Here is a 72,089-nt window from a genome sequence, read left to right as displayed (position 1 = left end):
TATTTTTCACTGAATTTCTGGTCTTACAGATGTATATTCATACTTTGAGGTATTTCCATCCATATGTTGGGCAGAATTAAACATCAAAAGATGACAAATTCAGCAATGTAGACTTTTTTTTTCCTTGTCTCTCTCTCTTTTTTTTTTTTTTCCTATAAATCACATATTTCTAAAATGCTGAGTTAAAAATATCTTTGTGTGGAAATTTGGTAATTCTACTTCTGTTAACATTTTATTCTGACAGCTGCAGTGCCTTTGAATTAAGGGTAACTTCATCAGAAGTATGGAGTTTGATGCAGCTGTTGTAATTCTGTCTATTTGCATATAGTCTCCAAGTAACACCAAAATTCAGTGAAGTGTTTCTATATAGCAATAAAAAGTATTATCTTCATAATTACCCCTTTGTCAAGAATAGTCAAACTTCCTTTACCTGAAGCACAAGGGCAGCCCCTTATTTATTTATTTATTTATTTATCTATTTATTTATTTATTTAGTGAAGAAAGCACTCTTGTGTATCCTTTATAAGAGCTGTGATTTGTTATGATTTTGAACTGGAAGATAATTTTTTCTTCCTAAGAAATGTCAGATGTGTTATCTTAGGATCTAATATTTCAGTTCCAGTCTCAATTCCCCTTTCTTGTCACATACCTTTTTGCATTGATGAGTTTCTGAGACAAAATTATGTGACTCTTCACTAAAAAAAAATTAGTTTCTTTGTTACATTTGAACTAGGAGATCTGCCAGAAATACTAAAAATAATAAATAAATAAATAAAAATTTATTTAACAATAATAATATATTTCTTTTTATGGGAGAAAGAATATAATGATATAATTGTTCATTGTCTGAGATCACTGCCTCAGCCCAGATAGCCAGAATAAGCTGGTGATTGTATGTTACCAATGTACATTCACTGTATGTTCACATTCAGTCTGAAAAGTCACATAATGAAAGGACGTTTCAACATCAATGTTTCAACACCACTGTTTTGACCACTCCTGTTGATATCAGGTGGTTTGTAGGATAAAGTCTGGTTTACTTTAAATGCATACCTTAAAAGATTTAAAGTCCAAGTCCAATAAAGATGCGAACACATATCAGGTGTGGACCTATCTTGCCAAGAGGAGTCCAGGATAATGTTTGACATCTGTTTTTCTCACACAGTGCATGAGAAGATTCAGGAACTTTAAAATGAGCTAAGGCAGTGTGGTGACCAACTGCAGACAGAATGCTACAGTACTACGAAATGGAAAGTCAGAAATAGGAGTTCTAAATCATGCACTTTCTGAACCTGTTTAAGGGCTCAGGAAGGAAAAACACCTTTCAGAAAAGATTCATAGTTACAACTCTTTCTGCTGGACTTATTTATTTATTTGTTCGTTTGTTTTCAGAGGTGTTAAATAATGTTATGTCAAAAATGGAGATGGGGTAGTCTCTCAGTTCTGCATCTGCAGATGCAGAACTCTCCTGCAGATGCAGAACCCTCACTGTCTGGCAAACCACACGTTTCTGATCGTGGCCCCACGTGGCTCTTTAAGGCCTCAGAGATTGCTCGCCAGGTGCCGAGCAATTCCACTGCAACCTTGTCGTGTTTAGTTGCAGAGTCTTGACTCGGAGACCTTGACCTCAATTTGGTCCCATATTTCAGGATCATAAACTGTCTGATTGTTAATAAGGAGAATAAGCTGTAAGGTTACCAGGACAGTCTTTGTTTCTAAGGACGTATGATTCCCCATAATGTGCAACTGCTTACCAGCGAGGGGCAGTTGTGTGCGCGGGTCTGCTTCTCTGAGCTTGAGCTTCTTTCCAGCTCCAGTGCGCCTGTTTCCAGTGACTTTCTCTATGAGCTTCTCTGAGCGGTTTTCTGAGTCTGGCCGAACCTATCTTCATAAGGCGATCAATGTGTCTGCCGTCCTGGTCCCTGTTCTGCTAGCCTGTTCCTTTTCAATCCTTCTTTCTGCTTCTTTATTGATGACGTAACTTCATCACATCGTGTTGCCTTTTTTTTTTTTTTATCTTGAGGACAGGCTCCCCTCTTATACCCTTCTCCCCACAGCAGTCCTTTTCAAAACAACTTTTCATTGGTCAAACAACTTTGAATATAACAACAACAGCAAACACCCAGAAACTTCCATGCCTTAATGGCTGGAGAACAAGCAACCTGAAACTGCATGGAGTCTCCTGAATCACCCTTCTTTGTTCCCTCTAAACTCTTTTACATTCCTGATGGCCTCATCGTTAAGTCTAATGTTATCTCAACCACGGGGCTTTCCGACCTCCATGGCCACAATCCCAAATTTCCCCTTTCTTTATTAATATCAACCATTTTCTTGACACGAATTACCACTCCATATATGACAGTAATATGAAAATATGTTTCTCTTCAGCCAGGAGGAGTGACTTTACTACAGAACCACGATACTATCATGTACAGTTTCAAAAAAGAGAAACCAAGGGGTTCACTGCCAGAATCTCTTTCTTGATCGCGCTTTTTTTTTTTTTCCTACCTGGCTGGTTACTCCCATGAAGGATTGCCTAGAAGTGTTTGAGTCTTTAATTCACATACTTTTTTTCTCTTTTTTTTTTTTTTTTTTTTTCAAATATTTTCAGGATTTCACCCTTATGAACAACACTATTTGAAATCCTAGAAAATTTCAGGGGAAAAGGAAATGATTCTTTTGGCTTCTTGTAGTTGTAGCATTCCCTCTCTTTTCAGTTGCAAAATTGCTTACTCAACAGAAGTCCAGTAACGTCACAGCTAGCATCTAAGTTACAAATGAGATCTTTTAAATCTGTTTACTGTACAAAGTATGTTATCAGCACTTGAAAAAATATAATTTCAATTACAACAAAACATACTTAGAGATTTAAGTATGTAAGACTGCTATTTAAAGAATGCTTAGAATTCTGAAAGAGACCATCAATTAACATTTTACTAGGAATGAATAAACCAAACTGAACTAAACAGAATCTGGACTTGAAAATACAGAAGAACCAGGGTTATAACTAAACTATTTTATGATAAACAGAACCTTCTTATTTTTTGAAAAATATCTATGGACCAATATGTGCACCCAACTGCCTTTTCTTTTTTAAACAATGAGGTTTAATTAAGCAAATTAAAGTGTTTTCATAGCTGTGCTTTTTGTTGATCTCACTGTTTTTTATTAATTTCTTCTCTTTTCTATCTCTATTCTGATTGGAAAAACTAATACTTTTAAATTTTGTTTTTCAAAATAAAGCTGTAAATAAACACCAGTGCCCTGAGACCTATGAGTAATTTAATATGAACTAATGGGATTAATGAGATTTTATTGGGGGTAATTCACTCGCTTGAAATATAAGTTTTGAGTTTAATATCCTTGTATTTGTATTTAAGCAATCAGACTGCACACAAAACTGAAAAAAAAAAAAAGCAAGAAAAAAGAGAAAAAAAAGGTCTAAAAATAGATGTATATAACAGATAGGGAGATAGCAAGAATACAGCCTGCAGTGTCTTTAACTCCCTCAGAAGGTACAAACAAGATGCTTGTCAAAAGAATTTTCATATTTCTTTTAGGGCTGTCACTACTGGTCAGATTGTTGCAAAATGCTGAAAGAAATTTATTCAAACTTATGGCCCATAGCAATAACAAAGAAATAGTTTTCAATAAAGATTAAACATGTCTTTTAAATGTTATCCTACATGCTGTCTGCTTGGTTCAAAAAACCTCACATACCTGAAACCTTTCTCCATTTTTCATGTTTTATTTAAACAGATATCACAAAGTGTTCTCAACTGAATTCTTGCACTGAAAGTGCAAAAGTCAAAAAAAATCTTACAAAGTGGAATCCCAGACCTATTAGCCATAAATTATCTATTACATATATCTTGCACATATAAAGAGACAAATATATGCAATACTGTATTGCATATGACAAGAAAATAGCAAAACCCTCTTAATTCTTAGCAGATTAGTCATTTTTTTTCTCACATTGGACAAATCTTCCAATAACATGTGAACATTCTTTCTTGTGATTCATGCTCTGTAATTATAATAATATTTTCAATATTCATTTTTGTCACAAGGCTCAAGATAAAGGTCTGTGATGATTCCTCTCTTTTCATAGTAATCACACCAGATACTGACTGAATAAAGTTACCAGCCAGCAAGATTTCCTTGCCAAATTGTTCACGTTTGTATGATTAAATTAGTCTCTCCAGCTATTCTACTTTGAAATCCAGCTGAAATCTTCTGAAAATTAAGATGAGCTTCTGCAAACCAATCCATAACTTGGATAACTATAGATAAATTGCAGTCTGTTAAAACTTCACTGGCATGCCAATGTCTGGATAACACTTCCCATGTTAATTATATTCTATAATTCTTCTTTCTTAATTACAAAGTACAGTCTTTGTTGGAAGGCCCAGAGAGAACTTAGTTTTAGATTTTTTCTTCTCTTTCTGTGGAGAAACAAAATATTATATTTCCCGTGGTGAGAGGGGTCCAACAGGACAGGTTCAGAACTTTCTGAAATGCTGGCTTTTTTGAAGTCAAAGAAAAGAAAGGAAAATTTCCTGGTGATTTGAAATTTCGACATTCTGACAGGAAAGGTAGCATTAAAAGTAACCATTTTGATTCCCTGCCTTTGAAAAGGTTGACTCATATTCAAGGTTCTCCACAGTCTTTTTTTTTTTTTTTTTGTGTGTGTGTGTGTGTGTTGTAGAACCTATGTTCTACACACTCTATGCAATTTAATCAAAGTCTTGTGGTTTTTAACAATATTTTGCTGTAGTCTGCCACTATTATCATATTATCACCTCAGGAGAAAAGTAAAATAGCATGCTTGTTTTGGAAATAGTACATTTTCTCTTATTTTAAAATCTGCCCTGTTGTCAGTATATTTTTTGACAATAAAATTATTCCAAAGATGGATGGAGTACTTGAAGAGATAACTATTTGAATAAACAGCTTCCTGTTCTTGTCCTCCCTATCTCCTGCTATTGCTAGAAACAGTTTCTTAGTAGAAGACAGTATCAACCTTTCCCAAAATGAAAATTTCAAGGCTTAGTTGGGATCCTTCAACAACCACGATTCTCTACCAAAAGCTTAAAATCACTGTTGAATTCAATAAGTTAGTTGCTTAACTGAAATATAACTGAAAGTCCCACAAAACATCTAATTGTGTTTTCCTGTTTAGATACCTTTAAGTAATTGTAACTATTGCCCCTTGATATTTTTGGTGCATACAGTTGAAGTATAGTAATGTAATCTATGAGTCACAACCACTATAATTGAATTGAGTATGTTCTACAGAATTAGTAATTAGAAATTGAATCTTTTTTCCTCACTAGGAAATTTGCAACATTTCTACCCTATATTCAGTGAAGCCAGATATGTAACCCAAATGTCATGACTGACAAGAAAAAGAAAAAAAGATATGACTCGGGGGTTAAAAAACTGGTAAGAAGCTAGCTCTCTCAGTTTTGAATAACACAATGTCTGAAGAGCTGTCTTTCACTGAGGCCTACTTTTTTTTTTTTTTTAGGAACTTTATTTTTTTTGAGAATATAAGTCTTAATATCTACATTTACAGAAGTGGGGATAATGGCATTTGGAAGATGATAGATAACTACACATTCTCAGAGCCTTCAGTAAGACAAGGGACACAAAAGTACTTCAAGATAGAATTTTCTCAGGTGGATGAAGACACACTTTCTCTTTGTTATTGATTTCTTATTTACAAGCATCCTTTCTGCTATCATAACCATATTTGCATGTATAAAAATGTTATTTCAGTTTGTTTTCTCACAACTTCTTCAATGAATAAGTGTGCTGCATGTAACCAATAACCCTGTCATTAGCTTATAGCTGGTATACAAAAAGAGAGGGATATATAGGTTATATGAACAATCATAAATGTTTCATTCCGTTCTTGTATTTATTTCAGTCTTACAACAATCAAATGTTTTAGTTCCTTGCAATTATGAGAACATATTGGTAATTACAGATAACTCCCATTTAACTTTGCAATATAAAAGTTAAGGATTTCACTGAATTTCACTTTGATAGTTAGACTGGATGTTTCATTCTTTCTGACAACCAATTCATATAATGAAAGATGTCACAGGCTTCTATCGCCTTTGAAAGCAGATGTTTAAAAACAAGTTTGGAAAAGAAACAAGTCTTAGAAATTGCTGACGTTGCTACTTCTAAAATTATGAAAAGCAAGTGATTTAAGTAGCAAGTGTGTCCTTCAAGTTGTGATCCTACTGCTTCTCGCTATGTGGGAGTAGCTGTCATCACAGTGTCTTGTGCTGAGTATTACCTGTATGGTTAGATGATCACCATTAATCTAAGACAATGGACTGGTCAAGTAAGTCTTCAGCTGCATCAGCATTCACTATTATGCATAATTCATGAGGTTAAATGAATCAAAAGTATACAGATAAAAAGAGGTTGTCGTGGTTTAACCCAGCCGGCAGCTAAACACCACACAGCCGTTCGCTCACCCTCCCCCCTCCCTCTCTGGGATGGGGGAGAGAAATGGAAAGTGAAGCCCGTGAGTTGAGATAAAGACAGTTTAATAAGACAGGAAAATAATAATAATAATAATAATAATAATAATACAATGGTGATAATAGGAAAATAATAATAATATGTACAAACAAGTGATGCACAATGCAATTGCTCACCACCCGCTGACTGATGCCCAGCCTAACCCCGAGCAGTCCGGCCCCCTCCCCCCGGCTAGCCACCCCTATATATTGTTTAGCATGATGTCAGATGGTATGGAATACCCCTTTGGCTAGTTTGGGTCACCAAACTGTCCTGGGTCTGTCCCCTCCCAGCTCTTACTGCACCCCCAGCCTGCCCGTTGGCAGGACAGAGCAAAAGGCTGAGATGTCCTTGGCTTAGTATAAGCACTGCTCTGCAACAATTAAAGCATCGGGGTGTTATCAGCACTCTTCTCATCCTAAGCCAAAACACAGCATTCCACCAGCTACTAGGAAGAAAATTAATTCTGTTCTAACTGAAACCAGGACAGAGGTTTTACTAACTTTTCCTAAATTTAATGAAAACAAAATGAAAACTTTAAAAAAGATATTGTAGACAAGGAATGAATATAAAGCAAATAGGACTGAAAATAAATACAAATATTTTGCCCCTCATAAAAATGAGATAATACAAAAAATATAATAGTTTTTGGAAAATAATTATTTCAAAACTTTTATCAAATAACATTAAAGCTTTTGTACCTTTTTCATTTCATAAATTAAAAATAATATTTTACTCTGATTATCTAAATCTTCTTAGATTATTTTAGATAATCTAAGAATATTATTTTAGATCTGATTATCTAAAACTTCTTTGATGTGAAAACTTTACTGACGGTGACCCAAGTACCAAGAACCAGTTCTATGTAAATAATTGAAAAAACTTCCAGGATGATAGAATACCTCATGGATTTTGTTCTATTAGAATCCTAAGAGCTGCACCTATTATAAGAATTAGTGTTGCTGATATGGTACAAACAGTTTAACACTTTGGGATTTGTTAAATAGGGCTAATGAAGGACTCATTACTTGAGAAGTGTTATATAGGGAATAGACTATAGTGAAGATTTAAAAAAAAAAATCCCATAATAATGATTATGAAAATATTTTCGAACAGAGCCCTCAGAGATTCAATTTGGGTTAGAGCACATTTAATTTTGTACAATAACAAAACCCAACGCTGTAAATTAATGTTCATCAGTCCCCAAACACATTTTCGCTATTTAGCCAAAGTCACCCTGAAAGACTGTAGCCCCAGTTAGAGCTCATCAGTTCATTTATAGTGAATGAGATTTCAGTGGTTGCAGTGTATAATCCTATTTTGTTAGCTCTCCTCCTACTTCTAAATTGCACTTCCTTACAGCACCAGCTTTATTTTTACAAATGATCATTGTCCAGCCAGATCTAAAATTAAATTTGTAGTAGTAACATCTGGTTCTCTGTTTGTAGCTTCTTTTGCTCTGATCTTGTTCTTTTCTGAAATTATTTCTGACTTAACCATTTACATGCAAATCAATGTATAGTTGCATTTTTTAGTCTAGGGTACATCTGCATATATATATTCAGAAATAAAGGTGGCATAAACTAGAGATACATGCCTTGAATATTTATGGGGCTATAGATTGCAACCCTTCTGCCAGATAATTTTGCAGGGTACCAATGCAACAGAAAACAAAATAAAGCAATTAAAACAAAGCAAAACAAAATGAAAAACATTAAAAAAGAAACTCACAACTAATGAGTGATTAAAGTCCAATGCTATATTTGCAAACATATGTTGCTTCTGTGATCCAAATATTTCTTTCTTCATCTTCTAGCAGTGAATGTCAAGAGCATCTCTGTCCTACATCAGTGCTTTGCTGCCAAAGTGGCCTGCAGGGACTAAAGACATCTGGGCATAGAATTATTCTGTGCTAGTTTGTACCATCTGAAGCCCAGGCCAAGAATATGTCCTTCCCTTGTGTAGTTCATTGTGCTGTTTTCTCTTGGAGTACATTAACAATAAGGATCTTTCCACTAAAGTTCTGTGAATCCTCCCATCTCTCTCCACCTCCACCCCCAGCCCAAAAATATATGAAAATGTGGGACATACAGTGTTCTTGAATAAATGATTAATAGCATCATTCATTAATAGCACAGTGAATACAAGCAGACATTTTAGAATGCACTGTATAAACATCTCTTCAGAGAAGTAACAAAATGGTTTGGATCTGGCATGCATTGTTACTGCTTCTTTTTGCTAAGCATCACCAAAGTGCGACTTGGGTAATTCTGGATTACTTCTTAGTGAGTGTTTTGGAAGGGAAAAACAAAAACAAAACAAAACAAAACTTCATCAACACCTAACATTGCATTTCAAAATAAAGCAACATTTAAATCCTAAGACTTAAACTAAGAGTGTCCAATCATACAATTTTAAGTTTATTTACAAAAATATTGCTATCATCTTTGAAGGTGTTTTGTCTTTTATTGTTCTTATTGTTATTGTTATTATTGAAATGAAACAAATATATCAATATTTGCAGGCTTACTGTCAGGCCCTGAAGGGAAATCTTAGCCATGACTGTCCCTGTCCAACCCTAGGGCTTCCCCACCTGCCCAGGGCCCAGGACCACATATACATCCCTGGTGCCATCAGCCCCAGCCCCAGCAAGGCCACAGCTCCACACAGCTCTGCCCTGCCCAGCCATGGCCCTTGCCATGCCTGAGTCATGACTGAGTGCACTGAGTCATGACTGCTGTAAACTAATCTCTTCTTGAACCTGTAAAAATTTGTATTTATTTTCTCTTACTCTACTGGTAATTACAGGTTGCTCTAGACAGTGAGCATGCACGACCAAGTACAGCACACACATAGTTGCTCAGTGGACATTCAGGTTATGTCCAAGTTCAACAGCCACAAATAGTGTGCTCAATGAAATTACTTTTGAAGCTGAATGCTAATGTTCTAATGCTCTAATGTTCTAACTAGAACATGGACTAAAACAATGATGAGCCTGAACTATTGTCTAAATTATTTATCTTTACAGATCTCTTAATTATGCATAGCTATGTAAATTGGTTAATTGGAAATGCAGGTTTACAAAATGAGATTTATATCGGCATCTATATATTCTTACTGGGCTTAGTGACTGAAAAAAAAAAATCTATTTTATGACACACACACACACACACACACACACACACACACACACACACACACACACACAAAAGTAACATATGCAAAAGTGATTCTCCTCCACTACGTAGCCCTGACACACTTCTCACTCTTCTGGCTTCAATTCTTCAAGTAAATACTGATTCAGGGTTTGATGGTGCTTTCTACCCCTTACTTCAGGGCCAGGTTTGGGAGCAGTGACTGATACTATCCATCTTCTGTGTTCAAGCTATATGGAAAAAACTTCACAACTCTGTTGATTTTTTTCCTTTAACTTCACCTGAGTGCCTGTTTCCAAAACTCCAGTTATAGTCCATCATTCTGGGTCTGTACTTTAACAATAGATTTCTTTTAGTTTCTATTTACATTCCACTAAACAAGTTACTTCCCAAAATAGTTATTCTAGTCTAATAATTCAGAATGTGCCTTGTATGCCATGGTACTTTCCATGCCGCTCTTTCCAGGTTCTTACAACACATAAAGAAAGCATTGTTAATTGTTAATGACCCAAATCCCAAACCTGAGAGGTTTAGAAACAAGAAGCAACTACAAAGAAAATAAGTGTTTTGAATGTTAAATATTTGATGCCGACATTTAGTTACCTGTTATGTAGAACCTATTGAAATACTTTCCGAGTTCTCTTATCCTTCACAACTACCTCCACCAGTCTAATCAATTTCCTATTTTTTTTTTTATTTTTATTTTTTCTGAAGTTCACCCTGAGGAAATAGGGTGATAGCAAAAGACACAAAGAGTATTAACACAAATTACAAAAGGTCAAATAGAGTTCATTTAAAAGAAACAGCCTTGAATAGTAAGTAGACACTTATTGTGACCATAGTGAATAAAGCAACAAGTATAATAAGCAACATAAGTAAAATATACAATATATTTGGCCAAAGAGATAACAAGAAATTGTATATATATATATATAATTATGTACAATTGTGTATATATATAGTACATATACACACATATATATGTGTGTATATGTACTATATATATACTATATTATATACTTTATGTATAATATATAGTATATGTATATATACTATATTATACTATACATATATGTATATGTGTATATATATACACTATATATACACACAATTATAAATAATTATATATATCATATATATAAAATTATATATATATCCCATTTATGGATGTCATTTCTGATCAAGTCTGTTACTAAGAAAACAGCAGTACCTCTGAGGTAGGGAAACAACATTAAATTTTCATTTCCTACACATTACTTTTGACTGTGAAGACCTGACATGATGTAAAGTATATTTTTAACTTTGTAACTGAATTAAATAAATTAGAAATTTAATAGGAAGTATGCATGTTTGCATGCGTTTTCTGCTCTAGCCTTCCCAAACAAAAGGTGATTGACACTGCATCATTAAATCAGAATAAACTAATGCAAAAATTAGATATGTGTAATGTGTTCTGCATGTGAAGACATGAGGTTTTAGACTATATTGATTTAAGGATGAGAAGCTGTAACCTGTGAAAGAGGATAGACAAGCAGAGGTAACTGAAGCTAAGAGGTATATTAGGTATATTACTACAGTAATTTCATCCTGGAAAACAAAACATCTAAGACAGAAAAAAATCCTCAGGCAGCTTCCAGACTTGAGTTAGGGAAAGCAAAACAAAACAAAACAAAACAAAAAGATTTTGAACACTGTTGAAACAGCACAGATCTTAAAACAACACAAGACTGTGTGAAAGAATGATCTCAGCTTCTCAGCTGCTTATCATTTGGTTTTATGTGAAGCGGTGGAAAGTAAACTAGTGCTGTATGCATCGTTTACCATGAACTCTTCTCAAGTCACTCTTAGAACCTTTGCTACTTAAACATCACTTCACTGCAAAACATGGCTTGTTAAGAAAATAAGCCAGAGGTTTTTTTTGTTCTGTTTTGTTTCAAGAGAAAACTAAGTGAACTGAAGGACATCCAAAGACAATATCTCTCAGTGGCCTAACATGAAGGCATTAAATGTATTATACTATGAAATATGACAACTTCCTAAATCAGCAAACTTCACACAATTGATACTTTGATACAGTATGTGGAAAAACATATTGCATGTTTAGTTCTTGGGGATAAAATGGTAAGATTGTATCTAACTAAATGGCATCAATAAAAGTTGAATTCAAGGTTTCCCACACAAAGGAAGAACTTTCAAAAGATAAAAGCTCTTTTCTTTTTTTTTTTTCTTTGCAGTTCTGTAAGACTAGATATGATAAATTTCTCTCAACTAACTTCTTGAACTGGAAAAAAAACAACAGTTAAATGGGAGTTTTTATTATGTGAAGCTGCATAGCAGCCAAGTTATTCAGGGTGTTCTTTTATTGTGAAATGACATGACTCATAGAGAAATATTGACTCACTGATTGGTGCTTCATTTAGAGATAAATATTTTTATGAATAAACTTTAAATTTTCTGAAGCTCTCCTGGTTGTTGGGAGTCATATTCTTCCATTCATCTCAGTAAGCTGAGTACAGTTTTAGGATGTAAAAGAATTACATCCTTTAATGTTTCTCATAATAATACAGAACTTGTAAGGAAGTTTTACCTTGTAGCTATAAATATGAAAAAGGGGAAGAGAACTAGTCTTACTGCTGATACCTAAAACTACTACACTGATTTGATTTTCCATCTTCCTATATGGAAAAGTAGTGCTAATGAAAATGAGATCACAGACCCCTTTTCAATTAAGAGGTTCCTCAGATATATATGAAATAGGAAGAGGCAATAAAATCTCCATGTGATGGAGGTCAGTAGCTCAAAATATTTTGACTGGGAAAGAAGCTAGTTAACCCCTAATTTTGACTACCAATGAGTACACAACTTGCAGTACAAAACAGTTTATCAAAGCTTAATTTCAAATTCATGTTGGAAACAAGTCTTCTCCTTTCAAGATGCTTTTGATGTCAGTAAGTTATATTCCAGAATATATAGTATTACTTATTTTAAGAGGTATGTTCAAAAACAAGAATATCCCACTTTTTTTTTCCAATTTCTCCCTGGTTTCATGAATATTTTGGACACCAAGAGTAAAACAAACAACTACAATGAAAAAAGTATGAAGAGAACAACATGAACAATCCTTTTATAAGAGAAAAAAGAGTGCATTATATTATGCAGACAAAGCATCATACCTGAAAAAAAAAAAAAAAAAAAAAAAGAGGTAAGAAAAAAACTCACTGAACTAAGTCAGCAATATAACAATCTTTTCAGTTGTGAGAAATTTTGTGAAATATTCAGAGAAATTAAGATTCATTTATTTCAGTGTTTTTTACACATACATAAAAATACTGCTTTAGGATAAGAAATAGCCAAGATTAAGAATTGTTTAAATTCAAATTCATTTATATTGCAGTAGCACGCATAATCTAGCGGAGGACATCAATGCATCATGAAACAAAGCCAGGCTTACGTCACAATTTAGTATGAAACTTATCCTAAATCTTTGCTATTGTAAAGCTAAGAGGCAAATAAGGGACATCAGAAATCTATAAAATACAAAGATTTCAAATATAGTGTCACAGCTTTGGGGGATGAAGGGATCTGATTTGTGATGTTACTATGTGTATCAGACATAAAGTCTACTGGAAAGAATAAGGGTGGGAAGATTATATGGATTTTACTACTGGCAAATGAAAAGATGCTTAAAATTTGCCATACAAAAGATATGCAAATAATGCAAATTAGAAAATAATTTTATAAAAAATTAATGCAAACTAGATTACCCCCTTTTCTGAAAAGGACTTGTGATAGAAGGGAGGTAAACAAAAGATCTTTCCTTCTAGAAATGTGACACTAAACCTGTGGTGTAATGACTGCACAGACATCAGGGTTCTTTTCAGATCAGTAAATGCTACTACTTTATTGATGACATAACTTCAACTCTCTCTTACTGAGGGCATAAATTCATTTCTCATATTGAGGACATAACTTCATTCTCCCTTATCGAGTATGGGCTCCCTTCTCTTCCATGACTTCATTAATTTTTCTCAGGTCATATGACAGTCTCCATTTTCCATTGCTTTTCTTGATTACAAACACCAGAGAGTTCCAGGGCTAACCATGGGAACAATATGTCTCGCTTTCAGTTGTTAAGCAACTCGGCCTTCAGGCCTTAGTTATCTTAGTCCTCCCAGATCAAAGGGAAACAGGTCCGGCTCCTTTTTAGGGCCAACAGGGCCTGGATCAAAAGGCACGTTCAGGTCACCACAGGGCGTAACAGCAAAGGCCTGCAATGGCAGTAGTGGTGGGGAGCGGGGGGGCAATGGCACAGCAGGTGGATCAGTAAACGAGCCCACAGCTCCCCCGCTGTCTGGTAAACCACACGTTTCTGACTGTGGTCCCACATGGCTCTTTAAGGCCTCAGAGACTGCTTGCCAGGTGCCGAGCAATCCCACTGCAACCTTTTCTTTTTTAGCAGCAGAGTCCCACACCTTGACCTCAGTTTGGTCCCATGTTTCAGGACCATAAACTGTCTGATTCATAATAAAGAGAATAAGCTGTAAGATTGCCAGGACATTTTTTGTTTCTAAGGCCATATGATTCCCCATAGCACGCAACTGCTTACCTTCGGCCAGCGAGGGGCAGTTGTGTGCGCAGGTCTGCTTCTCTCATCTTGAGCTTCTTTCCAGCTCCGGTGCACCTATTTCCAGTGACTTTCTGTACGAGCTTCTTTGAGCAGTTTGCTGAGTTTGTCCAAACCTATCTTCATGTGGCGATCAATGCCTCTGTTCCCGTCCTGGTCCCTGTTCTGCTAGCCTGTTCCTATTCTTTCCTTTCTTGGTTTTGCCCCTGTTCTGTTAGCCTATCCCTGTTCTTCATGTCCCTGTTCGGGCACCATTTGTGGCGTAGTGACCACACCAACACCAGAGTTCTTTAGCGGGTGGAGAACAAGCAACCTGAGACAGTATGGCATCTCCTGAATCACCCTTCTTTGTTGCCTCTAAACTCTTTACGTTCCTGTTAAGAGCCCCATGTTATCACCAACCATGGGGCTTGTGGACCCCCACGGCCACACTCCCACATAAACCTTCAAAAATTGTCCTCCAGTATTTTCCAAATTTCAGAGTGCTTTGAATTCCAAAGCATGATGATAATTCTCTAGGTATTTCTTAAGGAGGAAAAAAAAAAAAAAGCCTAATTCCAAGCGCTCCAATAAAATTCTGAAAGCGTGTAGAAAGAATAAGTATCAAGTCAACGATTCTGCTGAGGTCTTTTTATTATTATTATTATTATTATTATTATTATTATTATTATTATTATTATTATTATTATTATTTCTGAAAGGAAGAAAAAGACAAAAAAAATATATACAGGATTTGTTGTTAGACATTTTGTTGTTGAGATGTTGAAAAGAGTAAGAAATAAAACCATACCCATATACATGTATTAAAGTCATATCCATAACAAAGAATCTTCATGCTCTTTTACTGATAAAATGGAACTCATTCTATCTTGAAAAGTAGATTACATATTACCAAATACTGTTATATAAATTCATGTGGTTTCAAAGAACTAATCAGAGTTACATAATCACATGCATTGAATATGACCAGAGTAATATATAACTATGTTTCAGAATAAAAGATTCCATTAATATATTTACCTAGTTTTGCCATTTAATAGGTGGCAAAAAGCTTATTATTTACATGTGTTGATAGTGATAGGACAAGAGGGAATGATTTTAAACTAAGACGGGAGAATTAGCTTAAGACAATGGGGAGATTAAGAGAAAGTTTTTCACTCAGAGGGTGGTGAGACACTGGAACAGGTTGCCCAGGGAGGTTGTGGATGCTCCATCACTGGAGGCATTCAAGGCCAGGCTGGATGTGGTTATGAGCAGCTTGCTCCAGTGGTTGGCAACCCTGCCCAGAGCAGGGGGATTGAAACTAGATGACCTTTAAGGTCCTTTTCAACCCAGGTCATTCTATGATTCTACGATTATTATTGGTCATCAAATAACATTTTGGGTTAAAAATAAAGCAAGTTATTTTCCACGTAGATACCTGCATTTAATGACTGAAGCAAAGAAAGAATGTATTTAGTATCTTGAAAGACATCTTATCATAATTCACTAACTTCATCATATCTTTTCTTCTTTCTTTTTGCTTGCTGAAGTTTTATTCCTTTAAATATACACTTTATTGTACACATGGCTTTTAGACTATGAAATATCTGAAAGTCCCTCTTTTCTTTCCTTATACACAGCTTATATGTTTGTAATAGCAAAAGGATATCATAAATCATATATTGCAATACATTATATATTAAAATAGAGTATATTATCAAATCAGTGACTAGAAAAAAAGAATATGTCAAAACAAGACTAAAAGCATGTAATGGAATAGAATAATTAAATCAAGTTAATCCATTATGTCTCATGTCTAGCTTGACAAGGTAAAATGTGTGTGGAATGTTAAACAACAGATTAAAAGGAGAAAAAGCGACAGAGATTTAGAAATAGACCATTTTCACATCTCTGAAGTACTAATAGAAAATAAACATATTAGAATATTGGCCAAATTATCCTCTATTGATTTGCAAAATTAATATATGAATTAATTTATAAATTCAGTATTGAAATTAATTTACATTATTTACAATAAATATTATTTATTACAGCTACTACAATATTTACAATTGATTTACAATTTATTAATTAATTGACAAAGAGAAGTTGTCTTGGAATGCTTGGAATGCTTGCAAAAAAGATAAAAAATAATAGGAAGGGTTTTTTTAAGTATGTAAACAGTAAAAGGAAGACTAGGGATAATGTGGGTCCCTTGCTGAATGAGGGGGGTGTCCTGGTAACGGGAGATGCTGAGAAGGCAGAGATACTGAATGCTTTCTTTGCTTCAGTCTTTGCTTCAAGGACTCCCCCACGGGACTCCTCAACCCTGGAGGGAGGAGAAAGAGTCTGGGAAGTGGAGATCTCCCCTCTTGTTGACAAGGGAGTGGTTCGGGAGCATCCGAGTGGGCTCAACGCACACAAATCCATGGGTCCCGATGGGATGCATCCACGTGTGCTAAGGGAGTTGGCAGAGGTGATTGCTGAACTGCTCTCTATCATCTTTGAAAGGTCCTGGAGAACAGGAGAGGTGCCTGAAGATTGGAGGATAGCCAATGTCACTCCGGTCTTCAAGAAGGGCAGGAAAGAGGATCCAGGAAACTACAGGCCAGTCAGTCTCACCTCTGTCCCTGGAAAGGTGTTGGAACAGCTTGTTCTGGATGCCATCTCCAAGCAATTGGAAGAGAAGGTTATGAGGAGTAGTCAGCATGGATTCACTAAGGGGAAGTCATGCTTGACCAACCTCGTTGCCTTCTATGATGGCATCACCAGCTGGGTAGATGTGGGGAGAGCAGTGGATGTCATCTACCTTGAATTTAGCAAGGCTTTTGATACCGTCTCCCATGACATCCTGATAGCAAAGCTGAGAAAGTGTGGGATAGAGGAGTGGACAGTAAGGTGGGTTGAGATCTGGCTGACTGGCCAAGCTCAGAGGGTGGTGATCGGCAGCAGAGTCTGGCTGGAGGCCTGTGACTAGCGGTGTTCCCCAGGGGTCAGTGCTGGGTCCAGTCTTGTTCAACATCTTCATCAATGACCTTGATGGGGGAATAGTGTCTGCCCTCAGCAAGTATGCCGATGACACAAAGCTGGGAGGAGTGGCTGACACGCCAGAAGGCTGTGCTGCCATTCAGCAAGACCTGGACAGGCTGGAGAGATGGGTAGGAAGAAACTAAATGAGGTTTAACAAAAGCAAGCGTAGAGCACTGCACCTGGGAAGGAACAACCGCATATATCAGTACAAGTTGAGGGATGACCTTCTGGAGAGGAGCTCTGAGGAGAAGGACCTGGGGATCCTGGTGGACGACAGGTTGACCATGAGCCAGCAGTGTGCCCTCATGGCCAAGAGGGTCAATGGGATCCTGGCGTGCATTAAAAGGAGCATGACCAGCCAAGGGAGGTGACCAAGTCAAGGGAGGTGATCCTCCCCCTCTACTCTGCCTTGGTCAGGCCTCACCTGGAGTAGTGTGCCCAGTTCTGGGCTCCCTGGTACAAAAAAAGACAGGGATCTCCTGGAAAGAGTCCAGTGGAGGGCCACGAAGATGATATGAGACCTGGAGCATCTTCCTTATGAGGAAAGGCTGAGAGACATGGATCTGTTCAGCCTGGAGAAAAGAAGAATGAGAGGGGTTCTCATCAATGTGTATAAATACCTGAGGTGTGGGAGACAGAGGGATTTGGCCAACCTCTTTTCAGTGGTTTGCAGTGACAGGTCAAGGAGTAATGGTCACAAGATGGAGCAGAGGAAGTTCCGCACCAACATGAGAAAGAATTTCTTCACGGTGAGGGTGACAGAGCACTGGGACAGGCTGCCCAGGGTGGCTGTAGAGTCTTTCTCTGGAGATATTTAAAGCCTGTCTGGACGCCTACCTGGGCAGCCTGCTCTAAGGAACCTGCTTTGGCAGGGGGTTTGGAGCTGATGATTTTTCGAGGTCCCTTCTAACCCCTTCAATTCTGTGGTTCTGTGAATAGATTATTTTGTCAATGGCATTTTATAGCAATGGGATAGTTTATTTTGGTTTGGACCAGTTAGTATGTATGTGTTCACTGTTTTTTTGAAGAAAGGCATGATTAAACTCTGGTGTACATGCCTCTTGACAAGTAGCATGTACACCCATGTCTTCTCAGTGAGTCCCCCAAGTCACTTTTTTAACAGTTGAGTTAACTTTTCTAAATTTAATGGTACTTACTAGTATTATTATGATATTATGTAGTAAGGATATTATTATATTATTATTATATTATTATATGTAATTAAATAAAAATAAAATAGCCAAAAGCAACCATAAGTTTCATATTACTGCAGTGCTGCCAAATACAGCCAAGGGAAGGGAAGCCCTCCAGACCTGGACAGTCCTGAGAGAATCTCACAGAGTTAAGCAAGGCCAAGTGCAAGGTCTTGAAACTGTGTCAGGGCAATCCCAAGCACAAAAACAGGCTGGGTGGAGAAAGGATTCAAAGCAGCCTGAGGAGGACTTGGAGATACTGGTTGATGAGAAGCTCAACATGAGCCAGAAATGTGTGCTTGCAACCCAGAAAGCCAATTGTATCCTGCTGCATAAAAAGAAGCATGAGCAGCAGGTCAAGTGAGGTGTCTCTCCCCTTCAATTCCACTCTTGTGAGATACCACCTGGAATACCACCTAGAATTCAGCTCTGGGTACCCTAAGATAAGAAGATCACGGACCTGTTGGAGCGAGTCTAGAGGAAGGCCATACAGATGATCAAAGGGCCAGCACTTCTATGAAGACAGGCTGAGGGAGTTGGGCTTGTTTAGCCTGGTGAAGAGAAGGCTCTGGAGAGACCTTATAGAAGCTTTGCAGTACCCAAAGCAGTCCTAGAAGAAAGCTGTAGTAATGGCTTTAAGCCAAAAAAAGTGTAGATTTAAATTAGATATTAGGAAAAAGTTCTTCACTCAGAGAGTGGTAAAGCACTGGAACAGGTTTCCCAGAAAAGCTGTGGATGCTCCATCCCTGGAAGTGTTCAAGGCCAGGTTGGATGGGACTTCGGGCAACCTGGTCTAGTGGAAGGTGCCCATGCCTATGGAAGGGGTTTGGAACTGGACTATTTTTAAGGTCCCTTCCAACCCAAACCATTCCACAATCCTCTGATTCTCTGATAAAATGTCTCAGCTATGATCATGTTTTTACTGGTTATATTTTAACGCAGATAATGAGAGAAAATAGCATAACCATGAAGGTTATGTTTGTCTTCATAAGGAATACAAGATGTAGGTGAATTTTGAAAAGGAGGAAGTGAGCCACTTCAAAAGGAAAGAAATAACTTGAATTTATGCAGAAAATGAATGCTAGAAATTGATCTGAGTCATTCTGAGGTAAAAGACTGCACTACAAATATGCAGGATTATGAACTGTTGTCTTTTTTCTTCTAGAACACTTGTAGATGTCAAAGATCTTAACTTCAATTAAAGTTACTCTTACCTTTTTTCTTGGTGATTCTCGAAATCAAGAAATATTAGAAGTGTAAATATTTAGAAACTGAATCAATCAAACTAGCATGACCTACTTTTTTATTTTTCTAATGCAGTTGCCGTTTCATTATCATTGATAATCTGAGTGGTTAACAGATAAATTCTTTGGCTGATATGTACATAATTCATGTGCCAAATAATGGTAAAATTCATACTATAAATAGTATGAATAAAATTATATAAAGAAAAGTGGAGATTTCTCACAACCTGTTATTTGGAACTTTTATTTTAATAACTCTATCTAGATGTATATCTAAATCTGTGGTTGATAGTTTCTTGACAAACTAGAGACTGAAAATTGTCACAGAAGGTTAGTAACAAGTTATCTAAAAATTAACTCTTTTAAATGGTTTAATACCAGAAACAATCAGTGAACAATGCTTAGTATTCTGGATGAAAGACACTGAAGAATGATATTACCAATATTAAATAGATTGAAATATTCATTCAGACTTTACAAACAGACTACAGTGATTTTTTTCTTGTATCCCTTCCATAAATAATCAATAATTCAAGTGTTATTATCTTTGATATTTCAAAAATTTCACTCAGTTATACATACAGCCATTGAAACTCGCAGTTTGTTCATATTGTTGGTGCTAAAATTTGTATCAGGTATACAGTTATATACAGTATGCAAACAAGAGAAAAATAATAGTACTCTATGACTTCTTCAGCACCTGAAATTTCAATATATATATATTACAATTCTGAAAAAATGAAACAGAAAAAAATGAGTTGGTACTCTAACAAAAAAAATCAAGACCGTCACTGATAAGATAGTGATTTTTAGTTGATACAATAAATATAGATTAAACCATTAATTAACAATAAGTAGTGGCTTATATTAACATTTCATCTTGAAGCTCAAAAGCAACAACTCAACTCATGGGTGAACAAACTCTCTTTAAATATGTTGAGGACAATTCTGAGTAACCAACACATTTCAAATTTCACACCTCTGGGATGGTTTGGTAAACAAACAAAAGGTACCTAATTTATTATTTGTTGGAATTATTTTCTTAATAGAAACTAGAGGAGTGAAACGATATGTTAATAATAACAATTACTCATTTATTTTAACATCTATGATGTGTGAACTATGCTACAAATGAAACATGTCTGTTCATTAATTGGATAACAAAATATAAATTATGTTTTTAAAAAGAACAAGTTACTTAATCAACTGCCTATCTTGCCTGTCCTGAAGGAAAATACTGATATTCCTACCATGTATCAAACTTTAAAGGGCTTTGCAAACCATAATTTACAAAAAGTAGACATAACTTATGATATCAATGATGGCAAAAAAGTATCATTGTTAATGGAAAGGTCTATAGAAATATATGCATGTGATTTACAACCCCTCTCATTAGTGAAATGGCACAAAAGCACTGTTCAGAATATGTTCCTTTCTGTATAAAAAAACTTAAAAATACATAGTCCTAAAATTAATAATGTACTGCCATCTAAAATCATTAAATAAAAAACATATAATTAACTGTCTGTCTTTAAACACAATCCTACTGAGTTGCAAATGTAAAGTAGGACCTGCAAGCTATAAAAATAGACAAAGAAATCGATGTATTCCTCAGGAATATTATGGTTTGAGGAACTGGGATTCATGTAATAGTATTTGGGGCTTTCTCTATCTCCTAAATAAGAAAAAATCACTACGGAATTGCAAGCCCTTTTTCAGCTACTGTCATCATGTACTCTAGGAGTAGAAGTATCTAATACTGTAGATTGTATCTGTTAACAGGGAAGAAATGCAGACTTTTTCTGTAAGCTGTAGCTCATCCTGCTCTGCCTGTCATGCAGGGGCAAATAGCCTGATCCCAGCATACCACAGCATCTCTTTAACAAGCTTCACTGACCCTGTGCTATCTTTGCAATTTACTGTTTTGTTTGTTTGTTTTTCCAGTCCTTTATTGTGGCCTAACTCATTTTGTGTTCTTAGTATTACACAAAAAAACTTTCTCAGAATCAGCCACTAAAAAGTCACGGTATTTCATAACTGTGACAGACTGAAAAAAAAAAAAAAAAAAAGTCACACATTTTTGGGAAAGTAGCTTTTCTTCAGAAATGACCTTTTGGGTAAGCAAAATATATACTGAAGTAAAAATGTTTTTCTTTATTTAACTGTAATTCCTCTGTATTGAAATACCTACAGTGTATTATGGGAACTATAGTTTTAGATTACATACCTTTATTTCTCAGACATTCTCTGCTTTTTTGCATGTTTTTTATTCAACCCCACTGTCATTCTACATACAAACTCTCAGTTTCGCATGAATTCTTAATTTGAGAGTAAAACAAATTTTCAACATTCTGAGTATTCAAAATTCTTTGAGATCATTATTTGACCATGTGGTGGTTTTACTCAGGTGGGCAGCCAAGCTCCACCACAACCGCTCTCTCACTCCCCCTCTCCTCAAAAAGGAAGGGGGAGAAAATACAACACAGAGAACTCGAGGTTTGAGATGAGAAAGGTTTAATTAAAGGGAAAGGGAATGGGGAGGAAAAACAGATACAAAAGAAACAATCAGTCCACGCGGAAGCACAGAGAGAGAGAAAAATTATTCTCTACTTCCCATCAGCGAGCGATGTTCGGCCATGTCCTGGGAAGCAGGGCCTCAAACGCGTAGTGGTTGTTCAGGAGGAACAGCCCCCTCCCCCACGAGAGCCCCCCCTTTTATTGCTGAGTGTGACATCAGGTGTTATGGAATATCCCTTTGGTTGGTTTAGGTCAGCTGCCCCGGCAATGTCCCCTCCCCATCACTTGCCCACCCCCAGCCTGCTGGCTCTTGGGGGCTTGGAAGGAGTCCTGATGCTGTGCCAGCACTACGCAGCAATAGACACAACACTGGAGTGATATCAGTGCTGTTCCAGCTACGAGTGCAGAGTACAGCACTGTGCGGGCTGCTGCAGGGAAAAGGTGACTCCAGCTCAGACAGACCCAACACAGACCAATGTAAGTAAAAAGTGCTAAGAATTTCTTCAACGTTCCACTTTGTAATAAAATATTAATTAAATTGTAAAAATATTTTTCATAATCTAAGAAAAATTATCAGTAGAAGAACCATCTGAAATTGTAAGTCAGTTATGAACATTTAGATCAAGGTGTTGGTAACTTTTTCCTACAATCCAGAACCATTCTTCGATCCAAGGTGTAGAAGAATGCACCTTGCAATTCAATTTTTAAGGTAATGTATCTCTAGAAAAACATCTAGTTGAAATGGCATGAATATGGATTTAGACAATTTATAAGAAAGTAACGTGGTTTTTTTTGTATGGGCTTTTTAAATTGCAATTTCTAAGAAAGTCTACTTAAAGAAGAAACTGATGGTCAAGTGCATTTTTTTTAAAGTTTCTGTAGGCCTAAACCCTTCTCTAACCCCAGGATACAGGGATACATTAAGTCTCCTTCAGGAAAGCTTACTTTCTTGAGATACAAGAACATATTCTGAAAAAGGTGCAAGAATAAATGTTAGAAAAGGAAAAGCCTTTTTGCCTTTTTTTTTTTTTTTTCCTTTTAACAGCTCAGTTTAACGGCAGTCTTGATGAGAAAAATACATGAGCAGCAATCAGTGTGAGGAAAGGCATAACGAGAAAACTGCCATATCTCACCTGCTCTCCTTAAACTTCAGAAGAGGAATTGGGCCTCATCAAATCTTGAAACATAAAACAGACCTTCTGAAACTGAAGCAATATGTCAACTACTTTCAGCAAGTCAGTTATTCAATAAAATCTATGAGGGGGAGCTTCAGTGTTTATATTTTGCTCTCATTAGAAAAAAATATGTTGCTAATCTGAAAAAAAAAATAAGGAAGAAGAAGAACAAACTTTATAGCTGTAAAATAATAACAATAATAATAAAAAAATGATATCTTTTTTTTTTTCTTTGACGAAAAGATCACTCACTCCTGAGTTCTTCCCAGGTTAATTTGTTCAATTTACAATGTCTGCAGTTAAGAGCTTTGCTGTTGAAACACTGCTCCTTGTAATAAGTAGCATTTTTATACAGTACTGTGCAAATGAAATCTTTGAAAGATTAATCTAATTTTGTAAATCTAGATTTCATTTTTCCAGAGTTGTTTGTATGTGTGCAGACCTGCATGAATTGCTTTCTTATTGCTGTCTTCTGATGTGTTACCTTGGTCAATATATACAAATATGTCATCACGATAAGCTCTCAATTCTTAAATGATCATACAAGAGGCAGTAGAAGTGCCACACTATTATTAGTTTCACATAAAATGAAGAATAGTTCCTAGAAAGGAACAATGCCTTTCTTCACATCACCACTGTTATAATGATGGCTGAATTAATCTATAGAGTATGAAAAGTGGAAAGAAAAGAAAAAAAGAAAAAAAAAAGACAGTAATCAGTAATGGGCAAAGAAAAACAGATGGGCAGATAAACGTGTATATGTGTGTATGCACATGTATGCAAACATTACACTGAACTCTGACTAATGTACAATGTTCCTAAATACTTAACTATTCTTGTAATGGTGCCTAAGCAATGAGATTTTGAACAGATTAGACAATTAAATGTCCTAACATTAAATTATCCTGTTCCTCATCTTAAATTGTATTTTTATTACACCTATACCTTATCTCTCTTACCCAGATAAGAAAATGTTCAATGATGCTGACTCCTTCTTTATTAATATTAACATAGTCAATTGATAGCTTGACTATCAACAGGTTGACTGTTTCATGTACTTATGGGGAGCAGTGCTCTGCCAAGATGGAACCACTTGTACTATGCAATGGCTGCGTTTCTTTCTGCATTAGAATAGGCTTGTAACAGGCTTCATATTTCAAACTGATTTTGAAATAGAGCTTAACAGTGTTTGTTTGTGAGATTAAACAAAGAAAATAGTTTAATCACAGAAACACATAATAACAGAATGGTTAAGGTTGTAAAGGACCACTGGTCCAACCTGCCCTGCTCAAGCAGACAGTAACTAGAACATGTTGCCTAAGACCATGTCCAGATGGCTTTTGGGCTTTTGAAGCTGTCCATGGAGGGAAACTCCACAACATCTCTGAGCAACCTGTAACAGTACTCCATCATCCACACAGGAAAGAAGTGTTAGAAGTGTTACATGATGTTTAGATGGAACCTCCTTTTTTTTTTTTTTTTTTTTTTCCAGTTTGTGCCCATTGCCTTTTATCCTGGCACTGGGTACCACTGAAAAAAAAAAAAAAAAAGTCTTGCTCTTATTTGCATCTTCCCTTCAGGTACTTCGATAAGATCAAAGACATTGATCCCCCTGGACCTCCTCTTCTCTCAGCCTTTCCTGATAGAAGGGGTGCTCCAATCCCTTGATCATCTTGATAGACCTTGGTTGGACTCTTGTCACAGAATTACAAAATGGTTTGAGTTCGGAAGGGACCTCTGAAGATCATCTAATCCAAATCCAGGTAGGATCACCTAGAGCACATTTTGCAGGATGGCATCCAGGCAGGTTTAGAATATCTCTGAAGGAGGCTCCTCAGCCTCTCTGGGTGACCTGTTCCAGTGCTCTGACACCCTTACAGTAAAGAACTGCCCTCTCAATATCCATGTCCTCACTATGTCCATGTCTCCCTTGTACTGGGAAGCCCAGAACTAGAAACGGTACTCCAGGTGTGGCCTCATCAATGCTGAGTAGAGTGGAAGGATCTCTTGAAGAGTTTTGCCTAGTGCAGCCAAGAATACTGTTAACCTTCTTAGCAGCAAGCACACATTTCTGACTCATGTTCAACTTTATGTCTGCCAGGACTCCAAGGTCACTTTCTGCAGACTTGCTTTCCAGCTGGGTAGCCCCCAGAATATACTGGTACCTGGGGTTGTTCTTCCCAAAACGTGAGAGTAGAACAAGTAAAATTCTTGTGAAATGTGTTTGAGTTTCCGTAAGAAAAAAAAAATATATACATATATATGTATATACACATATATACTGTAGATCATTTTGCAATAAACAAGAACTTAGCCCTTATTTTGATGGTAATTCTAAAACACCTCATGAAACCTAGTTTTCAGTTCAATAGGTTTCAGTTATTTCAGCTAAAGAAAACTTAACAATTAATCTATACTGAAGAGCATTGCATGCCATGTAAATATAAAGCTTAGAAGTGGTATGCTTTTAAACAAGAGAGAGAAATAAGAAGTGAAAACTGTGGAACTGAGTGAACTAAGGTTGAAGAATCCATCATACAAATTCTGGAGTAACAGCAATCTCTGATTTAAGATCTAATTACAGATTAGTGCAGAAACCAAATACATAAAGTAACCTGGAAAAAGACTGTAAGAAACCATTTAGCCCTTGACAAATTGCCTGCTGACAAAATATCTAACATTTTTTTTACACAGAAATAGTCAACAAGGTAGGCTAAAAAATGCATTTTGCTCAGTACACCATTTCCAGTAGTGGATAGTGGTGGATGCCTGTGGAAGAGTACAGGAACACAGAAATCATATGGTGATACTGACTCAGAGCGCTCTCCCAGCTTTCAATAGCTTGAGGCTTTCTGAATTAGAAATGACATTTTTATATTTAATGAACCTCTGTGGATTTTCTTCATTTATTTGTCTCCTTTTGAATTTAAAGTCCACAACATACTACCCAACTCCACATTTTACTACAACATATCAGAAGAGCTACCTTACTTTATATAAACTTTCCTCTCCTCTCCTTTTTGTTTTATTTTATTTTATTTTATTTTCCAACTACCAGTTCAATCTTCTTCTGGAAAATAATACGATCCTGGTTTTCCTCCTGTTTGCCATTGATAATTTTTGAAATTTCTCTAATCTTCCTTTCATTCTTTCTTTTTCAGGCTGTAGCCTGTTTTGTCATGCTTCATACAAAATCCATTCCAACCTTTGATCATCCTTGTCACTCACTCAGAAGATTTCCAGGTTTAGTTTTGAGATGGGAGAACCAAAGCTATACTCAGCATTCAAAACAGTGATAGAGCTTGATTTTATATAACACTTATGTTCTCATTTTAGTTTTCTTTTCCTTTCCTAAAATTCCATCCATAATAAACACAACATTTTAAAATAATGAAAAACAGTAGAATTGCTAAAAGGCACTGGAAACAATAAAAAGAGCTAAAGATGCAAAATGAAGTCAAACAAGCATCATATTCACATAATCATAGCAGCATGATCTAGCTGTCAGTATGAGCAGCCAATAAACAAATGAGTCATACAAACACAGGTGTCAAGTTTTTGGCAATAATAAATAATTTAATCAATAATTTTAATGGCTCATTTGCTTGAAGCTTTGCTGGAAATTTTCTTTCTATCTCCAAATATTTTAAGCTCAACTTCTTCATGGTCACTATGGTGGCCAAGATGGCCACCAATTGTCACTTCACACATGAGACCCTCCCTGTTCACAGGCAACAGATCTAGAAGGGCACCTTTCCTAGCCAGTTCCTTTACTACCTGTGCCAAGAAGTTATCACCAAGGTGTTTTAGAAATCTTCTGGAACTGTTTGTATCAGCTATGCTGTATTTCCAGCTAATGCTAATAACCTCTACCTTGTAGCATCTTAACATTTTGTTTAACGATATTTTAAAAATGCATTTGTGTTGATTTGACTGACACATTTTTTGTAAAAAAAAAAAAAAAAGAAACAGGAAAATGACATTGTCTCTCAATAGTAAATAATGATCACATTCAATTTAGCCACTACAAATGGCTAATTTGGAATCATACCATTTTTTCAGCCCAGCTAAATTCATATCCTCAAGGGAATAATTGCATTTCCCTTAAACCCAAGGAATTTTCCTTAAACCCTCAGGAAGTGAATTAAGAAAGATACTAATATAGCCTTTTTGCCAGCAAACCTCACAGACGTGCAAAAAACGTATCAGATTAAGTGTGAGCCCAAGCATTAGGTGCCATTGGAAGTAGTGAGATTACTGTCTCCTGAATATTACAAGAGGGAAGGATATTTTAAGACCACGTTAGCAAGCAGTATCTCAAGCAAAAAGAAAATTTTCATTAATTTTGCTACAAGTATTTATAGTTATTTATTACTTTAAAATTGACTGCTTAATTCTTATTTGGTTGGAGAAGACACACTTTTAGAACCTTTCCATAAGAAGTAGACTTTTTTTTTTTTTTTTTTTGCATAGTGGTGCAAAATATGCTGTTTCACTCAAAATGAAACAAACCTCTGTCAAACTCCCACATTCTGACTACTGAATAATTGAATTATAACAAAGGAAATGAGCTGAATGTAGAAGAGCAAAACAGTTCTTAACTGTTTAGATCAATTTTTATTGTTTACCATGTTCACTGAAAAATGTTTTATTGGAAAAAAAAAATCATGAACACAATTTGCTCACAGAAATATAATGAGTAACCTAGGCAAAATCAATCTCATCTCTCACCTTTCACACTTTCTTCTTCTTCACTACAACAACAAAAAGGTAAATTTATGAAAGGCCACACTGTAGAAAACAGTGACAACCATGCAGTTTCTCAGTATTCCTGGATCTGCTACAATATTAATTTGCACATTGATCTGTGTGTGCAAATAATGTCCCTTGATATGCCATGTAGTTAACGAGATTTTGTTATTTGCTTTTTACTTTAGATCCAATTTTTTGAATATCTCTCTGTACCTCATTAAAAAGATTTTTAACAGAACAAGAATGTACGTCTGGACTCAATGAAAAATCATCATAGGCTATCATACTGTCATCTTAGGCACACCAGCATGGCTCAAGATTTAAAAAGAAAAAACGTAAGGATATAATGATAAGAAAAGAGATATATCTTTAAAATAAAATAAAATAAAATAAAATATACCAAGGTAGTGGTCAAAAAAGAATGGCTCAAACAAGACATTCCAAATATACCTGAGCTCTGATTGCGTGAAGTCTGGGACCAATGCTGAAATCTGAAATCTTAAAATGTGCTACTTTACAGTGGCCACCTCTATGTAAATCTACTTTATTGTGTTTACATGGCAGGGGATGGCCTTTGTGAGCAGAGCCCAGCAGCTGTCCCATGTGAGATCTGAGCCAACTCCAGCCATCTCCAAAAGGGACCTGCTGCTGGCCAAAGCCGAGCCAGTAAGCAATGCTGGTTGGCCTCTAGGAGAGCATAGAAAGGAAAAACAAACAAACAAACACAACAACAAACACCACACCCTGTACAACAGCAGCTGGGAGACAGAAGTGCGAAGCAGCCCTGCAGCCCCCAAGGTCACTACAGCAGGAGGGCAGGACGTGCTCCAGGCAGGCAGCAGCAGTTCACATGTGGCCTGTGGAGAGGCCCCTGGTGGAGCAAGCTGTCCCCCTGCAGCCCATGGGAGCCCATGGAGCCTATGTCCCCCATGCAGCCCATGGGTCCAGCAGATCTCCATGCTGCAGCCCATGGAGGAGCCCCTGGTGGATGTGGCCTGGAGGAGGCTGTGGCCCATGGAGGAGGGGGGAACGAGAGAGAGGTTGTGGTGATGTTCAGCTGACCAGCAGGGTAAAACCACCACAATGCGCAACTAAGAAGCTGCATTCTCATAGTAAAATAAAAGTCTCTCTCTCTTCCACCCTCCCCCCCCCCCATTTTACAGTATTTTTTAAGATATGTAAGTAATAAAATAAAATCTGAAAATGACTTTTGTGTGCATCATTATAAGGATATATTTCTCACGTTCTCATCTTTCTGTTGCAGCTGCAATACATAGCATGTTAAAGCTTTGCAATTATGTTCTTTCCTCTCTTTCCTCTAAGTAAAAAGTTTTGAATATCTTTATTGTTCTCATTACACATACATTACAAATACATTGCAAAAAGTCTATGTCTGGTGTAAAACCCACATGTGACTTGGATCAAACATACTTCAAATATGGTTGGTTCTTTACTTTCTTTTTGAGCAATAACTAAACAGTGAATTTCACTAAACTTCCAAATGTTACTTTTATAGGAATTAAACATAGCATTAGTTGGTCTTGCTCCATTACTAAGAGAAAAATATAAGAACAATATTTTCCGTCAGTGATGACAAAGGAATTATTCAATCTAGCTGAAGGCCTAGGGCTATTTTATCATGCTAACTGGTTACTCTGTGAAGTTATTTATGCTGGAAAACAGTAACAATTAAATTACTTGTTAAATTTAAAATAGAGAAAACTTAGAAGGGAGATTAAAACAGGTTAAGGTCCTAAAACTAGGATTTTCAGATGGTAAAGAAATGACTCTCGGGATAACTCTTGAATAAGGGATGGCTCATTATCACCATCCTTTGCCTCAGTGAAGAGCTACTAGCACAAGATGATTAGGACAGATTCATGGACAGTAGACACAACAAACAGAATAGTGAAATATATGATAAATAAATATATATTCACATATATATTTCTCTCACAGAGTGTAGGCAGCTGAAGATGGTAGCAGACTCAGCCCTTTTGTATGTCTTAGGCAGCTGGACTGCAATTAAAAGAAACCAATGTTTTAATGGACATTAAGAAAACTTCTATACTCCAATTACTCTGATTCCATTTTTGGTGTCCACAACTTTTATTCATTTTTCTCTTATGTTCTCTGAGGCCTTAAAGAGCCATGTGGGACCACAATCAGAAATGTGTGGTTTACCAGAAAGTGAGGGAGCTGCAGGCTCCTTTACTGATCTGACTGCTACGCCATCAGTCCCTCTGCTGCTACAGCCATCGAAGGCTTTTGCTGTTACACCCCCTGGTGACCTGGACATGCCTTTTGACCTAGGCCTTATTGGCCTTGAAAAGGAGATGGATATGCTTTTCTTCGATTCGGGAAGAACTGGATACATAAGGCCTGAAGGCCGAGTTGCTTGACAACTTAAAGCAAGACATATTGTTCAAAAGGAATGGAAAATGGAGACTTGTTTGTAGTCAAGAAAAGGAATGGAGAATGGAGACTGTTAAGTCATGGAACTTAAGGGATTGTTTGTTACCTTTCCTGATTTTACATATGTATAGGCATACTCGGGTTTAGTATGCAAAAGCCATGTTCTGTATATTTAGAATGTTTGACGTTCGTGTGTGCATGTTGGTGGAGCGTAGACTCCCTGCACACCCAGCGCTGTTTACTTGCCTTTTATACCTTTTATAAATATTCCTTTTTATTAATATTACAAAATTCAGATTGAGATGAGACTTCATTTATAACATGATTATATTCATATCATAGCCACATAGATTATGTCACTTCCCATATCTAGCTAATATTTGCTTCCTATATTATTCTATAAAATCCACTTGCAGAAAGCCTGTTTAGTGCATGGCAGAGAAACTTCTCAAATCTAATATGTATAGCCAAACATATAGCATTACTTCTCTCCATCATTATTGTACTGAGAATGTTTTTTTCTTCCTGGAGTTATGTTCTTAAAAATTGAATATTTAACCTAATTTCACAAGTGAAACATTTTTCATAACTAACCACAATCATCAATATTTGCTGTTCTAATGTTTGATCTTAAGATAAAATATATTCCTCAATGATAAGAGTAAAGAAATAAATAATTTCAGTTTTCTTCCAAAATGTTTATTGGACTCATACCTCAACACCTTCAAATAACACCTTCTAATAGGGTTCTATTAGAAGTAAATACAGGATCACACTTGGGAGAAAAAAAAAGGCAGCAAACAAAAAATAATTCATCTCTACTTAAGTTATATTTTAGAACTTATCTAAGTTATTCTATTCAAATTACACAGAAATAACAGCTAAGTATTTTGCACAAATCTAATACCTATAACAAGTGTTCTAAACAAATTGTAAGTGCTTTGAAAATAAAACATATTTTATAAAATATTTTACTTGCCTACTTTAAAAAGCTATTTTTATTCTACAATATGCTCTAGGAATTTAACAATTATACACGTGGAGTTGTAATCAATATTTCAGTGTCTCATTTAGCAGCTCTTTAAAATATTTTTAGTGCTTTTCATTCATCTTTAACCCAAATCTGCTATATTAATTAATATTAATTACAAGTTTGTTTTGTTTTTAGGATGTATTTATTGAATTCCTTAGTACTATTAGAACATTGGCTTTTGTCTCACTTAGCAGGCTAGCCTATTCCATTCAGTTAACAGTGCTGCTGTTGAAGCAACAGCCCGTGAAAGGTGGCTGAATGTAATTGAATGAGGTGGTGTGCTCCTCCTGACCTCCTCAGCTAAAAGCCCATTATGAAAAGTGCAAGGGCTAAACAGCTCTGACACCTGAGTATCAACTTAAATAGTTCCAAAGGAAAACAGCTTTACACACATTTAAGTTTCGTACCAATGGATGGTTTCAGTTCTTAAGTGAAACCAGAGTGGAGGCAGGGGATGAAGACAGCATCTTGATCAAATGAGCACAGAGGTGTAGGAAATGTATTAAGCACACCACAGGAATTTCACTGCTGAAGTTGTGCTCTTTACAAAGCAGTTTTGCAATTAGATTACAAACTGACTTAGCCAGAACCTAAAGTTTTGTACCATGTGTTTCCTCCAGATTTATAAAAGGTTTATGTTTAAAAAAAATGGGACAGTGTATACTTCGCTTTTCCTTAACATCTGGAAAAACTTTAAAATGTTGATGGTGGAGAAACCAGATAGGAGAAAATTCAACATTGTATGAGATTTTCTTCATTTATCCCATCAGAAAGAGGGGAAAAAAAAAAATCATGATTAAAAAGTAACTGTCCAAAGTTGTAGAATGCCTAACTACAGAATCAGTCAAAAATGTTTCACAAAGTAGTTACCTTTTGAAGTTGAAGAAAATGAGGAGCTTATTTTTGTTGTTATTGTTTAAACCACTCCTGTGAACTACTGTGACTTTGCATCGTTACAATATTATCAAATGAGAAAGATGATAAAACATCTGGCAAACCCTGTTAATATTCAGATAGATAAGTTCAAATTCTGTTAGTACCCAGAGACAGAAAAGTTAGTCATACATTTCTGTAGATTTGTCATGATTCCGACATTTCCTGCTGTTCAGGCTTTTTGTATTCTTACTCAGAGATCTTTCGTTTTTCCTGGGAACTGAATGGGAAAACTAATCTCGTTTGTTTCAGAACTCTTATAAATGAAGTCTCAACTCAATCTGAATTTAATAATGTTTATAAAAGTAATATTTATAAAAGGCAAGTAAATAGTGCTGCGTGTGCGGGTAGTCTACACTCTACCAACATGCGCACATGAACATCAAGCATTCTAAATATACAGAAAATTGCTTTTACATACTAAACCTGAGTATGCCTATACATATGCACAATCAGGAAAGGTAACAAACAATCCTTTAAGTCGATTACTATCAATGTCCATGACTGGGGGAGCATAGTTGGCCTGGTTGAAGTGCTCCCATATCTTCTATGACTTATAACAGTCTCCATTTTCCATTGCTTTTCTTGATTACAAACACCAGAGAGTTCCAGGGCTAGCCGTGGGAACAATATGTCTCCCTTTAAGTTGTTAAGCAACTTGGCCTTCAGGCCTTAGGTATCTTAGTCCTCCCAGATCAAAGGGAAACAGGTCCGGCTCCTTTTTAGGGCCAACAGGGCCTGGATCAAAAGGCACGTTCAGGTCACCACAGGGCGTAACAGCAAAGGCCTGCAATGGCAGTAGTGGTGGGGAGCGGGGGGGGGGCAATGGCACAGCAGGTGGATCAGTAAACGAGCCCACAGCTCCCCCGCTGTCTGGTAAACCACACGTTTCTGACTGTGGTCCCACATGGCTCTTTAAGGCCTCAGAGACTGCTTGCCAGGTGCCAAGCAATCCCGCTGCAACCTTGTCTTTTTTTTTTTTAGCAGCAGAGTCCCACACCTTGACCTCAGTTTGGTCCCATATTTCAGGCTCATGAACTGTCTGATTGTTAATAAGGAGAATAAGCTGTAAGGTTACCAGGACAGTCTTTGTTCCTAAGGACGTATGATTCCCCATAATGCGCAACTGCTTACCAGTGAGGGTCTGCTTCTCTCATCTTGAGCTTCTTTCCAGCTCCGGTGTGCCTATTTCCAGTGACTTTCTGTACAAGCTTCTTTGAGCAGTTTGCTGAGTTTGTCCAAACCTATCTTCATGCGGCGATCAATGTCTCTGTTCCCGTCCTGGTCCCTGTTCTGCTAGCCTGTTCCTTTTCATTCCTTCTTTCTACTTCTTTATTGATGACATAACTTCATCACATCGTGTTGCCTTTTTTTTTTTTTTTTATGTTGAGGACAGGCTCCCCTCTTATACCCTTCACCCCACAGCAGTCCTTTTCAAAAGTGACTTTTCATTGGTCAAACAACTTTGCGTATAACAGCAAACACCCAGCAACTTCCATGCCTTAATGGCTGGAGAACAAGCAACCCAAGACTGCATGGAGTCTCCTGAATCACCCTTCTTTGTTCCCTCTCAACTCTTTTACATTCCTGATGGCCTCATCGTTAAGAGTCTAATGTTATCATCAACCACAGGGCTTTCCGACCCCCATGGCCTCACTCCCAAATTTCCCCCTTCTTTATTAACATCAACCATCTTCTTGACATGAATTATTATGCCATATATCACAAGAACTGCACTCTAAGACACCTAAAAACTAGTAATGCAGAATATGATACAAGTGAATTCTGTCTGTGTATTATGTAGAGTAATTGTAAATTTGATTTCTTATGTAGGGTAATTGTAAATTTGATTTCAATAACTGCACTGGTGCAGTACTGTGTATGAGCTAATGAGCACTCCTGAGAGAATGTAAGTAAAGATGCATTAAATATATGTCCATAATGAAGCCTATTTTAGGGCAAATTGGCATTGTCAAAAGCCTAAGGAAATCTTATCATTCTTCTTCATGAATATGAGCAATCATTTTAATCACATTTTTCACTACAACTTTGTTAACGCATGAATGAGTGGCAAAATAGATTTAGCTTTGTCACGTAGATTTAATTCTAGAACTAACAACTGAAGTATTGCATTAATGCCCAGCCAAGTTTAATAGGGCAAGAACACAAAAAACCACAACAATAATATTTTGTTCCTAGAATGACTTTTGTCTTTTTTTTTCTTTTTTGTCTTTTTTTTTTTTGTAAGAATATGCCAAACAACATTTTAAAGAAAAAGTGAGGAAAAATGCTGGCTCGTGTTAACACTCAGGAAATCCAGATATCTTACAAGAATTGGTAGAATTCAGAATCAGATGTAGACTTGAAAAAGCAAATGATTCAAAGTTGAACTTTAGATTATAGACATGAATTAGAGAGGGTGAAAGAAAAATCTGGAGAGTAGAAACAGCTGGAAGAACACTGGGAACTGAATTTTTTACATCTTACACTGCAGTTTTTGCTTGAATAAGCACGTGTTTCAAGAAGTTGAACAAAGGTTGTATATTTTTCTCTTTACTCAAGTTTAAAAAAAATCTTTCTTTTAAGATCAATAAATGGATAAATTCAGGAAAAGTTTTTTCTCATGCAAGTGGATGAAAATTAGTGTCTCTCATATCAGACGTGATTACTATAGTGTAAGTTGTAACACTGCATTTGCACCTGGTCTCTGCAAACCTTACACTTTATTATATGCTACTTACTGCGTACACTTGTGTGTAGGGCTGTGTATTACTTGAAATATGCTTTGGGTCAGGAGACTTTGCAAAAATCCAAGAGGAAGCAAACCGCATTTGTAGTTATCCATTATAATTTTTAGCTTCCCATGCTAGCAATTTCTAAATGCCACAACACTTCTGAAGGGAAACTACAGACAGAAGTCAACGGACTGCAAGTTAGAAGAGTATCTGCAGTATTCCTATCATGCAGTAAATCTCCAGTGTCCACATTTTATGGACATGGAGCCCAATGACAAGACCGTTTACTTTAATTGAACTCATGGGACCATGTTCAAGCATTTTCAGACACTGCTTTCAAGCAGTGACCGGGGGCATGAAACAATATCTTTATAACATCTCAGAACTTAACTTATCAGAGCTGCAAAATTCTGCATGAGCAAAGGCTTTTTTTTTTTTTGTACCACAACATTGAGTGATGTCAGAAAATCTATCCTTACTGGAAAAAGAATGACTAACTCCTTTGGAAAGGCAGCAACCACAAGGGTCAGCTGTGAATCCAAAGAGGATTACCCAGGTAAGTACAGTCATAGAAGAAATCACTAATTTACCTTATCTACTATTATGCTAGAATATCCTATTATTTGCCACTGAATTCCAGGAACATGGGGTGTCTACTTGAACAGGGGTAACTGTATATGATCATACCTCACCCTTTGCAAATAATGTTTATTTATATTAAGAGAGAATATGTTCGTGTTGCAAGAGGGCCTTACTGCCAGGAATCATTCAAAAACACCTGAGATTCCATGAAACTCTAGATTCCATGGAACAGAATGGAATCCACTGGATTACATACTAGATTCCGTGAAGCACAAGTTTAAGAAATTTGATCCTATCTGTGTTGTGGTTAGGGCAGGTACGTTCTTCACAGAGCTGTTGATGTTACTGAAAGCAGTAAAAATCATGACTTCCTTTACTTCAGATGTTCCACATCAGGCTATTAAAAATAATAACAAAGCCTTATGCAACATCAGAAATTCTTGCACAGATTACAGCAATAAGAAAATGTGAAGTATATCTAATGACAACCCTTTGGAGAGTGTTTCTTTCTCTCCAAGCTTTTTTGAAACCTGCTTTGAACGTTGGCCTAAGCTGCTGGTAAAATATGGTAAAAAAAATTGTTACCCTCTAGATTTCCTGAAGGCCCATTTTCTGAAATGAGGAACTTGTGAAAATGCCTCACTATTGCAGGGTTTTTCAGTCGTTTCACATTTAGATATGAAATTCCTGGATGTCAGATCTTTATACGTTCGTTAATAAGTTTTAATATTGAAAGTATGTTACCATTAAACAACATGGAATAAAAATGTGAAATGTTAGTATGTTCTGTAGTTTTCAAAATTGAAACAAAAAATTCTTCCTACCACTTCAGCATCCTGTTTTTAATCTCTTGGATCTCATGTATTACTTCTGAGAAATCTCCTTTCTCTGTAATATGGGGAAAAAAAAAAACATATCACGAGAAAATAACACTCTGCTTTTACTTTTATATTTTCTACCTAAATGTACATTACCTACAACAATGTTCTTAAGGACTATAACATTACTATTTATGCTTCAGATGACCTCTAAAGTCAAAGAAGTAATATAATATTAAACTTTTTTTTTTGAGAATTGATTAGACAGATTCTGTTTTTGTTTGTTACTATTTCTGTTACCATCAAGAACATATCCAAATTTCTGTTACTTATACATCAATAGGCGTACCAAATAGGAATGACAAACTGGAATCCTAGTCCTTCAATCAGAACTGTTTACTGTGCTTCATAAGACCAACATTTACAAGTGAAAATAAACAAAGGAACAAACTTCTATTCTATTCTATGTCCCACAATTCTGCTTAGTATAACGCACTAAACAGCTGGCACAGCTAGAGTACCTGTGCTGTCTCACTGTTTTTTTGTGATCATATTCTGGTCAAGAGGTAGTTGAAAGGTTTTATTTGTTTCTAGAACCTTTGGCATCATCTGACAGATTCATGCTGAAAACAAATGAACAAACAACAGAAAAACATTTTTCCCATCTATTAGGTAGTTTGGGAAAATATGTTCTGATTCCTAAGGGCAAAATTTGTCACTGCAGATATTGTTCCAATGTTCCTAAGGCAGGTCATTACAGGACTTGCGTATCAATGATTCTTGAATTACTTAAGCTCAGCATAGCTTAGGAGCAACTCAATTTTAACTGCTTTAGAGACAGGAAAGACACGTTTTCTGTTTTCAAACTGAAAATTTGAACTTTTCACAACTGAATCATGTTGAATAAAATGAAAGAGTATGGAACTGTATTACAACACATCAACAATATGGTTCATGCTTGCTTTTCTAAGAAAAGTTATCTATCAGATTGACTTTTTCCTGCTTCCAGAGCATCAGAAAAATATGTCTAATGACTGGAAAAAAATGTTTTAGGACCTACTCTCCACACACCTAGACAATGCTTACAAGAATTTTGGACAGGCTACCTGAGGTCTTAGATCCATGATGGCTACATGCTGATACTCTTCTGTAAGGCCCCTGGATGACATATTACCACACAGGAATACAGCAAAGGACAAGCCTCTACAATTTTATTAGCATTATTGACATTGAAATAATAAGCAGCCAGGAATGAATATAAAAATAAAAGCTTCAGAAAAAAATGTTAAATTAAGATAGAAGATCTTAAAAGGTACTGGAAAGAGGCATACTACTATACATCTCCAGCCAATTTCAACTACCACTTTTTTTTTTTTAATTGGATCACTTTAACAGAGGTGAAATAGGAATGTCTATACCTGAAGGCTGAGAGGAGGGAAGGTAGCTTTCAGACAGAAGGTACCAAGGAGTAGCTGAGTAGCCTTTTCAATGGATTCAGCTGTGCCTGGAAAAAAAACAGACTGCAGCTGTAATAAAGGAAATTTGATAAACTGAGACTCTTAAGTTCTAGTGCAAAGTATTAACTAAAAAGTCAAACTACTTCATTTTATACATTATATTAAAACATGTTAGTATATAGGTTATAATAACACCAACATTTTTGTAAATGAATAATTTTAAAGCAATTTGTTCATCTGGATTTTTTAAATCAGTTTAGTACAAGGTAAATTATATGCAATGCTTTAGATTCATTCTTTCTGCTGTTTGCTTCTGTTTCTTCTAATAGTGCTCCTAGTCAAAAACAAACAAAAAAATCCGTTTGAGATGAGAAGCTTTTCTTCCTTATTAACATGGGAACATTTATGTTTTAATTTCTTTTCCACCATCAAAAGTTATTAAAGCTTCTACTGTAAAGTTGTAGATTCAAACATTTAAATAATGTTTTCATGCAGTTAGAGATGTGCTGAGCATTTCAAAACAAAAACAAGACAGAGCCACTCATTCTGTGCCAAGACCATTTGAAAACAATCTGCCTTTATAAAAACAGGTTGGGAAACATCAAGAATAAAAAGCAATTACTTTAAGAAGTCACTGAGAATTGGGTTTTGATGTCTGCTGCTGAAATTTCTAGCAGTTAATGAGTCACATCACTTTGCTCCAGTCACATTGCTTTGACACGACACATGGCATTATTGAATGGTCAGTCAGAAAATTTGAACACATGTATTTTATGGGAAAAGGCTGTTTAAATGTCTGTACAAAGCATAAAAAAAGTATTTAGGAATTTAGGGACTGCCTTGGCAGTGTCAAGAGTTGGAGTGGGTATGTATTCTTTACCATACTATTGGAACAGTTTTAGTTGTTTTGTTGTTGTTTTCCTAAAAGTCATGTAGCTGGTATTCCATAGAACCAGATAAACACAGTTTATAAAATACTTCTCTGCAAGCAGTAAGTGTGTCGCCTCCTGAACAATATAGATACATATTGCCAAAAGATGAGAACATCTTTAACTGTCTGTTCTTTCTTTTTAATTTCACTCAACAGAAGGAAGATTAAAAAGATACAGGCATTGACAATAAGCAACACAGTAACTGTAAAGACTTACAAATACAGCATAATGTCAAACTATTAAGGATCTCTGCAACAGAAAGCCAAAATAAACTTGACCTTCCTGGAATCAAAGCTGGAAAACTGGAAATGGAGGAGGCTATGGGTTGTGACAATAAGACTGTAATAAGAAATCCTGCTCTTTCTTGGCAAGATAGTTGCCATAAATCTAAGAAAACAGTTCTTACATATGATTTTGATGAACACGTTTAGAAACTCTTTGCACACATAGTATGCCCAGGAACTTCCAGATACTTTGTAGACATATGAGGCATGTAGGAACTTATTACTTCACCCACCATACACACATAAAATAGCCCAAATCATATTTAGATTTTTCTTGAATTTCAAGTAGGCCATTTCCAAACTTCACATTTAAATTTATTTCATTTTTGATTTTGTTGATCACATTAACTGATTCTCTTTATTTATGATTTCATTGTGTTTTATAAAGAAGATACAAACATATGCTTTTGGGTACAAAATAGCTAGGTCAGCATACAAATCATGAGAATAAAGCGATGTTTAATTGTATACTTTGTGTTATAAAAATTAAAAACAGCCAAGTTTTCATAAAACTGCATGTACACTTTCCTGAATTACAAGTAAATGTAAGAATTACAAATATTTAATGTTTCCTTATTTTTCTGTTAATGAAAAGGAAATATCACTATTTCACATTCAGAAATTCAGTATCTCAATATTCTCTCAATTATTAACTTACATATTATTTTCAGAGTAGATATGTTAATTTGGTATTTAAAAGTCCTAATACTATACCACATTCCAAAATACCTTGAGATGTTTTATTGAAATTATTTGTATAAAAATACCAGGTTTTAGAAGTCAAAATTAAGTAATATTGCAGATTAAATTAAGAGATAAAGTAATGAATTCCTACATGTAAATATGAAAAATGATTATTAGTTTATAGAAGTAAGTCTTCAAAATAGTTTACTTATACATCCAGTTTTTCCTCATTTTCATGATTGGGGCATTGCCAACTGAGAGAAGAAAATGTGTCTCAAATAAATGTAGAGACAATCATTTTTAGTGTAACACCGCTTTTCTCTTACAAATCTCTCTTTTGTAAGAGTATACCCAATATTTCCATACTTTCTCCTTCAGAACAATGCAAGGAAGGACATCTGTACAACTCCATCATTAGCAATACATTATACCACATAAACATGTGTCTCAGTTACAGGCTGATCAGGGGCTTAGCAAACTTCAGATGAGCAGCAGTTTTTATTTCAATTTATATCCTAAAACAGGAAATGGTGTCTATTCTGAAATAATTCCATTACTAGGAGTTCTTACAGGTTATGGTATTAAGCAATATCAGTATGTGTGAATAGCAAAATTTAATTCAAAAAGGGAAATAAAAGCCATACACAGAAATGACTATAGTTACATACAGTCATGAGCAAAGTTAGTTTAAGATGAACACCATTGAAGCACAGCACTCAGCAGTGGCTTGGAACTGCAGTCATTACAAACTATAACTTGCAATGATGTATACAAGCATATGGGGAAAAAAAAAAAAAAAGAAAAACAGATCCTTTAAAAAAAAAAAAAAAAAACATGATTACTTTCTACCTCAATGTTATGCAAGTGTTTCTGTTAAGTGTTAACTTTTAGCAAGTTTCTTCTGTATAACTGCTGATTTAAGAAAATGTCCATGAAATCAAGGAATAAAGGGCATAGCAAACAATCATAGTTAAAACCCAAGAACAAAAGTTGTAAATTATGAATAGTACAAAACTGCTTTTATACAAACTTGAATGTGAGTTTTGTTCCTTTGAAAATGAACAAAAGGGGCAAAAAAGAAGCTGAAGATGCGATGTACTGCTGTTATCACCAGCTGTACGTTTTATTGTTTGCCATGGAAGTTAAAACTAAGAGTGAAGTGACAGTGATTATATCTTGCTATCCTGGAGTATTAAGGGTTTTTTTGTTGTTGTTGTTTTTTTTAAATAGCAAAACCCCAGCAGAATATAAATATCTTATCCCAGGACAACTCATATTGAAATTGTGATTCAGAAGCTGACAGACAATATATTGAGACAATTCAAAGGACTTAGATATAGAATTTTGTATTTATGTACATACGGTTTCATAAAATTTCTGTTCACTGTATAAATTCAACTCTTGTTATAATCCAGGCACAGGAATTTGATATGCATTAAGAGATTGCCACATTTTCATAAATAGTTTGTGTCTGTAAAACAGTAAGAAGCTTTTTAGAATTCTGTTTTGTGGGATGCAAATAGTCTGTATTCTGAAGAAGACAACCTGCTTGATAGCACTTCATTTTGGCAAAGGAAGGGTAGTATCCAGTACCCAGCCACTGTTGTGAAAATGTTCTACCACAGATGAGAAAGAACCAGGACATGATTCTCTCACCAATATGCTACTGCTTTGGCATGAGGAAGGAAATAACATGGATAATAATGAAATATGCATTTGAGAAGTTAATTTAGGATAAAAATTATTAAAACTACAATGATGTAAAGTTAAATTCCTTAATTCTTAGTTCATTGTTAGATGATTCATTTCACACATTACAAAGATTCTTAAAATATGCTCAAGCTATTTATTCTGATTTTCAAATTCAGTTCACATGAATTTGTTCAGTTCACACTTTTACATGGAAATCCAAAATCTGAAAATTATCTTAAAGTAACTATTCAATAGGGCAGCAGTTAATTATTTAACTATATATTTTTTTGCTTATGACTTTTGAAAACTAGCATTATACTCCACCATTATATAAAACACACAGATTTGGACTTTGGTGTTCAAAAAGGTATTCACAACACCAAATGAATAGTTGTCAAACTATCTGGGTTGATTACAGTATATTTTGATAATATTCATGCTATTTGTGGCCTCTCAGCTTTACTTAGGCATTCAGATTCACAGATGATAAAGATGTGGTATGCACACAGCTGAAGGGAATGTCTATTCCAGTGAGACAGGTAGAACTTGATTCAAAACCTGAACAATGTTCTGACAGCATCCTAGCAATATATTCTGAATAGCGACTGAGTAAAAATCAAAGACTTATTCAAACCCACCACTCTTTAAATATATTTATGCATTATCTGCTTGCTTTACTGACAGAACTCTATTCTGTCACATCTTGTGCATTCTCAACAGGGCTGTTTAAAAGTTTCTAATTAGGTGCTCCTATGAAATCTTAAAGCAACAGGATCATATAAATGTCAAAGTAGATCATTTGAAGGCAAACATACAAGTATAAATGAGGCCAGAAGTTAGCCTGCTGAATCTTATCTTGGTAGTGTCTTATTTAAGGAAAACTCTGAGTTTGATGAGAAAATTTCAGATTTTCAAGTTTAATTTGCACAGCTGGCAGGTGGAAAATAGCTTAATCTATGCTGAGATTGCTATGTGTAGTTATGGAAAAGATACATAGGAAATGTGCATGTATAGATAACAATAGGACAAAGAAAACTGTTTTAAACTTAAAAAAAAAAAAAAAGGTAGTTTTAGATTAGATGTTAGGAGGAAATTCTTCATTTAGAGGATGGTAAGACACTGGAACAGGTTGCCCAGGGAAGATGTGGATGCCCCATCCCTGGAAAGGTTCAACGCCAGGCTGGATGGGACTTCTAGTGGGAGGTGTCTATGTCAGGGGGATAGTAGAGCCAGGTCATCTTTAAGGTCCCTTCCAACTGAAGCCATTCCATGAAAACAAGTTATGTATATCTCAGAGGCTTTAGGAAAGCAATAGTAATGATAACCTCTTTTTACAATTACAGCCTCAGAGATGCCATGCAAACAGTTCAGCAGAGTAGTGCTAGACTACTTGTCACACTAAGGTGCTATAAAATACACTAGGGAGTACTTTTGGTACAGGGAAAAAATGTTACTGCAACTGGTAAAATTTAATTTAAAGTAACTTCAATATTTAGACTCTGGATGCTTCTATATGCATAGCCTAATACCACTGCTATAATTATTAGCTAGAAAAATAAGTGCTTACATATTTTTTTTTCAAGTTGTGGTGAACAGATGGAAAATGCTCATAAGCATCTGACAGTAAGTATAAAACATAATGCTGAATGTTGGTTTAACCTTAGGAGCTTTACTATACTGACTTACTAAGGAAAAAAAAATTGCATTTCAAGAAATTGAAATGAAATTTAACTGTTTTTTAATTCTGTATCCTAGATAATGACTTTAATATATTTCAGCTTTAATATTACTTCAGAATATTAGTTTAAACTAATGACCAGATAATACTTATTGGCACCTCTAGATGGGGTCTATCTCATCATCCCTACACTGAGTTTTCCACTTTACTTTAGATAATGTTATCCATGAATCTTTTGTTATCTGTGGAGTTGGTCTTCTAAGCAGTTAGGAAATCACCTAATAACAGCTTAATGAAGCTCTTTTCATTTATCAGAATTCGGCATGAGGTAAAATCCTTAAAGATCATATTTCGCTTTACTCCCATATCAGTTCATACTCATAGAAGGAAGTTGATTTGTTATAATTTGCTCCTGACAAATCCAATGCATCTGTTACTCATCTCATCCCTTAAATGCTTACAGAGTTTGGCTTTTTGTTCTGCAGAACAATAATTCCATGTTCTCTTCTCCCACTGTTTTAAGGTGTGAAGTAAGTGTGCTTTTCTGTAACATCATGGAACCCCATCTACCTTTCATATAATTTTAAAAAGACTATTTCAATATCAGCAAGTAGACAATATACAACATTACCAATTTAGGCCACACACTGCAATTGGATTAAGTGTGCAGAAGAAGCAATTGAATCTGAGGAATTAACACCCATAGTACACACTACAAAACTTGGCAGGATTTCGACCATCATTTTGACCTGTAATCTGAGTGTCCAGGAGGATATTCAGGTGCACTTTTCAGAGTGCACATTTCTGTTTAGTTCTGTTTGAAAAGAATCCACTTCACTTACTCTAAGATCATTATACTGTCTGTGCCAAACCACAGTTAATGGATGACAGGGATATTCAGCTCAAAAGACCACTCTTGATCTGAACTACTGTAGCCACATTCTAAATATTCTCTTGATTCCAGGCCATTTGTTATTTGAAGTTGTCTACTTTGCTTGATGTGAAAAATCATTTCTAGATAAAACTAGAACTGTTTAGAATTTATATAAAATTCTGTACATTCAGTAAGTTCTAAAAAAAGAATTGTCACATTGTTGTGCATATAGTTACACTTACATGCAGCAACATATACTGCAGTGCACTATAAGAAAACTTGAACATTTTATTGAACATTTTAGATGTCTGTTTAGTTACTAGCAAACAAGAAAAAATAACTTGTTAGGTAAGGCAAAAATGACAGTTCAGTTAAGTAGGCCAAATACACCTCTTGGCATTTTGATTGCTGATTGTGTTTTTGTGATTATACATATGTATTTACTGAGAACATCTCACAATGTATCCCTTGCACATGCACAATTAACAACCGCTGAGCTTCTTGGCGTCACTGACATACTGTGCATCTCTCTCAAAGATAAGCAATACATGAGGTTTATATTGTTCCTGCTCTGCATTTTCATTTTCTGCCCTGTTAGTCACTGATCCCAAAACAGCTTCAGAAGTCATTAGATTTACAGATAAAGTGATGCAACTCAAAGAACTACTTTCTTCAATGGAAAAGTCTGATTGTTGTAATGACACTTAACGATATCTATTTCTCTGTGTTTTGTTAACAGAACCAGAATAAATGGTGCCAATCAAAGTCTTTCTTGGAAACTGGCCTCAACAAAACTAGGAAGCTATAGTGTTATACTTTTATAATCAAGTATCTATTATGAGTCAATCCAGAAGCAATAAGCATAGTTTAGGGATTAATCACTCCACATTAGCTGGTGTTATTTTTAACATCCAAGACCGGCACAGTTAAGTAGATTTTATTTGGCAGTTTTTGCTTGCTGAACAAAAGAACAGATTCAGTGTAAATAACAGCTTTTTAGCAAAACATCCCTACAGGAGTATCTATAGGTATTATATTTGCAGTTTCATTTTATTACAAATGTAATATGATCAGCATTACAGTGTATTTGCTGAAACTACAACTCAAAACAAATTTCTCAAAAAAAAAAAAAACCATGGAAAAAATCCAGTATTTAAGTCAAGAGCCTTTTAACTGACTATATAAGCATTTCTTTGTCCTAAGAAGCAATTTCTAATCACACTGAAAATCTAGATATTTGAAAAAGAATTCTGCATCATGAAACTTCTGTTCTTAAAGAAATTAACAGATGAATCAAGAATACAATGAAACACAATGCAGTAGAAGAATTTTGTCATTCCTTTTTTATCAGATAAAGAAAACATGCTACAAATAGGGTGTATACAAACCTGCGAGATCAGGTATATATGCAGTCACTTTGAAAGTCCCCTCAAAAGAAAAAATGTATTTGTTCTTTGAAGACTTGAATGTTTTACTTCAAATAGCTTGTTAAGGTCATTTTGTCTCTAGGAGCAACCTAAGACCAGGTAGTACACTTAAGTTCTTAAAGGGAAGCCCAGGAAGCAAAGAAGAAATGGGCAGCAGCTGTTACTTTCTGTACTCAGTGCTATTTGAGAAGCTGGAGTAGGATCCTTAAGTTCTTCCTATTTGTTAGGTTACATATCAAAGATGTATTGCAGGGATTCATGAGATGTAAATTCTTCTAGATGCAAGACAGAGTCTTTAGGGAATATGGCAATTGCTTTCCACATTAAATCTCAGTGTTCAGAATCTCTGAATATGGATTCTGACAATAAAGTGAATAATCTGTCCAATACACTTGTTGAAAACCATAATTTCCCTTAACATTAATGCATTGTCTTAGAATTGTTACTTTTCACCTTTCTGTAAACTTTTTCTGGATAATTAAAAAAAGATCTTTGATTCTTAGGCAAACCACCCTCCCACAAAAGCAGGCAGCGAGGTAGCTCAAAACATGAAAAGAAATTTCTTAGTCACTGTAGATGCTCATTACCCTAGGTTTTAAAGTACCTTCATGTACTACCACCCATCCAGTTCATGTTGACTTTATTAAAGTGTCAGAATAAATGCCAGTGACTGGCACATGAACAGTATCTTCAGATCTCCTAGCACAACATAAATATCTGGTTTAAAGTAACATTTACTGTTAGATGTTATTTAAAGCCTGTCTATAATAAATCTTTTCACTTGGTTTTCCTCATGCTTTTTTAAAATTGCTTCTGGAAAACTCACATGACAATTACCAACCTTCATTGATCTGAATTTTGAGTCATCTTTCACATTATACGCTTAGTAATGGATTTATATTGAGAAAGGATAAAAACAAAAACTATATGCCACCGAAGAATTTGGCATGGGTTCGCTATAGTTGGAAAAGACATGGAGTAACAACCATGGAAAAAGTCTAATTGCCCTCCAGCTCCATATCAGCTAGTGTATTATAAAGAACTTAGAACACCAGAACCAAGTTTGATGTAGAATTGACTGTAATAAAAACCCAGAAAAAGATACCACTGTGAAACTAAATTTTTGTAAATTTTAAAATGAACTCTACAAACTAAGAAGTCTCCTTGTGATTTTTTTTTTTTTCATTTTGACAAAATCTCAGTTCACAGGTTTGGTTGATATACAGAGATGTTGATGGTAACACGGGAAAAAAAGAGCTATTTCAAATCTGGCCAAAAATGAATCATTAAAAGTCTACCAGTTTCTTTCTGAAGAGGTATCTTGCTACATAAGAAAAAATACCTGACACTGGTCCATACCAGATAAGCAGCTTCTGATGAATTATCCAATTCATAATTTATCTATAATACATGCAAGTGTCTCAGACTTACTGTAATTGTGCATCAAATCACAGAGAGGTAGGACGCCTGAGTGGCTACCTTTGTACAAAGACACTCACCCTCTAAACTGTAAATTAAAGTTTGTAATTTTCAGTATATGCCAGCAAAAGAAAGAAAGAAATCCTTTTAAGTTCACCTGGCCTTCTTCAACCCTTGGATCTGAGTACTCAGAACTTAACCTAATCATTACTCAACCTAATCATTGAATTACTCTCTCCCCATTGCAAGTGGAAAATAGTCTCTTGAATCTACATAATAGCAAATTTGAAAGATTTATTGTATTATCCCCATCAGTAATTTACTCTTTCCACAGGGAATGAATAAATCTTGAAAAGAACAGCAAAGGAAATAGGGACAATGAGTGAGGAACACCACATGAAAGCAATTCCTGGAGCGATACATTTGTTGTCATGTGCTCAGGGCCATGCCTGAAGTTACACTAGCAGCTTATGTCTTTGTCTTTAGACATTTCATTGCTCTAATGAGTATGCTGAAATAACTTGTATGTATTGTGACCCATATTTGAATTGTTGAGCAAAATGCTGATTTGTGAAAGTGGGAACATCAAGACAAAGCAAGTGATAGGTGAAGTTATGGTTGATTAAATGTCCAACACTAAGCCCTGGCTCCATGAAGGAGGAGAAAAAAAAAAATCTTTCTAGTGTGCTGGGAATGTAAAACTAAGATGTTCAAAATCATATTCATCTGATCTATTCCATATAGCTATCTAATTAGCTGGCTGGAATAAATCACAATACAGGCCTGGTCCAGAAGAAAGACTCAGGGAGGTACCTCATACACTTTCTTAGATAACGCATCTAACCATATGCAAGATGGATGAGTTCTCACTAAGTTTAATTGAGATCAGAATTATCTTAGTTAACATTCACAGACGGCCATGTTATTTGCTTTTACTATACTTACTATGTCACAGTGAAAAGTCTCAGTAAATGATTCAGATGTAGCTTAACATAACCTTGCAGAGCAAGACAAAGCATCCCATTACATGATATATAGCATGACTGATTTGTCATTCTGAACAGAACATATAAGAATGGAAGTGACAAGAGAAACTGAGTGAAACAGCCATTAATCAGAGAATTCCAAAAGAAAAAAAAAAAGTATAAAGCTGTATCTGATTCATTTAAAAAGGACCATGAACTTGTGTGCATGTATATTCATCTGTAGGCTAGTTAGAATTGCATTATGTATGTTCCACATCTTTGACAAAATATGACACTTTCTTAGCCTAATTCCTCAGGATACTGATATATGGACCCTGCTCTGTGCAGAAATGTGGACATCAAATGATACATTCAGTAGCTGGATCCCCTTTTTTGAGCTGATGGAGTGTCACTCACCCTGTTTAAAGAATACTGTATCTGCCATGATTACAAACTATTTTTACTGCCCCACTATTCACTGTTCTTTCAGAATTATTAAAGTGACAGCAAAACAATCAAAGAAATATTCATTTAGAAATACTGGTGACTACAGATAAGATACTATCTATTGCAGCCTAGCCTGAAATGCCATGATTATGCTCGTGGCTTTAGATAATATTCTAAGTAAATATTCCTTAGAAGTTTAATAAATTAGGCATAGAGATAATCAGAAAGTGGGATAAAATGGGATAGAACCAGGGACCCATGTTTGATAAACCTGTTAACTGAAGATCATGCTAGAGAACATAATTGATTTTATTGACAAAGGAAAATGGAAGCAGCTTGTTCATGAAACCTGTTGAAGGCACAGAGTCATGAGCATCAACACAGTGGAAGATTAGAATATTATCCTAAAAGAACCTAAATATTTCAGGGATGGGAATATAACAAAGTTGATAACATTTAGTAGTCCATATAACCATGATTAAGATTTCTTAATTCATGCTGAAAAGTTCCTCAACAGAAACTATAGGAAGAGAAAGGCTTCTGTATTGAATGGTAACTTTGCATTATCAACGTGGTGCCCATCTTTGTAGCTACTTATTTAAAGAAAGTGTCTTGAAAGGAGTCCTGCAAGAAGTATTATGATTTAGTAGATACTTCAGATAGAAAGGTGATCTGCAAGGACTACAGATTTAACCTTTTTTTTTTTTCCAAAAAATGGATTTTAGTATGTTTATTTCAGACTACTTTTCTAAATGGAAAAAGAAATTTAGGGTTATAATCATAAAGATTCAATGAAAGATGTATATTGCAAGCTATTTTGGACCTGTTTTGCTGAAAAAATCTACAAATAGAAGGATTTCAACATTTTTTTTTCTGGACTCCCACATTGCCATTTCCCAGAAGTTAAACAAGAATTTATAAGTGGTAACACCTTAAAGGTGGAAGGCAATTTCCCATAAGAACCTGCTAATTTACAGCTTTCTACACACCAATGACCCTTACAATTTCACAGTTGCTTCATTAATTCCTATACACCTGCTCCATCTATCTTGAGAAAAAATAATAAATAAAAGCTACAATTCACTCACTACATCCACTCCTGAAGCTTTTGAAAAAAGCTGTCTTACTACTTTCTACCAGAAATTGTAACTAATTCTGTTAACGCAAGGGGAATAAAATTGAAAGTAGCATGGCAGATAGATTGATATTACCTGTGGGTCACTGGTACAGAAAAGAAATCTGAATTCTTCCCTGGTGTAATGCTACAGAAATTGATTTACACCAGGGATGCATTTGGCTCAAAGATTTTGAAAGCACACATTTGAAAAAGGAAGTTCTATTTGCACTGTGGGGTTTCCATTCTCATTTTATAAATTCAAGCCTCCAAGTCAGTTCAAGTAGTACAGAATCCATTTCAAGAAAAAAAAAAAGTACTGATGTACTTTCAGAATCTTCCTCACTGAGCCAAAAAGCTACATTTCACAGAAAACAATAAAGTAACTGGAAAAAAAATGTTTTAAGCTGTTATCCTAATAAAATAGGGTGAATCAGTGAGGAATAATCATTGAAAATACTATAAGGTTTGCTTCATTGTCTTTAAGGTAATTCATGCTAAACGTGAAATATGTTTTGAAAGATATTGAGCCTTTCTTGGATTCAGAGAGTAAAAACACGTCATTAAAACTGATGTACATTACCTACATTTGCTTTAAAGGAAGAACATAAATCCTGTATTTTTCAAAAATAAGGCAAAAGATGATTTGATTCCTAAATCAAAGTTGTCTCTTCTATCGATTCCAGATTTTGACTATTAAGACATTATTATTATTATTTTGCCTGTAGGAGATGCACTTCTAGCTACATTATTTGTTGCAGAAGAGTATGATAATTTAGCATTGTGGCCCCCCCCCCCTTTTTTGGGGGGGAGGGGGGGAGAAGGGGCAAAGTGGATGGGACAACTTATTTACTTTTTTTCCTAGAAAAAAGTTCTAATTTCTGTTTATCTCCTTGGATATTTTTTTTTTTCCTCCCAAGTTTTACATATGTAGTTTTTTTTTACATACAGTAGTTTTACATATCATTACATACAGTAGTTTTACATATCATTCAGTAGAACACTTCAGAGAAAACTTTTTATTATTATTACTATAATGAATGAGAACAAGACCACTAGTACATTTGCATAAGCTTGAGTAAAATATTTGAAAGTATTATTGATACTGTCTCTGCAAGATAGAAGTTTGTATTTTGGCTGCAAATCTTTGCTACAGATTAAGTATCAGACAATGCTAAATCTAAAGCAACTAAAACTAAAGTTTGAAATGTATTATTCTACTAACTTGCTACAGTGAATGTTACAGTGAAGTTGTAAACTGGTTCCTCAAAGTTGAATTTCAAATTTATTGATGGTCCACTATTAATAACAATAAACTGATCCAAATCAGGAAGTCCTATTAGTTTGATCCTGTCTCTTTTATAAAATACTGTCAGTTTTCAGTCTTTGCTATAGCAAAGCATTTACAGAAGTTCCTGCAATCCAACCATAAAGATGAGAAAGTAGCACGGTGAAGAACGCCTGCTTGTCCACATAATAGGTCTTCTGCTGGAGTCCCTATCTCTGAACTATGCACTATCTACGCTAGAAGATATGCAGCCTTGGAGGAGGGAAGCTGTTTGCAGAGCTCCTTAATGGTGAAGTATAGGTAATATCTGCTAGTAAAATTTGCCTGTGATAAATACATCTCTATCCTGTGGTGTTTCAACTACTGATACTAACTTTTCAGCAGCCACAGCTGGCACGATAGGAATGACAAGCTTGCTGACCACATGAACTCCCTCTGCTAGTAGGTCTATGATAATAGAATTTGGCACAAACCCCAGCATAAATCAAAACCATTATTTTCAACTACTGCTATATAGTTCTATTTTTCTCCTATCATCTTTACTGAAGTATAGGAAAATGAAGCCTTTATGTTCCCCACAAGACTGCATGATCATAAATTACCTTAAGTCCAACTTTGCTGAGGTTGCTATTTTCAACAAAAATTAGTCTTTTCAACAAAATTGCCAACAATAGTATTTCCTAACTCTGCTCATTCTATTTTTGTCTAAATATAGAACAATTACCCTTTGCAAGCTACATTTCTAAACTTTCTTTGCAATGTTAAAGCAAAATTGAGTTCATAACATACTCTTGCTCAATCTCAAATGTTGAATGAATAGCTTCAAAGAGCTTGTTTTTCTCTAAGCTAAGCACAAATGAGATAAATGCCTTTCTTTAAACAATTCTGCTAAATTAAAATTAAACACTGCTACTAAAAAGGGTTTGATTTTCTTTGGTTTTCTAAGGTTTCCTTGAAATGTTTTTTAAAATAAAACATTACTGTCTTAATAATAATGAATTTTAGCTTTTTCAAAAGTGGAGGTCAGTGATAGGAAAGATAGGACTGTGTTCTCACTAAATGGATTATACTGTTTATTCCAACTTCAGGGACTAATGTCAGTTAGCAATTCCCACACACAATTCCTTTAGAAGAAAATATTATATCTGTAACTATGAGTACAAAGAAGGAGCATTATTTAAGTGTACTTAATAGTACTTATTTTCCCATCTGATTATAGACTGTAGAGATTAACTGCTGAGGATGAGTGCCCAAGCTGGTTAGAAGAGAGAAACAATAGTGCTCATTAAAAATTCATCTTGGAATCGACACTTTATTGAAGCCTGAATTTTAAGAGACATGGTTGAAGTTACATGACATTTTCATAATCATAGAATCATAGAATATCCTGAGTTGGAAGGGACCCTTAAGGATCATCAAGTCCAACTCTTGACACCGCACAGGTCTACCCAAGTTCAGACCATGTGACTAAGTGCACAGTCCAATCTCTTCTTAAATTCAGTCAGGCTTAGTGCAGTGACCACTTCCCTGGGGAGCCTGTTCCAGTGTGCAACCACTCTCTCTGTGAAGAACCCCTTCCTGATGTCCAGCCTAAACTTCCCCTGCCTCAGCTTAACTCCATTCCCGCGGGTCCTGTCGCTGGTGTTAATGGAGAAAAGGTCTCCTGCCTCTCGACACCCCCTTACGAGGAAGTTGTAGACTGCGATGAGGTCTCCCCTTAGCCTCCTCTTCTCCAGGCTGAACAGGCCCAGTGCCCTCAGCCGTTCCTCGTACGTCTTCCCCTCCAGGCCTTTCACCATCTTCGTAGCCCTCCTCTGGACACTCTCCAACAGTTTCATGTCCTTTTTATACTGTGGTGCCCAGAACTGCACACAGTACTCGAGGTGAGGCCGCACCAGCGCAGAGTAGAGCGGGACAATCACCCCCCTCGACCTACTAGCGATGCCGTGCTTGATGCACCCCAGGACACGGTTGGCCCTCCTGGCTGCCAGGGCACACTGCCGGCTCATATTCAACTTGTTGTCTACCACGACCCCCAGATCCCTCTCTTCTAGGCTGCTCTCCAGCGTCTCATCGCCCAGTCTGTACGTGCAGCCAGGGTTTCCCCGTCCCAGGTGCAGGACCCGGCACTTGCTCTTATTGAACTTCATGCGGTTGGCGATCGCCCAGCTCTCCAACCTATCCAGATCCCTCTGCAAGGCCTTTCCACCCTCATTCGAGTCCACAACTCCTCCAAGTTTGGTGTCATCAGCAAACTTGCTCAAAATGCCTTCTATTCCTACATCCAGATCGTTTATAAAAATATTGAAAAGTACTGGCCCTAAAATGGAGCCTTGAGGGACCCCACTGGTGACCGCCCGCCAGCCTGACGCAGCCCCATTCACCATAACCCTTTGGGCCCTGCCCGTTAGCCAATTGCTCACCCATCGTATGATGTTTTTATTTAGCTGTATGCTGGACATTTTGTCCAGTAGGATCCTATGGGAAACCGTGTCATAAGATAACTTTTAAGCTGCAGAACAGATATGGAAACTTTCAGAGAATGTTCTGCCAACTTTTTTTTTTTTTAATAGAATTGTCAAATAAAACATCTTCAAACAAGTGGGTAAACAATGATGGATCTGATATTTAATTGATAAACTTATACATAAACAATATCATTAGAATAAACTATCAGAACATGAAATGCTTCCAAAGTAAGTGTGATCATCTTGTCAGGATAACAATTTGATGGATTTTGTTAGAAACTCCAAATGCTCATAGCATTATAAAAATCCACCACCTTAGGCAGACAGTTGGTCTACCAGGTTGTAAGACATGTTCTGTTATGATTTTCATGAAGTTCTTTCCCTGTCCACAAAGATCTTGAAACCAGAGGCTTGCAACAAAACTACAGGGTCTGTCAAAGTCAGAGGGCTCACTTCAGGGAAAAAGCAAAACAAAAAACAACAGCCAACCAGACAACCCCACAGAAAATTCATTTCAAAAAAATGTGAAACAAAGAACAAGTGCTCAGCTAAAGTTACTCAATGTATCCTTCACAGAGATAACCTTGGGAAAAAAAATAAAAATAAAAACTACAAAACCAGAAGTGACATAAGCCTTTTACAGCACTAATGTTTTTATTATGAATACCATATATCACAGACATTATAATTTTATAAAGTATGAAATTCAACAGTCTTACTTACCACAAGAAGCATATCCAAGTGCTCAGGAAACTAAACTTTATAAATACAGTTTCCTTTCTAATATATATTTAGGGGGTTATTAGTTACAAAGATAGTTCCTGTTTTAGGTATTTCTTTCAGTAAAATCAGCACAGAGGCCACTCCACAATCACCAGAGGAAGAGGACTGCTCTCAGTTGTCCTGTCTCTAAAAGACCCTAAGCCAAAACACCTGAACTTCTTGGGAGAGGGGAACCTCAGAGCCCTTATAGTGAAGAGTAGGTTATTTTGTATCTAACGTAGACATGAAAACAATACTATCAGCCTTCCTCCCACCCCAATTTCTATTACTGTGGAAGTTGTTTCTGAATTATCTGTAAGTGCCTTTCAAAAAGTCTTAGCTAATTAAATATCTAGGCAAGTTATGTTAGCTATCCTCACTATTATTTCTAAATCACAGCAGTAGCTGGGATTAAAATGAAGCTCTCCTCTAACATAGATCAAGCAAGGACTGAAAGTATCTTCCCAAGTCGAGCTTATATAGCTTTCCCTGGCCTATAGAGGCAGTTGGAGGCCCCAGCTGGGGCTGATTAGGGCCATTGTAACTTGCTAGTTTAGGGCCCTGACAATTATTTTCTTCTTTTTCTTCCTTACCATCTCATTTCTTAATTTTACTACCCTCAACCAATTGTTTGAATACTCTTGGATATATTTTTTTTCATGGAGATACTTGTATAGATCCCATATGTGACTTGATTTCACTTCATTTAGAACACTGAAGAACCATCATGTTTCAGCTTATGAGATCTTAAAAAGTAGTTCACAGTATGAGATTCTTGTAGCATATGGCTTTCTAAAGTTGGAGATAAATCCAAGTAACTTCTGTATCATTCAGTGCTTTAACCGATGAGACTATAAAATAGAAATTGAAATCAACTTTGATGGTACTGGTTGATTTTTTACTGATATCATTCTGTATTGGTTTTGCCTGGGATGGAGTTAATTTCTTCGTAACAGTTCACATGGTGCTATGTTTTAAATTTGTGATCAAAACAGTGTTGATAATTGATGCTGTAGTTGTTGTTGAACAGTGCTTACTTACACAGCATCAAGGTCTTCCCTGTTTCTCATGCTGCCCTGCCAGCAAGTAGGCTGCAGGTGCACCAGAAGGTGGGAGGGTACACAGCCAGGACACCTGACCTCAACCAAAGGATATACCACACCTTGTGATACTGTGATCAGCAATAAAAACTGTGAAGAAAGAAGGAGGAAGGGAGGATGTTCTTCGTTATGGCATTTTCTCCCTCCCAAAAACGCATGATGAAGCCCTTCTTTCCTGGAAATGGGTAAAAATATGTCTGCTGATGGGAAGTATTGAGCAAATGCTTTATTTTGCTTTACTTGCACACAGTTTATGTTTCACCTATTACATAGATTTTACCTCAGCCTACAAGTTTTCTTAGTTTTATGTTCCAATTCTCTTCCACACAATGACTGTGTGAAGTCAGAGGAGGCTGTGTGGGGCTCAGCTGACTGCCAGGGTTGACCTACAACACATGCTCTTCTGACAGTTCTGTGGCCACTCAAAAGGATTATATGTGTCTTAAAACTGAATAGGTTTTAAAGCACTTCAAGAGATTTTTAAGTCTTACTTTCTCATGCGTGTTTTTTTCATAATGCACTGCAAAATTATATAAAACAAATCAGGGCCATTTAGTAATAGTAGACCTATTTTCCTTTAATTAGACTTATGCCATCATTAGTAAATTTAGTCTGTGAATGTAAGTAAAAGTGAACGGTAATATCTTACCGATCTTACAATATCAGTCACTACATAGATGGATGCATAGTCACAAGAAATGACTAAATATATGTTCAAGATGGGGGGATTTAATTTAAATTCCTCCTGAACTTCACTGCAACAAAAGAAGCTGCATTTTTGTCTTGGGAATATGGCCTAGTCATCTTCACTTTTTTTGTTATCTATTTTCATACAATTTAATTTGAAGCTAACAGACATTGCATTTTGTGTGTGAATATCAACCTGTACACACATACTCACATATCCAAACTAATACATGTATACAATGATTTGATCAATTTTAAAACCATATTTATTTTTTTTTACAAAGTCTTTTTTTCTTGATCATTTCACCTTTCCATTAGCAAAGTTCCCTACTGTCTGACAGATCCTTTTTGCCTACTTTACTCATGTGGATGTTTTTATCCAGTCAATTTCTGAGCATGGTGCAGATGATACCTTTATGATTCTATAAAGCTAAGACATGCCAAGAATAAGCTATATTTCATTCCCCATAGATTGCTTAAAAGTTCTGTGTTTTTTGTTTTTTTTTTTTTTTAAAAAAAAAAAAAAAAAAGAGAAAGAGAGACATGATGGATGGCACTCACAGTAAAGTGTTGTGCTATTTCTTTTACTTTTAAAAGATTTGACTTTTTTTATCTTCCTAAATGACTTTATAAGAGTATTTGTTTCCACATGATAACTGGGATTTATAACCTTTTTCCCTCAGTGTCTCTTATTTTCAAACATTTCGGTATACATTGTTGTAATACAAAAAGCTTAATAGAAATACAATCCAATTTAAAACATATATGGAATAAGTCATATTATGTCATATATGTCATATGTCATATATTCATAAATGCAAGTCTATTGAATTTGTTAGCTAAATTCCATAGGAAATTCATTTCTGCAATATCTAATGGCTTAATTATATCTAGGAATTGTCAGGATAAATATTTCTTTCCTCTAAGAGGACTGCAATATCTCTAATGTCGAATTGCACTATTCTCTACACAGAATGACTGTGATAGAGGACTTAACTATCTTAACTATCCAGAGTAAGCAGTGATTATGAGCTTGTTAGTTTGGTGTCAGGAACTAGCATCTATATTTTAAAACAGAGCATGTTCTACCTATGGGACATTGTTGTTTTGATGTTTAGGCACTCCAAAAATGGAAATAACCAGGAACGCTCATGATTTCTAAATTATTGCTAGTTATGTTACCAGTTAGAAAATGTGAGAGATTTTTGCAGGCTGTTAGTGCAGTTTGAAAATTATTATCAAGTGTTAAATAGGGATCATAGAGATTTTTCCAGACAGTATTTCCTTCATTTGCAGTGAGACACCAAGAGGTCCTGAACTTGTAATTCATATGAGAGCTGTTCAGGTGCAGAACTTTCAAATAACAAACTTGAGGTAAAGAAGGCAAAATGGCAGAATTACCTGGAAGCTTATTAGGCTTTTATTAAGTTATTGTCAGAGAGACAATAAGCATAGTAGTGTTACAGCTACAGTTATGTTTCTGATTTCTGGAAAATACAAACATCTGATAAATAAATGGATTAATAAATGAATTAAACTTTAACTGCTATGTAATAAAAATAATTTGTTGGTTTTGACTATATAATCACTTGAATCTTGATTAGCTTCTTACTTAGACGTACCGCATTAATCAGAACAAGATCATTTAGAAAATAATTTGTTAGCATTAGAAATTAGATGTTCTTCATAATCCTATATAGATAAGGATCATCACCAAAACTCTCAAAAATAAGGCTATTTGATTGCAAGATTAAGAATTTATAGAAAAGATTTTACAGAGTTAATATAAAATGAAGGCTTCGTTTACCTGAAGGAAAGAAAGGGGTTTTAATGGGTGGGTAGCTTTGTATAACCTTGTCCCTAGTGGGATACTTAAACACATCAGTTTTGCATTTATCTTGTCAGCATAATTGGTTATTTGGTGAAATACTGGATGTTTCAATTAAAGGTAAGAGAACCATATTATGAATAAAAACGATTTATTTATAAAGAAAGAAAAATGGCCACTGTCTTGGCTCAATGCATAATTTTTCTTGCTATTGTTTCACAACTATTCTCCTACTGCAGAGAGATCTTTCTCTGCAGCTTTCATAATACTAACTGGATTTGGAGAATGGTATTTTTTACATACTGAAAAATAATGGTGTGTGTAGTGAATAAGAGCTTCTTGAAAGAACACATTGAGGCTTTTATTCTTGCCTATAAACTATAACTTCTGAGCAAGCGGAGCTTCCCTTTGACAGGTTTATTTAGATTTTTGCATAGCTTCTAAAACAATCAGTCAAAGATGACATTTGTTGTTCTTTGGAATGGAAAGAGTCTTAGATATATAAACACCTGTAAAAACTAAGGAAAGATTGTGATGTTGCTTATTTTCTTTTTGTTTCATGACGGGTACTGAAAAGTGATCTCAAGCTAATCATTCTCAGAGGAGCAGGTTCTGAATCTATAGTCCTTCTATTAAAAACAGAAAGGTTTGTCTATATATTGGGAAAACAAATGCCATAAAGTTTCCTAGGAGAAGAATATTCTGCCAGCTATTTGAAATGCAAAACCAAAACCCTGCCACTAAAAGGCATCTTGAGAAATATATTGAAAGTAACCACTATGTGGCAAACATAAATTCAGAGAAATTCCTGTACTGATTGCTGGTAATACAAATACAAGCACAAAGGGAATCACTAAGAGTAAATGCTATAATACTAATCTCAAAAATCTGTGTCCATTTAGTTCATAGTCATTTCTGCCCGACCTAGTTTTTGTATGAGATATATGGTATCTTCAGGATTCCATTAATGTATTTTTGGATCTTTGAACTAGATGTTTGGTAACATGAATGCTATGATATACCAAAAGAGTGAAGTAGAAACTCATATTTGTAATGTAGACAAGAGACTTCCATAAAATAAAATAACTAGAGGATAGAAAGGAGGCCAAGATAAATGAATGAATGAACAAACTAATGAATGAACGGATGAACAAACAAAAGCTTTACTTTTACTGAAAATTCAAGAGCTGCAGCTTTGATGAGGGACATAAACAGTACAGTAAAAACTGATTACAAATCCAGTGATATTAGAATATAAACATAAATTGTTTCCTTTTCCTGTCCCCTTCTATGTATGTGAAAAAGGAGAAAATAAATAAAAGAGAAACAAACTAAACAAAAAGTTATCATGATATAACATGATAAAACTTAGGGGCTCAAGAAGAAGAAAATGACCTGTCTCTTGTGATATTCTTCCCGTGGAAAACATAAGATAGAAGTGAGTCCAATGGCAAGTTAGCTAATGAGCAAGCAGAGAAAGATAACTGCACCATTGACTGACTAAGGATCATCCACAGGATTATTTACCAAGAAAAACTTGCCAGTTTTCTACAGCTATTTTCTCCTTCCAGCATACTTCCAGGAGCTATAAGTATTATAAATACTTATAATATTGCTTCTTTCATTAAAATCTAGCTCTGCTACAGCTAAGAACAGTGGAAGATAGTAGCTATATATATATTCATTTAATCATGGAGACTAGGGCTTAGCTATTAAGTATGCAAGAGAATAAGGCTATCTTTATGAATATTGATTGCATCCACAAAATAACTTGTCTTGATCAAATAAACAAAGTCCAGGAGACACAAAACTGCTGGAATAAACTGCCAATTTGTGAAAGAACCTTCCAAGAGCTTCCCCGAGGTTTCTGTAAGGCTTCATGCATTGGGTAGTAAGTACGTTGCCGGTTTTTGGTTGCTACTTTGTATCCTATGTAATTTCTTTTTATTTTTATTGATTTGACATACTGGAGGATTTTAAAGAAACTGTCATGTATTTGATTATGACTTACTAGGTCAAGTCTATATTTCAGCTTTATCACCCTGTCAGGCTTGTTCATTCTCTTTCTGCATACTTTTACAGCATTACATAGAAAAGTCCTTACAGCTGGAATAAGTTGATTAATACGAACTACAGCTTTTACCTGTTTCATTCACTGTGATCTAAGTTATTTTTATTTTATTTTTTTAAATAAAATGCCACTTAGAAGTATGGGTGTCAATATGTAGCCTGCTTAACTTGTACTTTGAGGACACAATTAACAATTAAAGTCAAACACTTCCTACGCCTTGTAATTTTGTGGAAGCCAGAGGTATACAGAATGTCCTGCAAGTTAACCCCTTATACTGTAAATGTGTGGATGTGTTTTGCAAGCTTTTGTTTGTGTGATCTGTACAAACATTAAAATACATAAACTGTTTTGTACTGTCACTTTAAAGTTATTCCCTATTAGTCAGATTTTGTCCTCTTGAACACTTTAAAAAAACTCCTATTATAAAATTTGGGTTATTTATACATCATAGTCACACAAAACTGAGCAGCTGCTAGTTTTTTTCTTCCCTGATTTCTTAGATTACTAATGGTTATATAGTTCTGAGGAGTTTTGTTTTATTTCAACAAGGAATATGCCTTCCCTGGATTTCAATAAAATAACCTTGTGTATTGTACAACACATATTGAAACTGGAATGGAAATGAAGTATAATATTTTTTCTAGGACTGATAGAAAATTCTGTTTTATTAATAACTATATGTACTGGCTTTGGCTGGGGTGGACTTAATTTTCTTCATAACAGCTCACATGGTGTTCTGTTTTAGATTTGTGGCCAAAGCAGTTTAGATAACATACCAATGTATTAGCTATTGCTGAACAGTGCTTACACAGGATCAAGGTCTTCTCTAAACAACCAAGCATTGCACATTACTAATTATCTGCCTGATAATGGAAAGTAGTTGATGAATTCCTTATTTTGCTTTTCTTTATCTTGTAAACTTTCTTTATCTCAACACAACAAGTTTTCTCACTTTTTCATTTCAGATTGTCTCCCAGATTGCACTGAGGGGAGTGAGCGAGTGTTTTCATGGGGCCGATCTGCCTGCAAGAGTTAAACCACAAAACTGTAGGTTTTGGTTTAAAGCAAGACAACAACAAGATAATCATTTCTGGTTTAAAATCTTCTTTGTCCTTCAGGATGATTAAAGATATTATGCAGTATCAGAAGCAGGATTCAAAACCTCTTGGTCATTGTATTCTCAAATACAGGAAAAAAAAAAAAAAAAAGGCATGGGGACTAACTTGCAGAGATACAAACAGAAAATAAGTTAAAAAAAAAATTGTATATTCTATACAAAACTTCTTTCCATATTATTAGGAAAAAAAAAAAAAAACTAACCCTGTATTGATATATATTTTTAAAATCAATTATTTCTGTCAGGGAGCAGCAAGGGATGACTGCTCCCCATGTGCTGGGGCACTGGGGGCCCCCCAGGGCAAATGGGTAGGGCCTGCAGCCAGGTCCCATCCCACCACCCCAGCCAGAAACAGGGTAGCTGGGGGCACCAGGCCAGCCTCAGCCCCAGGTGCCAAGGCCAGGTTAAGACTGTGCCAGGCTGTGGGTCCATGGGTCCAGCAGGCCAAGGGCCATGGCTGAGCAGGCTATGGGAAGCTAGACCCCAGCCATTCTGTGGCCTCAGTGGGGCAGGGGCTGAAAATGCCCTGCGGGTCCTGAATGGGTAATGACAAAAATGATTGCATTACTTTATCCTGGTTCTTAGCCAACTTTTATAAATTGATCTATTTCCATTATATCTGATAGCGTAAATGAATATAACAATATCTCACTAACTGAAGACATCACCCATTTTGGTGGAGATGTAGCTTATTCTTTTACCCTTCATCACCAATATACAAACAGGTATTAATCACCGAATTTGCCAGTGAAGTTGTGGTGAGCTTATATGTTTGCATTCTTCTATGGCACTGGAAAAATAATCTGTTATGTTTAACTGAATGTATCTGACACGATCAATTTCCACTTACAGGGAAATGGGCACTGATAATTCAGCTCTTCTATTTCTGAACTTTTTTTCTGAACACCTGTTTTTCCTAATTGATTGCTGTTATGAAAGAGAAGTGCACAAGGTGCACACATCCTCAAAGGCTACTTAAAATTGAAGAGGAAATGTTGAACTGCAACTGTTTTTGATGTCAGACTGTGAAAGACAGTAGAGAGATACCATATGTGAGCTGACTGCTTCTGAGAATGCTTCCATGTTTACTTTTCCTGTACCTTCAGTTTCTTTTTAAGGTCTCAAATGCAGCCCGCAATACAAAAATGGTCAGTCTTAAATAGTAATGTGTTTATTTAATCCTAATGACTAACAACAACAAAAACTTTTTGTATCTGTTAACATTACTGTCACTTTCGAGACACCAGGAATTTTCTAGTATCTAACCCGAAGTCCACTGAAACTAATAGAAAGACTCCCATTGCGGACAGAGAATTTAAATAGAAAATAGAAAAGTTGAGACCCACTTAAACCAGAGTAGCATTTTATAAAGAAAAACATGGAAAGAGAAAGGTCTTCAAAATAACCACACATAAATCCTATGAATATTTGGATGAGGGGAAGAACTACAGGAATTACACTACACAGAAAGGTGCCATGTACAGGAAGAAGATGTTTGTGAGAAAAGGAAAATACTTATAAATGTTGACAGAGACAGAAGCTTTGGGTGATTTTTTGAGACTCGGCTGAGATGGCTCAGTTTCTGTTATCAACTTGTTCCTTGTCAAGAAGAATTAAAAACTTTTTGCTGTTTCCCAAAATGGTGGTTATTAAGTGTCACATTTCCCGGGGTGTTGACATACTAGTGAGGATGACAGGAATTGTGTTCATAATTTTAAAGGATTCTGCTGTAATGAGTGATTTTATTTATTTATTGTACATCTATTGTTGTTTTCAAATGTCCATACATTTCAAATACTTACTGAAATTCTCCCTTAAGGATAAATAAATGATTAATTTACACAGTTTAACTTTCCTCTTTCTTGTCACCTCAGTCTAAGTTAAACAGTCATATTTTACTTTTAATCTTTCTCCATAAACCATCTTGCCATCCTTCTATTGATGCTCTCAGAGTTTCATTTAATCAGCTCATTTTCTACTTCTCAGCAATGAGCACAGACACAGGTTATCACGGACTTACAAAAAGAGCACTCTCCTATTTCAGTATGTAGTTTATGTAAAAATGCAAATCAGAGAACATTTGGTCTCATCTCCTGCTCTCTTTACCCCCCTTTTGCTCTATTGCACTGAAGATACTACATATTGTTAACTACAAGTCATTTTTGTTGGTGCTCCTTTCAACATTGTGTGTTCATGGAATACTGGCAAGACAATTCAAAAATTAACAAATCAAAGCAACAATACAGAAGTTTAAATACATACCTAATTAATTTGAAATGAATTGGGAAGGGAAGGGAAGGGAAGGGAAGGGAAGGGAAGGGAAGGGAAGGGAAGGGGCTCTTCAAGCCTGACAAATTCTGTTTGTTTTTCCTGGTACATAGAAGGTAAAGGGAGTAGCACATATTTGGAAATAGAAATTCATACCTGGAGAGAGAATCACAACAGCCTCATCACTACTAAAAGTAAATTCTTCTCTTTCTTTGTTGGGAGCATCCTGGGGAACCAACCTTACCTTACGCATCAAAAAACAATGCCATACTGAGTAAGATTGGATCACTATGGTCTCTTAGAATAAATCCTTTAGTTTCAGTTGTGGTGGAAAATTTTAATTCTTCCCTCCTCATGTTGCATGAAAGTCTAATGTGCTGAATGCCTTTAACTGAGGCAAAATACCTAGATAATACACTTTAAACTTACACAAAAAACCTGTCCCTTCCTAGTACCAATCCCTTTGCTGTAATGTTTGGATCACCTTTTCAGTATTTCTCAGGATCTTATAGAAAACACTGAAGTTGTCCTCAAGAAGAATGGAAAGGAAGAGAGTAGTGAGAAGTCACAAACACCCTGATGTTTTCATCAAGAGTAGCTGATACTTGTCGTGGGGTCTCTTTCCTCCTCAGTGAGGAAGAAAGGTCCCCTTGGTTTTCTGTTCATACACTTTCGCATCCCAGTCTGCTGCCCTCCCTGCAGCCCCTCCCAGCTCCCCCTCCGCGTCCCCCCTCCTCCCCTTCCCGTGTCCCCAGGGCTGTGTGCCCTGCAGAGACAGCCTGGGGCTGTCAGCCCCTTTCCCCTGAGGCACTCAGAGAGCTGAAGCTCAGTCAGGCCGGGCAATGGGCACTGGTTCACGGGGTACTGGGGAAACAGCTCAGCCCCGAGCAGGCCCAGGGCAGCATGACCACTCCCAGGGCCTGGCACAGCCTGCAACAGCAATACCAAAGGCACTGAGCAATGATGTGCACTGGTTTTATGCTATAAACTAGATTTAGGTATAAATTGGTTCATATACAACATTTCAACTAACATATATCAAAGTTCATTCTGCATGTAATATGCACTTACACTGTTTACCTCTCCATGGCTTTTATTCTGTAAAAAGAACTGAAATGCTCTCACAGTAGTAAACCTATTTATAGGAAAATAAGGTAGCCTTCTTTAAGGGAACAGCATGACATGTAGAAGAATGCACAGGCTTTCAAATTCCTAGGAATTAGTTTGTTTGGGATATTATGTCTTGAACTGCTAATAAATTAGCTGTGCATTGTTCTACAATGACAAATAGGGTAAGTGAGCTCATGTTATGTTAACATGAAACTAAAACAATACCAGAAAGACAAATGGCACCCCAATGACTGGTATCAGGATGAAGGCTAAAGTATACAAACCACTACAGTGACGAGATTTAAGCTCAGATACTAATACAGAATATCAAATTTAGAGACAGTAATTGTTTGTTTGTTTGTTTTATGTGTAGAGCACCTGATATACAATTACTTATCATGTCAAATTGTAACCTCATCTGTTCTTAATTCTACTGTCTGAACTGTCTAACAAAAGTATAGCTAATACTTTGAATTTACAATTTTATGGGAAATAGAAGTCTGACATACATAAATATAAATCCAGAGATCAATATAGGATGGCAAGTAAAATACACAGCAATATCATTGTTTTCATATAACTGCACTGAAAACGTTACCACATTTTTAAAATTAAAAAATGAAATGAAATGAAATGAAATGAAATGAAATGAAATGAAATGAGTAAAAGAATTGTCTGCAGCAATACACTAAATGTCTCAGAGGCATTTGATCTGGCAGAAGACAAATGGACAGGAAGATTTTAGATTTTAGTGACCCAAGACAAAGATTTCTGGCTGCAGGCATAGGAGTCCATTGGTAATGTCATACCATGCTGTGTTTGCACATAAATTTCTATCTTTGCCTCCTTTGTCTGCTTTATGAGAGTTCTTCCATGTTCTATCTTACAAATATACATCAAACCAATATACTGAAAGGAGTCAGACTATGCAAACTGATTCTGATATCACCTTTTATTACTACGAAGAATAGACACGAGTCATACAAACCCATAGAGACTTGAAGCTGGTACCTTCAGCCAGAGGGCTACATTGCAGATCCCTCCTAAGGCATATATGTACTCAGAGACTCAATCGTTATTCAGCAAATTGTGAATGTCTTCTGGGTGCTTTAGGTTTCTTTGTAGTCTTCCTGAAATAGATAGCTTTAAACATAAACCAGACACATGCTAAACCTAAACAGTAATTTAAATTGAGAAATACTAAGAGGAAAAAATGCCTAAGCTATTCTAAATGAATAAAGTACCAAAAGTATTTCTCCCACTAGACTAAATTTTATTCCTTTCATGTTAGACGATGAACATACTTCTCTGTCCAGGGTATTTTGTTTATCTCAATTCAAAATTAAATGATCATATACTTTGAACAGAGAGGATATAGCAAGCAATATTACTTCTTATTAGAATTATTTCTAAGGGCGGGAGGGGCGGGGGGGAGGAGGAGGGAGTGGGGGAAGACAAAATAATCAGTGACATCACACTATGCACTTCATATTGAGCTGTGTTATGGATTGCTAAATTGGTCTGGACTGCATTTACTTTATCACAAATTTCTCTATCAGCGAACCTGTTTCTGAAGTAACTACCATCATCTACCTCTGCACTCAGGCACTCATCCCCACATAAGTGGTAGCAAGAAAACTCACATACAGATACAGCAACCTTAATACAGAGCTCTGGAATGACATTTTCTGAATCCAAATTTAATCAACAGTGCCACCACGTGGTTATGTAACAGCACAAGTTAATGCTCGCCCATAAAAATGATTGAATAGTTAAAAACATGCTTGTATTTTGGAACTGATGTCTTACTAACAGTGCAATCGAACTTACTGTACGTGAGTTGTTAATTTTAATGGAATGTAATGCAAATCTGTCCACAGCAATATGCTATCTGTTATAAATATTCTGTAATTACTCACCAATCTTGGAGCCTTAGTAATACTGAACTTCCAAAAAACTACATATCTTTTTTAAGGTTTCAGGACATTCCAGGGAAAGGTTCATAAAGAATGAACCCTCTGAATGAACCCTCTGAATTTGTAGGAACAATATTACCTTTTACCAACCTTTTAGCTCTATGCCACATTTTTATTTAAAGTATGCAAGAGAATATCAACGAGAATAATATGTTGAAACTACTCCTCTAATGCAGTAATTGCAGAATCTTTTTTTTCTAGTCACATAATATTTTTAGAACTGATTTAAATGACTTTTATTTTCTTGTTGTTTTTTTTTTCATAATAAAAAGACAAGTACAAGTAAATATTAAATATATTTTTATGAAAACAGATTTTCTTTTCAGATAATAATCTATTATATTTCACACAGACCACAGTCCACATAGGAAGACTATAAAAGATACCTGTCCCAGGTTTTCATATCTGAAATGTAAGGCGGTAACAGCAACATCTCTCAAGAACAGGGAAGAGTGAAGCAGTAAATTTAGTGAGGTAACAAGATGGCTACTGACATTTTTACATAAGCAAAGGTGACTTTGCAGTCCCTTCTGTGCTACTTGATAGAGAATTTGAAGAAGGAAATAAGTTAACATCTGTGTCAATGTATACTAAGGCCACATTGACTCTTGCAGCACATTGAAGGATGACACTTATGTGACAAAATTTCTGTGTTAGATCATAACTTTTATTCAGGAAATATTTTCTGTGCATAAACTGCTTCTAGATTATGAAAACAAGTCTTGCACTATATAATCCACAGTTCCACTACCCCAAAATCCATCAGTCCAGCTTGGACCACAGCTGCACGGAAGAAGACACTGAAATACTGGTCTGTTAAGTTCCACAGATGTCAATCCCTTTCTCTGATGTGCAGAGACAAGAGCCACCTGCTTGGTTTGCTACATCCTGTCTGAGGTAGTATTGGTGGACAATGGCTCGAACATGCTGCTACTACTTAAACAGCTTGTTTGCCAGGGAGCAGCAAAAGCAGGCAGCTGAAGGGGAGTGACATGGACTGAAGGCAAGAGCTTCAGCCCAATGGGATGTACCAGGGAAAGGAAAGGCTTTCTTTGCTCAGGCTTTTTTAGCATTCTTTTCCAAGGCCACTAGCTGTGCTGCCTCTAAGTTGGTCTGAGCCCAGGCAACCAACTTCCATAAGGTGGTGGGAGGCAGGATGTACAGTTATGCATGTGATGCATATGATCATTATAATACTGGTGCTGAATGAGATCTACCCAGAAATGTGACAGCTAACCTCCTAACTAAGGAGGAGGGAGGGAGACTTGGAATGAAATTCATTGACCACTGAACAGCCTTAACTTGATTCATTAAGACATACATTCTCACAAAAATTCTTATATATGACAGAGACTCGTATGAACCTTATTTCCTAAACCACAGGCTGTCCCATTTGTAATCAAAGAAAAGAACATCTCTGAGCCTTTGTCTACAGATTGTGGGTGCAAGAGCCAAAGAGGTGTAGAATACAATTAAAATACAATGAAATGAAATTTATTTGATAAAAACCAAATACTATTAAATACATTTTAAAAAGCTATCCCAGAATAACAGAATGGTTGAGGTTGGAAGGGACCTCTGGAGGTCATCTGACCAACCCACCCTGCTCAAGTATTGCCACCCAGAGCAGGCTGCCAAGGACCATGTCCAAGCAGCTTCTGAAGATCTTTTTCAAGACCACAAACACTCTGGGCAACCTGTTTCTGTAGGATCTAAAACAAAAATCTGGAGTGTGAAATGCTGAAAAGTATATTAACAGCCACACTGAACAATCACTCAGAAATAACAGTAAGAGAAGAAAATGAACATCTTTTAAAAACAATCTCCAAACTACTCAACACTCTGTGAAGGGAACTGTATTGAATTTTGGGTAGTTCAAGGTAAAGGTAGCAAATGAAAAAAATAAGGTTAAGAATATGATGATGCAGAAATGCTGGGCACTTATCTACACTTGAAGCAGTATAGAATACCAGTTACCTGGCAACTTTGAAAATCAGGCTCTAAAAAAATAAAGAAACTTGGTAATTAAATATAGCTAAGGGCACTGATACCAACCTGAAGGAACCAATAAAGGGCAATTTAAACCTGGATCCCAAACAAAATGTTAGAGATTTTTCTTTAAGGAGATATCATGAGAAATATCCTGCATAAGCAGGAAAGGTTTTGAACATCTGATTTATTCCTTGGTATAGAGCCTTTTTCTGTCACTGAGGATACTCAGACTGCTAATGAGGTAGGTATAGCACAGCCAAGTCTTTCCTGACAAATAACACTGATGGCTACACTTTCAACCTTATTGAACAGAACAGAAACGCTAATGATAAAGGTGCTGCTGCTGCTGTATCTCTGAGAGGAAGTGTAAAACAGCAAAAGCACGAGGATACCCCATAGATTTTGGGAAAAGAGACATGGTGGGAAACCGTATTATATGAAATAAATGTGTTCTCACAACACTGCTGTGAGATACGAAATTTTTACAGATGGGGGATCCAAAAAAGTTAATTGACTTGCCTATGGTCATGAAAGCAGTCAGTGACAGTACTGGTAATTGTGGTCTCATCCTGCATTGTGTTCAGTTTACCTACTCACTAGCTCACTGCATGCTTGTTTTAACATGCTATATATGATAGTTACGCAAGGGATGTAGCACAGAGCCACTGAAGAACAGCACTCTCCGCACCAGAAAGAATATTTCTGCTGGAAGCTGTGTGCAGTTGGGAACCTTTGATGGGAAGCACACATCTGGTTTCTTCACCCTGGAATATTTGATGCTTGAGGCTTAACACAATGAGGACAATTTTAATGACTAAATGTAGCCTGTACAGTCTTAAATTACAAGGTGTCTGGCGATGGAACATTTTCCCTCTGCTCTTCTGACCCTTAAAAAAAACAAGCAAACAAACAAACAAAAAACATTAGCCTGGTTAATTCAGTGGGCTCATCACATACAGATGTAGAATATCTATAAATTTATATATTGGATATATATTATATATATAATATAATATAATATAATATAATATAATATAATAATATATATAATAATATAATATAATATATAATAATATATATAATATATATTATATGTATATATTATATAATATCTATATTGGAGTTGTTATGATGGAATTTAAATACCAATTCTCAACACACAAACAGAAATCTCCTTACATACTTTCTTTAAATCTGGAATGATTCAAAACATGGTATTATTTTTTTTCTGGTCATGGAGCTAACTGTAGGAAATTCAACTAGTTTTCTTCAGAGAATAATTGCTTTTTAATATTAAACATTGATCATAATAAAAATCAAAATAAATAAATAAATAAATAAAAATAAACTTCCATGCTCTATAAAATTACTAGGAAAAAAAAAAAAAAAAACAAAAAAAACACAACAAAACAAAAACAGCAGGTATTTTATGAAAAAGTTTTTGTTTTTAATTTTGAAAAATGTGGCAAACTACACTTTCCAAATACTATTAGAGAGAAGGGACTGAATGCTGATTTGACAATGGAAGTGATAGCTGTCTCCTGATTTAGCAATAGGAATCAAAATATGCCAAAAAAATAGACTAAGTTAGCCAACGGGGAAATGTGAGATAAAGAAGGACAGCAAATAATTATATAATCTACATTTCAAGGAGAGTATGCTGGACAAAGGTATTTGCAATATCTCTGAGAAAATGAATTTCTAATACCTCAGGAAGTTACGCACTGAGCAGAAAACAACAGAATTGCCTATATAGCTCTGTCACAATCCTTGAGAAATCAAGCATTGTAGAACTGCTTGTGTTAGGCAATTTAAAAATGCAATTCCTGCTTTAGCCCTAACAAGCAGAGAACTAGCTTATACCTAAAGCAGGCAGATAATCTTTTTGCTCTATGTACTGTTTCCAAAATAGATATAAAATTCTAAAGCAAAACAAGAAAGGCAAAGACGGGGATGATTCTCCCCATGCACATGTTTTCAGAGTGCTCAGAAGTCAAGATCATAGATTTACCCAACAGGGCTTTAACTCTGTTTGTTTGTGTTTGTTCATTTTTTAATGTACCTTCTGAGGTGATAAAAAGGTAGAGAAAGATTTTCAGTCTAATTCCAAAATAACCATGACAAAAGTTCTCCAGTGTTGATACTTCAGTGTATCTTTCAAAAAAAGTCTTTCAAAAAGTCATTCAAAAAAAAAAATCTGTCAGAGCCTGTTTTACGTCAGGTATCTCAGAGCCTTCTCTTCAAAATCCTCTAATAAAAATTGCCTAGTGGCTACTCTGCTCTTTCAGAAAAAGATGCAAAAGCAGAGACCCTCTAATGGTTGAAGGTGGTGCAATTTACTATATTTTCACAAGATCACTTACTCCAAATCAAAGAAGAAACTTGAGCTAAGTGATGCTGACATAAAACGTTTATGTTTCTGCTTCCTGAAAGGGAAAATGGCAGCTTATACTAGATGGCTAGTATAAGCCATCTTCCACTTGTAACATTCAGGAAAAGAAAGATTGTTCTCAAATTAACAGTAAACTGAATGCATAGCTGTAGAGATCTGTCCCCTATAGATTCTTTTATTTCTTTAAATGTTAAATCAGAAGTCACTCTTTTCTTTTACTTCATGTCTAGTTAATGAATGAAATTCATAATAGTCATGACAGGAAGGACAAGAAATGTCTTTCCCTCTGACCAAAAAAAGTGACTGTGTAATCATCTCTTCATCTGTACAGTGTGGCAGCTTAAATATATACTGTAGAAAGTAACACCACAACAACCTATATTTTGATGATTTAGAATACTTCTGAGAACTAAAACATATATGTTCCTAGTAGGCTGAGATCATACCTCATATGAACACTTTAGCTAAAACCAAAACAAAACAACAAATGCTTTTTTTTTTTTTTTTTTTTTTTTTTTTGCCTCTGGTCAGAACCTGAAAGAATACTATAGTAGTTAATTTTTATTTTATTTTATTGTATTGTATTGTATTGTATTGTATTTTTAGTTCAGTCCTGCAATGTGCTCTGTTACTGTTAACTGTAATAAGCCTGCCAGGTTATAAAAGTGGAGGGAACCCAGTTTCTGGATTGTGTATGAGGCTGTGCCTGTGATAGTTGGAATTGCTCAATTCTGTTAAGGATGAGGCATCTGTTTCCAGCAGAACCTTCATATATATACACAATGGATTTTAAAGACAGACATTGGAATCTGTATCTGTGTTCACAAAAGGTGCAACTTTTACTAGCACCTTAAAATTTTTGTGACATAACCTAGTCCATCCAAGCTGATGGCAAGTCCACTTGAATCAGTACTTATGCACTCTAAATTCTTATACAGCAAATTAAAGCACCTTCTTCCAACTGGTGAGATTTTCAGTTTCTAAGGGCTGATCTATTAGTTCATCTACTATGTCTGCCAAAATTAGACCCATGTTCAAAATGATTCAAAATAATTAATGTTTTGTGCATTATGTCATCTTGCTGGCAATTCCCCCAATTTAGAAAATTCCTCATTAAGACAAGATAGCTAAAACTATGATGAAAAAGCCCCTGAAAATATAGATCAGCATCTGTGAAGTGACCCCTGAGTCTAACACTATTTCACTGTGTTGTCAGTCTTCATGGTCTACAACTACATAATGCAGCAGAATCGTCATATCAAGGCCATTCTCTACTGGGAAAACCTTTTATGACAGATAATTGTTAATTTACATGAATTCAAAAAGTTT

At 35.8% G+C, this 72,089-nt stretch overlaps 2 long non-coding RNA genes across 2 annotated transcripts; one reads left to right on the top strand and one right to left on the bottom strand.

Moving 5' to 3' along the window:
* Positions 1-33,989: 33,989 nt before the first annotated feature.
* Positions 33,990-54,857, bottom strand: LOC110352581 (uncharacterized). Its single transcript, XR_002401750.4, has 4 exons — positions 54,181-54,857; positions 38,147-38,232; positions 36,735-36,798; positions 33,990-36,307 (listed from the first exon to the last, which is right to left on the bottom strand). It is a non-coding gene; the product is annotated as an uncharacterized lncRNA (long non-coding RNA).
* A 511-nt stretch (positions 54,858-55,368) lies between these two features.
* On the top strand, positions 55,369-62,872 carry LOC106016852 (uncharacterized). The gene is made up of 3 exons (XR_001189865.4): positions 55,369-55,504; positions 60,871-60,952; positions 61,875-62,872. It is a non-coding gene; the product is annotated as an uncharacterized lncRNA (long non-coding RNA).
* The last annotated feature ends 9,217 nt before the right edge of the window (positions 62,873-72,089 follow it).

The sequence above is a fragment of the Anas platyrhynchos genome, chromosome 1, assembly GCF_047663525.1.
Source record: "Anas platyrhynchos isolate ZD024472 breed Pekin duck chromosome 1, IASCAAS_PekinDuck_T2T, whole genome shotgun sequence".
In the NCBI taxonomy this organism is placed as follows: domain Eukaryota; kingdom Metazoa; phylum Chordata; class Aves; order Anseriformes; family Anatidae; genus Anas; species Anas platyrhynchos.
The sequence above is the reverse complement of the archived record's forward strand: the minus strand, read 5'-3'. Positions and strand labels throughout refer to the sequence as shown.